The 71375-nt window shown below is 41.1% G+C and overlaps 5 protein-coding genes across 7 annotated transcripts; 2 read left to right on the top strand and 3 right to left on the bottom strand.

Annotated features, from left to right (window-relative positions):
* Positions 1–5643: 5643 nt before the first annotated feature.
* Positions 5644–11683, bottom strand: zgc:56699 (uncharacterized protein LOC405758 homolog). Of its 2 annotated transcripts, XM_039008158.1 has the most exons (7): positions 11164–11683; positions 7678–7784; positions 7416–7542; positions 7229–7312; positions 6967–7030; positions 6773–6843; positions 5644–6612 (listed from the first exon to the last, which is right to left on the bottom strand). In XM_039008158.1, coding segments are annotated over exons 1-7 (552 nt in total). In that variant the 5' UTR covers positions 11261–11683; the 3' UTR covers positions 5644–6610. The 2 variants fall into 2 exon arrangements, with proteins under 2 accessions (XP_038864086.1, XP_038864085.1); XM_039008157.1 differs by having other exon boundaries at positions 5644–6843.
* A 2113-nt stretch (positions 11684–13796) lies between these two features.
* On the top strand, positions 13797–21558 carry LOC120058651 (LETM1 domain-containing protein 1-like). Its single transcript, XM_039007404.1, is given in 10 exon segments — positions 13797–13804; positions 15293–15324; positions 15591–15706; positions 15853–15935; positions 16203–16377; positions 16515–16613; positions 17333–17370; positions 17372–17477; positions 21281–21377; positions 21485–21558. Coding segments are annotated over 10 exon segments (828 nt in total).
* Positions 21559–24052: 2494 nt separating this feature from the next.
* LOC120059251 (CD63 antigen-like) lies at positions 24053–45654 on the bottom strand. The gene is made up of 8 exons (XM_039008154.1): positions 45538–45654; positions 44247–44332; positions 32745–32933; positions 28320–28394; positions 28087–28185; positions 26748–26894; positions 26530–26613; positions 24053–24641 (listed from the first exon to the last, which is right to left on the bottom strand). Exons 2-8 carry the CDS (start codon positions 44310–44312, stop codon positions 24576–24578), a joined length of 726 nt encoding a protein of 241 aa, XP_038864082.1. The 5' UTR covers positions 44313–44332; positions 45538–45654; the 3' UTR covers positions 24053–24575.
* Positions 45655–53407: 7753 nt separating this feature from the next.
* On the top strand, positions 53408–57253 carry LOC120058891 (nuclear envelope integral membrane protein 1-like). Its single transcript, XM_039007636.1, has 9 exons — positions 53408–53509; positions 54236–54357; positions 54674–54893; positions 54989–55061; positions 55156–55249; positions 55445–55559; positions 55708–55933; positions 56044–56220; positions 56500–57253. The coding sequence occupies exons 1-9, from the start codon at positions 53416–53418 to the stop codon at positions 56678–56680; spliced, it is 1302 nt and encodes a 433-aa protein (XP_038863564.1). The 5' UTR covers positions 53408–53415; the 3' UTR covers positions 56681–57253.
* A 3790-nt stretch (positions 57254–61043) lies between these two features.
* Positions 61044–63593, bottom strand: LOC120059250 (ORM1-like protein 2). 2 transcript variants are annotated; one of them, XM_039008151.1, is made up of 4 exons: positions 63530–63593; positions 62317–62490; positions 61987–62138; positions 61044–61830 (listed from the first exon to the last, which is right to left on the bottom strand). In XM_039008151.1, the coding sequence occupies exons 2-4, from the start codon at positions 62488–62490 to the stop codon at positions 61695–61697; spliced, it is 462 nt and encodes a 153-aa protein (XP_038864079.1). In that variant the 5' UTR covers positions 63530–63593; the 3' UTR covers positions 61044–61694. The 2 variants fall into 2 exon arrangements, with proteins under 2 accessions (XP_038864079.1, XP_038864080.1); XM_039008152.1 differs by lacking the exon at positions 63530–63593 and adding an exon at positions 63510–63529.
* Positions 63594–71375: the final 7782 nt, after the last annotated feature.

Raw genomic sequence — 71375 nt, 5'->3', positions numbered from 1 at the left:
CTTACTGAGATTACTGTCGTAAAACATTTTATTTAATATTTATGAATTATTTTACCTTTATTTAACTAGGCAAGTCAGTTTGTGAGTGTAGCCTATTCTCTCACTGCCCTGAGTTTAAGACAAGGATTTAGCTATCTTAGAATTAAGAACAAATCCAAAAACATTTTGCTTAAGGTGAAAGATAAGAAATAACGCAGAACATTTCCAATAAACTTTGAGGAATAGCAACTTTGCTTTACTTTCTTCATAAATCTATAGTTGAGGAAAATATGGCAGTTAAGAAATAAGAAATTAAGGTTTTGTGAATCTGGGCCCAGGTCCAAGGAGGGTTAGCCACCCCGTTCTAGAATGGTTGGTTAAGAATCACAGATCGGCTCTTAGACATAAACAAACTGCACAAAAACTGAAATTTCCCATTTACATAAGTACTTTGTTGAAGCACCTTTGGCAGCAAATTACAAACTTAAGTCTTCTTGGGTATGACGCTACAAGCATGGCACACCTGTATTTGGGGAGTTTCTCCTATTCTTCTCTGCAGGTCCTCTCAAGTTCTGTCAGGTTGGATGGGGAGCGTCGCTTCACAGCTATTTTCTGGTCTCTCCAGAGATGTTCAATCATTTTCAAGTCCGGGCTCTGGCTAGGCCACTCAAAGACTTGTCCTGAAGCCACGCCAGCGTTATCTTGGCTGTGTGCTTAGGGTCATGGCTCTGTTGGAAGGTGAACCTTTGCCCCAGTTGGAGGCCATGAGCGCTCTGGAGCAGATTTTCATCAAGGAGCTCTCTGTACTTTGCTCAGTTCATCTTTCCCTCGATCCTGACTAGTCTTCCAGTCCCTGCCGCTGAAAAAACATTGCCACAGCATGAAGATGCAACCACCATGCGGGCGGTCATGTGCCTTTTAGAGAAGAGTGGCTTCCATCTGGCCACTCTACCATAAAGGCCTGATTGGTGGAGTGCTGCATAGGTGGTTGTCCTTCTGGAACATTCTCCCATCTCCACAGAGGAACTCTGGAGCTCTGTCAGAGTGACCATCAGGTTCTTGGTCACCTCCCTGACCAAGGCCCTTCCCCCCCAGATTGCTCAGTTTGGCTGGGCGGACAGCTCTAGGAAGAGTCTTGGTGGTTACAAACTTCTTTCATTTAAGAATGATTGAGGCCATTGTGTTCTTGGGGACCTTCAATGCCGCAGACATTTTTTTGGTACCCCTCCCAGATATGTGACGACACAATCCTGTCTCGGAGCTCTACGAACAATTCCTTCAACCTCATGGCTTGGTTTTTGCTCTGGCATGCACTGTCAACTGTGGGACATTAGACAGGCGTGTGCCTTTCCAAATCATGTTCAATCAATTGATTTCACCACAGGTGAACTCCAATCAAGTTGTAGAAACATCAAGGATGATCAATGGAAACAGGATGCACCTGAGCCCAATTTCAAGTCTTATAGTAAAGGGTCTGAATTTATATATATTTTTAAATTTAAACTAGGCAAATCAATTAAGAACAAATTCTTATTTACAATGACGGCCTACCCCGGAAGACGCTGAGCCAATTGTGCGCCACCCTATGGGACTCCCAATCATGGCCGGATGTGATACAGCCTAAATACTTATGTAAATTAGGTATCCTTTTTTATTTTTAATACATTTGCAAAAATACCTAAAAACTTGTTCTCACTTTGTCATTATGGGTCAATTGTGTGTAGATTGATGAAGAACATTTTTTATTTAATCCATTTTAGAATAAGGCTGTAACGTAACAAAATGTGGAAAAAGGGGGGTCTGAATACTTTCTGAATGCAATGTATGTGTAGGCCAAGGGAATCCTAACCCATGTGTCTAAACCAATGACCATCAAGTAGTTTCCAGGCAATAAGGAACGTGTATTGCAGTTTCTTGTCCACATATTGTAGGACATAGGCCTACATAACTATCATTTTAGCAGCTCAAACAATGCAACGAAAAGGGTATTTCACTACGAGAATCACACAAATGCATTGGATCCAACTGTAAAAGGAAGTAGAAAGTCATGACTTGTTTAGATTCCTCCAAGTGTACACTATGTTCCTAGGGGGACTCATATTCTCTCAACCCAGATGGCAACATGGAAGGAGACAGACAGTCCTCTGAACACCTCCAATATTAGCCTCCACTTTAAAAATAGCCAGTCATCATATGAAATCAATAATGCCACTTAGAAGCGACTGAGTGTGTGTTGGCAGGGCAGGTCCCTTCTAGGATTAACACCCCACTTGTGGCCTTGGAGGTCTGTAACCGTAACCGATACTGCTCATGTTTGCTCACATGGACGCTTGAGGAACATCCAAATCCCATCAAGTGGAATAAGGACATTTGAGATATGAAGTAAAAACTGCCCATGGGAGATAACATAGTATCGCCAAAGTCCTAAAGGAAGCAGCCTGGACAGGTTTATCCAAATTCTAGTCCCCCTATAATCTCTTCAGGCTAGTTGCTGAAATTGATTCCATGAGTAATCAGTGGCAAGGGGAAAACCAATCTATAGTAGGTCTTGATGTATAGCAACATATGTATGAAAGATTACATCTTTAAAATGCAAAATGTATTTGCAGCATACATAGTCAAGTATAATTCAATAACTGTCTCTACACAGTGAATTGTGTATAAACCTAAATAGACTTTTCAGCTACAAATGGATTAACAGTGCCATCAGGTGGCCTTGAAGAGATGCAAAGGCAGCCCAAGAAAGTGAGAAGGGCAAACACACGTCTCCTTTAAAAATACTTATGTCAGAAACCTAGCTTGGCAAAGAAGCCTCAGAGAGCAGAGCATCACTACACAAAAACAATGAACGTCTTTGAAGTCTAGTTTTTAATTCAAGAAATCATGAACCTTGACATTCTTCTCACTTAAATTCTGACTGTCGTCATTCAAAAATGAACCTCATCATTTAGTTGTTCTTGAAATGTCATATTTTGGAAAGCTTCACTGGGAATTCAAGAATCTAATATATTTTCTGAGCATCATGAAACAGCTGACATTTCGCTTCTTGCATAAAGGAAACAATGGAATAACTTCATAGAGTTTGTTAAATCATATTGAAGAGAGAAAAAATAAAAAATATATTTCACTAACTTGGATGTTGCATGGGAGATAATTAATAGGACGTAGTCTAGAGAAGAGCACTCTGGATTTGACACTGTGCGTGGACGCTGCAACCTTTCAGCAGCTGCATCAGTTATCAGTGCGTCTCATCCTGAGGAAAATGACCTCTTCACGTGGTGAGAAAGTAGGATCAAATCTGCTTGTAGAAGACTGGAGACAGTCTAACGACCATGATAGGATCATGGTTGCTTCAAAGTAGGATTGTAACCCTACTTGTGTTTAAAGACATGCATAAATGCATTATGCATAAAGACATGCATAAATGACATGCATAAATAATGACATGCATAAATGTCTTTATATGTATTTTAAAATCACATTTTTAAGTTCAGTATGTTCCTTGAATATATATATATCTTTTATATCTCTTATTTTAAAAGTTGAACTGTTAAACATTGGGGTTGTTTACTTTTCATAGCCTCTATACCAATGCTATCGAATGTGTCACCATCCTTGCAGGAATACCAATAAAACCCATGTGTGGGATATCATTAACCTCTTTTGCGCAAGTTTAAAAACAAATGATATTATCATTACCTAATACCCTGTCTAAAGTAACATTCATGCAAACAGCTCACGTCAAAGAAAAGGCAAGTGTTGAGCCCTACTGTGACTTCTAATAAAAGCACCGTTGCTAAATACATACTATATAGAAATTCAAACTCAACTCTGGACCTCGAAGCCATTCACTGTTCCCCTTTAAATCAGGAACTGATTTAGCCCTATGCCACCAGGTGGGTGCAATTAATTATCAGGTAGAACAGAAAACCAGCAGGCTCCGGACCTCACAGGGTAAGAGTTGCGTACCCCTGCTATATAGTTATATTAGTTACACATTTAAAATATGGACAGTCCAGGGATATTTTACCCCCGATCATCTTGATAAAGGACCATACAATTATATTTTAAAGACAGTTATATTTAATGGATTACATAAAATAGAAAACAAATAACAGTAGGCTACACCAACATTCAATTTCCATGGTTAAATTGCCACAGTAGATTTGTCTTGGTAAACAAGGAAATCTTTTATTTCAGGTGTATGGAATGATTGTCAAATAGAACAAATCGCCCATGGTCTGCTCAAAGTAGGACTAAGTTGTTCCGATAATAATACCCACCAGAGGGCAAACATATCTTCAAAGACTATGGCAGCAAGCAGGACTAAGGTGACACCATAGAGATCACTACTTGGAAATAATCAGTTTTGGCTTGGACATTGCATTGAGGACTTCCACCATTTTAACATAGTCAACTGGGTGGGACTTCCTATGGGTTTAGGAAGGACCACACAATTCCATCCAGGTCATCAAGAGGGATAAGCCAATGAATTATGTGTGAGCAAACATTCCATATCTGCAGGTGGCAGTAACCAAGATGGAATAGGAAGCGAGATGTCCCACACACTGTTTTTTCTGGTTCATATATAGTCAATGAACTAAGCAGACCAGACCCTGCTGCTAATGCATTGGCCCATTTTTTATTTATTTTTCCCCCCCAATGGTAAACAGTTGAAGGAGCCGCACAGCTGTCACAATGGGATGCCTGACTATCGCATCCTAGCATCTGTGGACTATGATTTACACTTTGCTAAATTAATGTTTATGGCTTAGAAAATAAACAATTTAAAATGTTTTCACATGGTTTTGAAATGTTGCATTATTCAAGAGTCTAGTATGATAGCTGCATGAAAAGTTGCTTGCATAGCTAGCTGAATAGTTTCCCTGCTTAGCCATAGTCCAGTACGCTATCTACTCCGATTTCAGAGGATTCGTCTGAGCGTGCTTGAGCGCAGAATAACTGATGAATTTACAAACGCTCAACACCTGTTGATTATGACTGTGTTAGTAAACGTCGGCATTAAAACAATTCAATTTGTTGCCAGCAGCAAAGATGTATTTACCAACACTAGATAACATGAAAACAGCATAACCAGCTGCGTTAGTAAAATTGTCAGATTGAGGTTCTGTCATTTGTGTCTGGAAGTAATTTAGCTAGCCAACTTTAGCCAGTTAGCTTGGTAATCGACTGTGGTTGTAATGTCAGAACGCTCGGATCAATCCTACTCCTCGGCCAGTTCGTCCAGTGTGAATTGAACGCTCTGAATTTACAAACGCCCAGAGCGCACTCTGGCACTCCAGTGAATTTACGAACACACCATGTATGGTACATTTGAGCCAAACCCCCTCCGGCTCGTGACATTCCCGTTGCTAATGTGAATTAAAAAGTTTACATACATATGTCAATTGGAATTTAGTCCCGATACCTCTACTTCAACTATCTGCAGTTTGAGTCGCCAAACTTGGCTTTACACTCCAGATGGCAGTACGCACCCTTTGTTTACCACCTCAGAAGTAGTAGAAGAACGTTGACTAATCCAAATAGACAGGTTGGTTGTTTAGCAACAAAACCAACACATGCGCAACTATGGAGCAAAACAGACAGGATTGGCTTAGATTATTAACAAACTATATTTTATCTCTAATGTTTATTGAAAACAAACTGCACAATGAGCACTTGTCACAAATACATTGTCACAGTTGTTGGTTAGCTAGCGAATTTTTTGCCATATTAGCATATAGGTGGCATCAGTCAAAACAAGACATTGTAACAAGATACAAGCTGAAACGAACCACCTACAATACGATTCCCCAAATGGTAGCTTCTTGTCATTGTTGCCATCCAGAATCACAAAACAGACTTCTGCCCCATTTGATGAACGTGCATAGTTTGTGACATTGTCAGCTAATCAATCTATGGAGATGACCTTAACGGTTGCAATTAAGAACAGCTGCGTGGATGAATGTATTGTGTATTGACGGTTTAACAAGAGATCAGTTGGGCCCAGTTTTTCAAAAATTATCTGGATTTTGCCTATCGGATAGGATTAAATGTCCAACTCTAGTCCAATCTGCTTAAATGCCCTATCCATTTTCAACCTGTCAGTTCTCTTGAGCCCAACATGCAAATTGTAGACATTTAAACCGCCATGAGGACAGAACATTACCTCACTTTAAAAAAAATTGTAATTACAGGCCAAAATCCAATAATATACAACAAACTGGCAAAAGATCAAAGCAAGATCCATTAAGAGGCTAAATCAACTTCACAGTCAACATAATGAGCATCTTGAAGATATCTGATATGTGCAATACAGTGAGAATATATTCATATCTGCAGTAGGGCATCAGAAACATACAGTACATTAACAGGGAATGTTATAGGGAAACACTTCTGCAAAAAAGCCTTTTAATAACGAAAAAGGGGACACAAACCCCAATCACCATGTCTAAGGTTAGGTTACAAAGCATGCATTTATAGTCAAACAAAATAGTCAATGGGATTTTTCTCAAACGTGTCCATAATCAAGTCAAAGTGAGCTAATAAAACATGCATCTATGATATAAAACTTAACTGCAAGATAGCCTCTTGACTTCCAACTTTTGTCACTCATTCTGCCCTTAGTCAGTCCTGAACAAAAATTATGAGAAATACAATGAGCCTATGAGGGACAAGTGAACACCTGGCCACAAGCTTTTAAGTGAGACAGTACAGCAAGAAAAGACAGCGTGGCTCCAAACCATAAGAAATACAGAATGCTGTAACATAAAACAGATTAAACATGACTTACACATTTTCCAGGGCAGAGTTCTTGGAGCTCGGAGTCCAGGAGTAAGATTGTTTGTAGTGCATGGCTCAGTCCTAAAAAAAAAGGAGACTACACTTAAAACTATGTTTTAAATTTGAAAATATTAACCAGCTCTGTTTCAAATATCATATCTAGTAGCAATGAACTCCACTGCAAACTTTGTGTGGTCAGCTGACCTGTTCTGACTGATCAGGTTTGTGGACACTCCCCATACGAAAGGCACCGAAGAAATATCAGCTTCTAGAAAAAGAAAAAGCTGCATTTAAATAAAATGCTGCCGATGGAAATCAATGGAAAATCTCCAGCATAAAAATATCTGAAAAGTTGCATTCACTGCATCAGTCCACAGAGTGTGCAGAAGTTGCGAAACAAATAAATGCATACATGGCATCTTTGCTTTGAGTACACACGCATAATCAGCAGTTTGAGAGAGAGTACCTTTATCCCAGTCCTCATCACAGTTGGTGTTGGTCCAGGTGCTAACAGGTACCTGCCACTTGCTCTGCACCTCAGCGCTGCCTACTGGAAATAACAGAACCTGGTTAGACTCACTAAAGGGTGCAAATAGGCTTATCATTGAATAATGAAAATACAGGAAGGGTAAAACAAAACAAAAAAAGCTCACAGTCTTCTGCATTCACAGATATTCTGTCAACACAGTTAGCAATGTGGTGTGAAAGCTCATGCTTGGGCATCAGGTGGCGGGCGTTGAAAGGGCACGTTTTTAATTCACTGGCCAGTTTAGGGTGGTTCTACAGGAAAGGACAAGAGGACAGCTGAATAACTTGTTTTCCCATGTACTAACTGACTATATTAGCAACATTTAAGATGACATGGCACAATGTCATATTGCGCCTTCAACAACATTACTTCCTATAGCTACTAACTTTGCTGCATTTGATCAGATGGTATGGAAAGCGGCAGGCACGGATCTGATGGTTCTTGTCGTATGGACACTGAAGGAGTTTATTTGGATCACAGGCATCTTCTGGATCTATTGACAACAGAGAAAATAATGCCATGGAGCAAAGTTAACACCAAGGAAATTACTTAGTTAGAATGAGCTAAAAGTAGACTAATGTAGGCAAGGTGTCAAATCAAAATCAAACGTTATTATTCACATGCGCCGAATACAATAGGTGTAGACTTTACAGTGAAATGCTTACTTACGAGCCCCTAAACAATGCAGTTTAAAAAAATACAGGTAAGAATAACAAATAAAAGCAACAAGTAATTAAATAGCAGCAGTGAAATAACAATAGCGAGACTATACAGAGTCAATGTGCAGGAGCTACGGTTAGTTGAGGGAATATGTACATGTAGGTAGAGTTATTAAAGTGACTATGCATAGATGATAACAACAGAGAGTAATAGCGGTGTAAAAGAGGGGGGCAATGCAAATAGTCTGGGTAGCCATTTGATTAGATATTCAGGAGTCTTATGGCTTGGGGGTAGAAGCTGTTAAGAAGCCTCTTGGACCAAGACTTGGCACTCCGATATCACTTGCCGTACGGTAGCAGAGAGAACAGTCTATGACTACGGTGGCTGGAATTTTTAGGGCCTTCCTCTGACAGCGCCTGTTATAGAGGTCCTGGATGGCAGGAAGCTTGGCCCCAGTGATGTACTGGGCCGTTTGCAATACCCTCTGTTGTGCCTTGCGGTCGGAGGCCGAGCAGTAGCAATACCAGGCAGTGATGCAACCACTCAGGATGCTCTTGATGGTGCAGCTGTAAAATCTTGAGAGGATCTGAGGACCCTTGCCAAATCTTTTCAGTCTCCTGAGGGGGAATAGGTTTTGTCGTGCCCTCTTCACAACTGTCTTGGACTATGTTAGTTTGTTGGTGAAGTGGACACCAAGGAACTTGAAGCTCTCAACCTGCACCACTACAGCCCCGTCGATGAGAATGGGGGAGTGCTCGGTCCTCTTTTTCCTGTAGTCCACAATAATCTCCTTTGTCTTGATCACGTTGATGGAGAGGTTGTTGTCCTGGCACCACACAGCCAGGTCTCTGACCACCTCCATATAGGCTGTCTTGTCGGTGATCAGACCTACCACTGTTGTGTCATCAGCAAACTTAATGACGGTGTTGGAGTCATGCCTGGCCGTGCAGTCATGAGCGAACAAGAAGTACAGGAGGGGACTGAGCACGCACCCCTGAGGGGCCCCTGTGTTGAGGATCAGCGTGGCGGATGTGTTGTTACCTACCCTTACCAACTGGGGGCGGCCCATTAGGAAGTCCAGTATCCAGTTGCAGAGGGAGTTGTTCAGTCCCAGGGTCCTTAGCTTATTGATGAGCTTTGAGGGCACTATGTTGTTGAACGCTGACCTGTAGTCAATGAATAGCATTCTCACATAGGTGTTCCTTTTGCCCAGGTGGGAAAGGGCAGTGTGGAGTGCAATAGATACTGCATCTGTGGATCTGTTGGAGCGGTATGCAAATTGGAGTGGGTCTAGGGTTTCTGGGATGTTGTTTATGTGAGCCATGACCAGCCTTTCAAAGCACTTCATGGCTACAGATGTGAGTGCTACGTGTCGGTAGTCATTTAGGCAGGTTACCTTAGTGTTCTTGGGCACAGGGACTATGGTGGTCTGTTTGTTGGTATTACAGACTTGGACAGGGAGAGGTTGAAAATGTCAGTGAAGACACTTGCCAGTTGGTGTCACTGGGCAGCTCTCGTCTGTGCTTCTCTTTGTAGTCTGTAATGGTTTGCAAGCCCTGCCACATCCGAACAAGCGTCAGAGCCGGTGTAGTACGATTCGATCTTAGTTCTGTATTGACGCTTTGCCTGTTTGATGGTTCGTCGGAGGGCATAGCGGGATTTCTCATAAGCTTCCGGGGTAGAGTCCCGCTCCTTGAAAGCGGCAGCTCTAGCCTTTAGCTCAGTGCAGATGTTGCCTGTAATCCATGGCTTCTGGTTGGGGTATGTACGCACGGTCACTGTGGGGACGACGTCGTCGATGCACTTATTGATGAAGCCAATGACTGATGTGTACTCCTCAATGCCGTCGGAGGATTCCCGGAACATATTCCAGTCTGTGATAGCAAAACAGTCCTGTAATTGATCGAGTCACGGGTGCTTCCTGCTTTAATTTTTGCTTGTAAACAGGAATCAGGAGGATAGAATTATGGTTTACCCAAATGCAGGGTGCGAATTACAGGGGAGCCAGGGCCCAGCCACCTTGAATGAGACGTTAGCTCCCCTAAATGCAACAAAAATACAACTTTATTTTTTTTTTTCAGCTTTATTTAACCAGGTAGGCCAGTTGAGAACAAGTTCTCATTTACAACTGCGACCTTTACTACTGTCTGCAAGACATCAATTAATGTAGGCCTAATCAATGGCAATGGCTGAATGTCATTGGGCACACTTTTTGGTGTTTTGTAAGAGATGTCTATTTCCATTCTTCAAATGGCGTGAGTATACCATTTGGTGGCTATACAAGCAGTTTGGATGATGGAATGTTGGAGTGTACGAACACGCACAGGTAGCCTACTTTTTGAATTGATTTATTTGACAGATGAAAATATCATGACTTGCTGTGTTCATGCCTCTTTAAAAAGGTAATATTTTCTCTGTTTAAATGACGTCTATTATTAAATTAATAAATAGAGACCCCCGGATGTCATTGCGTAATCAGCACTCTGCCCAAATGGATCCAATCAAAAAGGGATAGTTAGGCCTAGGCCTGTTGCCTTCCTGTAGCATACATTAGGTAATTCCAGCAACATTGAAGAATACAAACACGGTGGTGCTAGCACAGATTGTACAATGAGACATATTTCACTGGATGTGTAAACGTGAAGCATCCAGTTGGTGGTTCCACTCACTACCAAATATGGTAGTGAGAGGAAGCCCACTGGCAGGCAGTGGATTTTGTCCAACAATCTGCAAATTCTCATCAATTAAACATTTGATCTCAATAAAGTTCCAAAAAATTATAATCTGTTATAAACAGAGTGGACTAAGTTTTATAGACATTACCCTTTGCAAAAGTTTATTTTTTAAAAGCAAGCTGTTTAGGAGCACAAACGCGAATTGAGTCATTGTAAACGCGCACTTCACAGTAGGCGTTCCCTAACGGAAATATGTAGATGCATACTAGAACGCGCCAATGGGATATTGCTAGCGCGTGCTTGGCTCTGCCCACCATGACTCATTTGTCCCATTGGAAACAACAACCTGTGGTCTATCTTGGTTTAGTTATAAAAGTATTCAAGCCTCTGTCATAGTCAGTTGATCACATCCGTGCAGGACAATCAGGTCACTGCAGACAGAGACACGTGAATTAAAGTATGAGAAGTCCCTAGGAGCCAACAATCAAAAATTGTAATTGATTGAAATACAAAAGGCAATGTATATTTGACTCTTACCAGCCTTTTCCCCTTCCTCATCGTTCCAGCGTGGCAATGGCTCAGCTAGAGTAGTCTTCGAAGGACTACAAGTTGATCCAAATCTGATGGTAGACATCTTTCCTCGAAGTGTGGCCTGGTGGTCGCTGAAGCCAGGTTACCGAGCTAATTTACTCAAGTTCGTAGCACATGAATACTTAAATTATCTTTCAGGTAACGTTAGGTAGCTTACAATGTTACACCATGATCATGCATTCAACCGCTGGCTACAGTTTGAGTTTCTAATTTGCACGTTTTTTTTCCTGATACTAGCTAATAACATGTGGCATGGCCAGCCCCCTAGCTAGGAACGTTTAAATAATGATTCTGCATAATAATGATAGCTCTCAAACTTTGCCTTTCTCTTGGCAATAAACAGATTTTTAAAAAGTAAACCAAGCAACGTCTTTAAAAAATAACCAGATTTAGCAAATATTCACCTTTTTAGTAAACTGAATTTGGAAGAGCGCGTGTAGATAGCTGTAGTGGAAATTGACTTCAACTTTTAAATACGGCAAAACATGGTTTGATCCAGTGGGTGTGTCCTACAATGTCAATCAGCCATGTCATTGGCTGTCAATCACGTTGCCACAACATATGTGACGCTCAGCGAACTGAACAAAAATATAAACGCAACAATTTAAAATATTTTACTTAGTTACAGTTCATAAGGAAATTAGTAAATTGAAATAAATTCATTTGACTTAATCTATGTATTTCACTGGGAATACAGATATGCAAAATATTTTATTTAACCTTTTATTTAACTAGGCAAGTCAGTTAAGAACAAATTCTTAAAAGGTAGGGGCGTGGATCAGAAAACCAGTCAGTACTTGGTGTGACCACCATGTGCCTCATGCAGTGCAACACATCTCCTTCCCATAGTTGATCAGACTGTGTTGATTGTGGCCAGTGGAATGTTGTCCCACTCCTCTTCAATGGCTGTGCGAAGTTGTTGAATATTGGTGGGAACTGGAACGGGCGGTATGTGAGTATGCAGGCCATGGAAGAACTGGGATATTTTCACTTTTCAGGAATTCTGCACAGATCCTTGCAACATGGGGCTGTGCATTATCATTATGAAACATGAGGTGATGGCGGCGGATAACTGGCATGACAATGGGCCTCCAGGATCTCGTCATGGTATCTCTGTGCATTCAAATTGCCATCGATAAAATGCAATTGTATTCGTTGTCTGTAGCTTATGTCTGCCCATACCATAACCCCATCGCCATCATGGGGCACTCTGTTCACAATGTTGACATTAGCAAACCACTCGCCCACATGACGCCATGCTGTATGCTATCTGCCCAGTACAGTTGAAACCGGGATTCATCCGTGAAGAGCACACTTCTCCATCGTGCCAGTGGCCATCGATGGTGAGCATTTGCCCACTGAAGTCAGTTACGATGCCGAACTGCAGTCAAGTCAAGACCCTGGTGAGGACAACGAGCACAAACCACAGTTTCATCAGAGGCTGGTCTCAGAAAATCGCGCAGGTGAAGAAGCCGGATGTGGAGGTCCCATTTGTATGTACAGTGGATTTGTAAAGTATTCAGACCCCTTGACTTTTTCCACATTTTGTTACAGCCTTGTTCTAAAATGGATTAAATAGTTTTTTCCCCCCTCAGTCTACACACAATACCCCATAATGACAAAGCAAAAACAGGTTTTGACATTTTTGCAAAAAAATAAAAAAACGTAAAATCACATTTACCTTAGTATTCAGACCCTTTACTCATTACTTTGTTGAAGCATTTTTGGCAGCGATTACAGCGTTGAGTCTTCTTGGGTATGACGCTACAAAATTGGCACACATGTATTTGGGGAGTTTCTCCCATTCTTCTCTCAAGCTCTGTCAGGTTGGATGGGGAGCACAGCTATTTTCAGGTTTCTCCAGAGATGTTCAAGTCCGGGCTCTGGCTGGGCCACTCAAGGACATTCAGAGACATGTCCCGAAGCCACTCCTGCATTGTCTTGGCTATGTGCTTAGGGTTGTTGTCCTGTTGGAAGGTGAACCTTTGCCCCAGTCTGAGGTCCTGAGTGCTCTGGAGCAGGTTTTCATCAAGGATCACTCTGTACTTTGCTCCGTTCATCTTTCCCTCGATCCTGACTAGTCTCCCGGTCCCTGCCGCTGAAAAACATCCCCACAGCATGATCCTGCCACCACCATGCTTCACCATAGGGATGTGGCCAGGTTTCCTCCAGATGTGATACTTGGCATCCAAATCATGTCCAATCAATTGAATTTACCACAGGTGGATCAATAAAGCTGTAGAAACATCAAGGATGATCAATGGAAACAGGATGTACCTGAGCTTAATTTCGTGTCTCATAGCAAATTGTCTGAATAAGGTGTGTTTTATTTTTAATACATTTGCAAAAATGTCAACCTGTTTTTGCTTTGGCATTATGGGGTATTGTGTGTAGATAAAGGATTCTTTTTTTATACATTTTAGAATAAGGCTGTAACGTAACAATGTGGGGTCTGAATACTTTCCAAATGCACTGCATGTAATCCTTTATGACCATATGTACCTCTGTGATTAATTATGATTGATTGTGCTCAAAAGTGAATTGAATTGTTTCCACACCCACCATTTTTCATTTGCGGAATGGTCATGTGACATGAAATGTGTATATTTTGGGAAGTGAGCACTCTGACCTGACGAAGATCCGTTTCGTATCGAAACGTTGTCAATAAAGCTGTGAATTGGGAGCTTTAACAGTGTGCGCCCTTCTTGTTCTTTATATTCTTTATTAGTCCAGCACCTATGTTTTTAAGGATTTGCGTATGACCAAACTTTTCTTTGTGTGACAAGACTGCACATTTTAGTGGCCTTTTATTGTCCCCAGCACAAGGTGAACCTGTGTAATGACCATGCTATTTAATCATCTTCTTGATATGCCACACCTGGATTATCTTGGCAAAGGATCAATGCGGACTAAAAATTATGTAAACGAATGAGAGAAATAAGCTTTTTAGTGTGTGGAACATTTCTGGGATCTTTTATTTCAGCTCATGAAACATGGGACCAATACTTTACATGTTGCGTTTATATTTTGGTTCACTATATGCACTACATGACAAAGTATGTGGACACCTGATCGTCGAACATCTCATTCCAAAATCATTGTCCCACCTTTGCTGCTATAACCGACCTCCACTCTTCTGGGAAGGCTTTCCACTAGATGTTGGAACATTGCTGCGATGACTTGCTTCCATTCAGCCACGAGCATTAGTGAGGTTGGGCACTGATGTTGGATGATTAGGCCTAGCTCGCAGTCGGCGTTCCAATTCATCCCAAAGGTGTTCGATAGGATCTTGACAAACCATTTCTGTATGGACCTCGCTCTGTACACAAGGGCATTGTCATGCTGAAACAGGAAAGGACCTTCTCAAAACTGTGGCCACAAAGTTAGAAGCACAGAATCGTCTAGAATGTCATTGTATGCTGTAGTGTTAAGATTTCCTTTCACTGGAACTAAGGGGCCTAGCCCAAACCATGAAAAACAGCCCCAGACCATTATTCCTCCTACACCAAACTTTACAGTTGGCACTATGCATTGGGGCAGGGAGCGTTCTCCTGGACTCCGCCAAACCCAGATTCGTCCGTCGGACTGCCAGATAGTGAATTGTGATTCATCACTCCAGAGAACCCGTTTCCACTGTTCCAGAGGCCAATGCAGCGAGCTTTACACCCCTCCAGCCGACGCGTGGCATTGCGCATGGTGATCTCAGGTTTGTGTGCGGCTGCTCAGCCATGGAAAGCCATTTCATGATGCTCCCGACTAACAGTTATTTTGCTGATGTTGCTTCCAGAGGCAGTTTGAAGTATTGCAACCGAGGACAGATGATTTTTACGCGCTTCAGCACTCGGCGGTCCCGTTCTGTGAGCTTGTGTGGCCTACCACGTCGCGGCTGAGCCGTTGTTGCGCCTAAATGTTTCCACTTCACAATAACAGCACTTACAGTTGACCGGGTGGATAGCTCTAGCAGGGCAGAAATTTGACGAACTGACTTGTTGGAAAGGTTGCATCATGACTGTGCCACATTAAGTCACTGAGCTCTTCAGTAAGGCCATTATACTGCAAATGTTTGTCTATGGAGATTTTATGTTCTCTATAGCACTTTTACGAAAGGTAAAAACTCAGCTCGCCACAGCACCATGTTAAACTCTCAAGTGGGTACATAAATTGTTTTGTTTCGTCATCAAGCCTTTGTTGTTTGGCATCTCTATTTATACAGATCTACCATACTGTAGCAAAATTATTTGATTTCGGTCAACCAATAAGATTTCACATTTGAAGGCAAAAGAAACACAAAGATGTAGCCTAGTTAATTTGGCTTCTGGCAGCTTCTGTGCTGCCATTACAATGAAGCCATCTTTTATATTACCATTCTTCAGGATTCCGGCTCTTTTTCCAAGATGTCAAAGAGGTGAAGATGATAAAAACAAGGATGCTCACCAACAGTGTCAAAGTCCAGGACTTAACCTATCGTGATATGGAGAAACTCAGGCAGGTCGGTGGAGGCTAGGGCATACACTTGAATAACAAGGAAAGTTCTTATGTGGTTAGCAGTCTTTATAATCTGCCTAGTAGTAGTAATAGTATTGTCTGAAAAGTTCTCCTTAGCATTTAAACTTTTTCTATGTTTCTTTTTCTCAGTTTCGCAGAGACATGATTAAAGCCATTCCGCTGCTGTTAATTTCTATTCCTCCATTTGCCAACTATCTGGTGTTTGTCCTAATGTGAGTTCACTTAAGTCATCTCAACATCCTCCTCCTTTGACTAATATTCAGTTAGCAAATATCTTAATGATCAATTAAATGGTAGTTAAAAGGTCAAATAATTGTGCATTTATGCCCTCAATGATAATACATTGTGCCCCCCTACAATGTATTGAAACCCTCTTTGTTCATGTCTCCCCTCTATATCCCTGCCTTACATATTCCTCCTGCAATCCTATGCCCCTCTTCCATCTTTCTCCTCTGCTTCCCTCTCCTTTTTACGACCAGGTACCTTTTCCCCCGCCAGCTCCTGATCCGCCACTTCTGGACCCCCCAGCAGCAGACAGAGTTCCAGGGAGTGAACCATTCCCACAGGGCCCAACACCACTGGGCAGTGCTGAAGGGGCTTGAGAGTGCAGGTTCACATGTCAAAGACAGCCACCTACTAGACCTCTGCCACAAGGTGGGTGAATGATACAGAAATTAAACCACTCCCTTGCATATATATGTTCCAATGTGTTCACTGTCCAAAATTTTGTTGGGCAAATATGGATATGTTTTTCCATAGGTGACTGTAATGCAACTAATAAAGGCCTCTAGACACTGATGTCTGACCCTAACATATCTGACATCCAGGCATTTCGAGACTTGTTTTCTGGACCTCCCCTGGGTATCAAGAGAATGAACGCAGATCAGATGGTCAGTGCTTCCTTGTAGTCTTTTTATTCAGAAATTTCCTGAAATATGAGTCCAAGGGTTTACGGAATGGATATCAGACCTACTGGATTTGCCTCGTCAGAAAAACACACATACAGTGAGCTCAAAGTATTAGGACAGTGACACTTGTTGTTGGGGCTCTGTACTTTGGATTTGAAATAATACAATGACTGAGGTTAAAGTGTAGACTGTCAGCTTTAATTTGAAGGTATTTTTATCCATACCTGGTGAACCGTTTTAGAAATTACAATCCTTTTTGAACATACTAAGTCCCCCCATTGTAGGAGACCAAAAGTATTGGGGCAAATTCACTTTTGTGTATTAAGTAGTAAAACATTTAGTATTTGGTCCCATATTCATAGCACACAAGGACTACATCATGTTAAGTCATTTTAAAGTCACTGTAAATAAGAATAGAATGTTTCTAAACACTTCTACATTTAACTTTTTACTACAAGTGAATTTGTCCCAATACTTTTGGTACCATAAAATGGGGGGGACTATGTACAAAAAGTGCTGGAATTTCTAAACAATTCACTCATATGGATGAAAATACCCTCCAGTTAAAGCTAACAGTCTTCACTTTAATCTCAGTCATTGTATCATTTCAAATCCAAAAAGTGCTGGAGTACAGAGCCAAAACAACAAATAATGTATCACTGTCCCAATATTTTGAGCTCACTGTAAGCCTCTGTCTCCAGAGGCAACTCTGTCTCCTGTTCTTCCTGACTCCCAACTCCCATGATTGCCACTCGACTGAACAGCCACGGCATAGAGCTGCTACAGCTGGACCGTGCTCTCAGCAGACATGGCCTGCACCAGTTGGATGACTCAGAGCTGAGACAGGTCAGTGCACATCACTGGACCTCATTCTTAAGATGTACACTACATGTAATCGGATTCATGCAGTGCATTCGGATAGTATTGAGACCCCTTTTTCCACATTTTGTTACATTACAGCCTTATTCTAAAATGGATTACATTACTTTTTCATAAAATCTACACACAATACACCATAATGACAAAGCGAAAACAGGTTTGTATACATTTTTGCGTATTTATTAAAACATGTAAATAAGGTGTTTTATTAAGTATTCAGACCCTTTGCTATGAGACCCGAATTTGAGATCAGGTACATCCTGTTTCCATTGATCATCCTTGATGTTTCTACAACTTGATTGGAGTCTACCTGTGGTAAATTCAATTGATTGGACATTATTTGGAAAGGCACATCCCTGTCTATATAAAAAGGTCTCACAGTTGACAGAGCAGAGCAAAAACCAAGCAATGAAGTTGAAGGAATTGGGGGAAGGGAACCAAAAAATGTCTGCAGCGAAGGTCCCCAAGAACACAGTGACCGCCATCATTCTTAAATGGAAGAAGTTTGGAACAACCAAGACTCTTCCTCGAGCTGGCCGCCTGGCCAAACTGAGCAATCGGGGGAGAAGGGCCTTGGTCAGGGAGGTGACCAAGAACCTGATGGCCACTGACAGAGCTCCAGAGTTCCTCTGTGGAGATGGGAGAACCATCTCTGCAGCACTTCACCAAATCAGGCCTTTATGTTAGATTGGCCAGACGGAAGCCACTCCTGAGTAAAAGGCACATGGCAGCTCGCTTGGAGTTAGCCAAAAGGCACCTAAAGGACTCTCAGACCATAAGAAACAAGATTCTCTGGTCTGATGAAACCAAGATTGAACTCTTTGACCTTAATGCCAAGCGTCACATCTGGAGGAAACCTGGCACCATCCCTACGGTGAAGCATGGTGGTGGCAGCATCATGCTGTGGGGATGTTTTTCAGCGGCATGGACAGAGACCAGTCAGGATCGAGGGAAAGATGAACGGAGCAAAGTACAGCGTGATCCTTGATGAAAACCTGCTCCAGAGCACTCAGGACCTCAGACTGGGGCAAAGGTTCACCTTCCAACAGGACAACGACCCTAAGCACACAGCCAAGACAATGCAGGAGTGGCTTTGGGACAAGTCTATGGATGTCCTTGAGTGGCCCAGCCAGAGCCTGGACTTGAACCCGATCGAACATCTCTGGAGGGACCTGAAAATAGCTGTGCAGAAACGCTCCCCGTTCAAACTGACAGAGCTTGAGGATCTGTAGAAAAGAATGGGAGAAACTCCCCAAATACAGGTGGCCCAAACGTGTAGCGCCATACCCAAGAAGACTCAAGGCTGTAATCGCTGCCAAAGGTGCTTCAACAAAGTACTGAGTAAAAGGGTCCGAATACTTATGTAAAAGTGATATTTGTTCTTTTTTATAAATTTGCACAAATGAAAAAAGTAATTATGGGATAGTGTGTGTAGATTGACGGGGAAACGTAATAAAATGTGGAAAAAGTCAAGGGTGGCGGTCACAATTTCATCGCCGGTGAGGTTCAAGTCGGTCTGTCGGTCTCACAGTAATTGACCGTTAATTAACAAACACATTTAGCATGTCCTGGCTTCCACACAGAGCCTACAAGCCACTGATGCAGACCTTTGGAACATCTATATTTAAAAAGTCTAATAAATCCATGTAATATAGCCTACACCTTCACAATACATCTAGAATGTATTTTACAGGTCTAAAGTAGCATGATATTAAGAAAATGTAGTCTATTTCAGAATAGCATACTCTGAGTTGTCCTTATGTTTGGTCCTGATCTGGCTATACCAAATGACTGTGGGCTACACTAATTCATTTAGCAGACAAGATTTGCTTAGAATTCCGTAGCATTTTATATTATGAAGAATACAATTGAACAAAGCTGAATAAAATAAAGGATATTTTCTCCAAACGATTTGAGGGAGTGCTCACATGCGGCTATTCTGTTGAATGGTGTGGTGGAAATTTCAATGAACAAAAACATGTATTCCTAGATGCTTAATTTAGAGTTTATGTAACTTTAGTTCTACAAACGTTGGGCTATAGGTTTTGATTTTTAATACATTGTAAGCCTGCATGATGCGACTAATGATGATTTGAAAAAAGTCGCTTGAACTGCATGAGCTCTGCTTTCTTTTTTGAGCAGGCTGTACACACGTCATAAGTCTCTCATTCCCAATTTGACAAGCACTTGATAATGCCTTGAATGATGGCGGCATCCCCTTTGTGTGGCCGTAATGCACCCCCAAAAAATCCATGCCTTTTGCAGCCAGTGGCCGTTGTGCCCTTGGCCCAGAGTGCTGCGTTGAGGCGCGCACCACTCCGGGATAAGAGCACGAAGCGCCGCTCACTCACATGGCTCTCCATCACGTGATCGGGTCTCTCTCAGGCTACAGGTGAAGACAGACAATTCGGGGACGCCACTGCATGCATCCTTATCCAATTCCAGGGAGCATAGTGAAGATATTGGAAGAACTGTCCATATTTACTTTGTCAGCCAACAAGATAAGTAGGCCTAACGAACAGCAAAAGCACTAGCCAATGTGAATCTATCCTCCATAGACTTTTGTACCATCTATTCATTTCTGTGCGAGATAAATATTCCAAACCGTCTGGGACAGTTGTGGGATGCGATCGATCCCAAATTAATACAACCACTAGCATCAAACTTTTTACGCAATGTGGCTGACGCAACAGATCAGAACGTTTATAAACTTAGGCTATTTCTTCACATTATAAGCACAACAATTCACACATGGCACTAGGCTATAAGCATGAATGTTCCATTGGAAAACACTATAAATGCATTCATTTATAAAAAAGGTACATTTATGGTGAAAATAATCTTCCCCAAACTTGAAACTCACGCACTGCTTATGTATGCCAGTCAGGCTCTATGCCCCTTGTAAAGCAGATTAAATGTGCCTAATTTTTAAGTAATTTGGCCACTTTAGTTTTGATAACCTTATCAAAACATAAGCCTATAGGCTAGGTTACATAAAGTGTGTGACTGATTTTTTTTAAGTTGCAAAAAGGCATTGTTTCTTATGCTGGGCGTCATTCACAAGTGATAGGCTAATATTGTCACCCATCAGACTGTTCTTGATTTAATCTCGTCTTTACATACACTAAATAATTTGAAATTGTTTTGATTTTAGAATGGACCATTATCATGCACCTGTCTCGAAACAGGGGCATGGGAAAAAAAATACATGTCATCTATGCACTTAGAGCGAACGGAGGGAGCTTTTCCCGTGGTTAATTTTCATGCCAGCCAGGTAGGTAGGCTATACTCCTGTTGTAAAGATAAGCAATGTGCTTAATATTAGAGAAGTTGAGAAATAAATAGTATGTCTAGCCTGATGGGATCATCTTTTTAGTAGAGGCCATCACTGTTTTCACAGCAATTGCATAGCATATAGAAATGTTGTGCAACATGAGCTCTAAGTGTTTTAGATTTTCGATTACATTTCCATTGATGTCAGAGTGATTACAGGGACAATAGAGTGCTGAGTACCAGGCAGTTAGTAAGTTTGGTAGGGTACTAATGACCATCAGCAGCATCAGAGCTTGGAGAAGCCTAATTATCGTCACTAAACGGTCACTGGTAATACACTGAATGTACGGTCACTGGTATTACGGTCAATGTAACAGCCCTAGTCAAAGGGTCTGAATACTTCCAGAATGCACTCTGTCAGCAAAAACCTAAATGGATCAAATACTAGTAATTTGCCACTAGTTACATTGATGATAACTCAACCCTGGTCTTGTTAGGCCTGCTATGTCAGGGGGCTTGACTCTGGCAGTCTCAGCATCAACCAGTGCCTGGAATGGCTTTCACAGTGGCTCCAGTTCTCCTCTCGTCTGAAAGGCATCTATTCTCTCTCGCTGTGTCTCTCTCCCAACAGTGTTTTTCTGTGGGGGGAGACTCATGTAAATATGGCTTATTGTCCTCATGCCTCTCTCTCTATGTCCCAGAGTCAGAGGTCTCTCTGCTTGTGCATAGCATGGTTTTGCTCTCTACCAACTACCCAAAGCCCTACCAACATTGACAGGAAGGAACAAGGAGTGATCTGCCACTTCCATTAATTCAGCCATCTCTCACCATGCTGGGCAGGGCAACTTTCCCATAGGCCGTCAACATCTGCAGTCTACCAACGCAATGGAATAAACACCAAGCCTTATAACTCAAATCTCACTTTTAGGGCAAAGTGATTACTTGATACATTGCATTTCTGTGGTGATTGTGACAGAAATGTGATAACATTGCAACGTCTCAAACTGGTCGATAATTTCAGGCTCCAAATCAAATGTCACGTGCACACTATAACCCAACATTTTGTTTGAGAAAACTATCAGTAGAGTTAAATACAATGGAAACCCATTTTACTTTTTTCATTAGTCCACTGTTGATACAATTCCAAAATGTTTTGCATGTCAGCAGTCAAGTTATCAAGAAGTGCTTCTTGAAAGTCCAATCTTTAATTTGACTGCTGACATGAAAAACATTAACTGTATCAACAGTGGACTAATGAAGAAAGAAAATACCAAAATAGTTTGAGTGGAGTAATCTAAAAGTAATCTGATTACAATTGGACAGAACCAGTAACTAACAGATTACATTTCGAAAGTTACCTACCCAACCCTGTACAGGGGGTGGTAACAAGGAAGCTTTTGACATTGCTTTTCCCCAAAGAGCAACTTCTGAGAGTAAAGTAGTAAGTGCAACGTTTTATAGAATGTTGCTTTACATTAGCACCTAATGTTGCATGCCAATGCTGTAGTAAGGTGAACCTGGCTCTCAGGACACTGGTGAATAATCACTGCAATTCAACAGACCATTAGACGCATTTAAAAATGTTTCAGCTATGATGGCACTACTTGTTCAGGCATTGTTTAGTTGATAGGAAATGCATTTCATGTTGGAAAGATTTAGTTAGAACTTTATTCACCAACCGGTGACAGTAAATAGCAAATGCCTTCTCAATCAATGTGCCTTGCTGGTGGATGGGTGCAATCCATTTTAAAATGTATGAAGTTGCCAATAAGATTCTCAGATAAATATGCAAACTGTTTTGTATTTTTTACTAAATGCATTTTATCTACTTGTTCAACTCCTTGGGGCTTTGGAATCCATTATCTGGTGTATTCAGGTCATGTCTCTGAAATAAAATGTACCACCTAAAGTACTTGTCAATGTAGAGAAATGCTCTTATTTACAGTAAGAACCAGTTGACCTGCACATTGCATGTTTACAAACATTGTCATCACCAATTATTTAAATAAACCTACAGCCTTGTCCTTGAATGCAAATTTACTGAACATACTTAAATATCAATGTAACAATTTTACTGAGTTACAGTTCATATAAGGAAATCAGTCACTAATCAATATGGATTTGGTTGGTCACATACCTTAGAGGTAGGGGCGTGGATCAGAAATCAATTAGTGTCTGGTGTGACCATTTGCCTCATGCAGCACGACGCATAGAGTTGATCTGGCTGTTGATTGTGGCCTGTGCAATGTTGTCCCACTCTTCTTCAATGGCTGTATGAAGTTGGTGAATATTGGCGGCAACTGGAACACACATTGATCCAGAACATCTCAAACATGCTCAATGGGTGACATGTCTGGTGAGTATGCAGGCCATGGAAGAACTGAGACATGTTCAGCCTCCAGGAATTGTGTACAGATCCTTGCAACATGGTGACGGCGGAGGATGAATGGCACGAAAATGGCCCTGAGGATCTCATCACAGTGTCTCTACATTCAAATTGCCAAGGATAAAATGCAATTGTGTTTTATGCCTGCCCATACCACCATGGGGCACTCTGTTCACAACGTTGATATCAGCAAACCGGTCGCCCACACAAACACCATACACGTTGTCTGCAATTTGCCCAGTACAGTTGAAACCGGGAATCATCTGAAGATCACATTTCTCCAGCATGCCAGTGGCCATCGAAGGTGAGCATTTGCCCACTGAAGTCAGAACTGAACTGCAGTTGGGTCAAGACCCTGTTGAGGATGATGAGCTTCCTGAGACAGTTTCTGACAGCTTGTGCAGAAATTCTTGGGCTGTGCAAACCTACAGTTTTATCAGCTGTCCAGGTGGCTGGTCTCAGACGATCCCCCAGGTGAAGCCCAATGTGGAGGTCCTGGGCTGGCATGGTTACACGTGGTTGTGAAGTTGGTTGGACGTACTGCCAGTCTCTAAAATGACATTGAGGCAGCTTATGGTTGAGAAATTAACATTAAACTCCTACAACAGCTCTGGTAGATATTCCTGCAGTCAGCATGCCAATTGCACATTCCCTCAACTTGAGACATCTCTGGCATTGTGTTGTGACAAAACTGCACATTTTAAAGTGGCCTTTTATGGTCCCCAGCACAAGGTGCACGCACCTGTGTAATGATCATGCTTCTTGATATGCCGCACCTGTCAGTTGAATTTATTATTTTGTCAAAAGGAGAAATGCTCACTAACAGGGATGTAAACAAATGTATGCACAACATTTGAGAGAAATTAGCTTTTTGTGCCAATGGAACATTTCTGGGATCTTTTATTTCAGCTCATGAAACCAACACTTTACATGTAGTGTTTATATTTTTGTTCAGTGTAGCTTCAGTGAGGAGCCACAAAGAATGTTCCACTTGGACAACACTAGAGCGCATCGGAGTCAATCAACAAAGGTGAAACTAACTGAAATCTTTAATGAAAATCGTGAATCAGCAAGAACATTAGACTAGAATGTATTTATCAGAAAAAGTATTGAGTAGAAAAATGTTGATAAAATCAAAGTTAAAAAATGTGAGTCAACAAAAACAAGTGCGAACTCAAATTTCAGAATGCTGCTCTATTTAAATACATATCATTTTCTCAAAATTACTGAACATTGATATTCTTGGCAGGTTACATTTTGGCCTCAATGCAAAGTCCCCTGTTATGTGTTTACATTGAGAATAAGAAATTTGTAAAGAAATGATAGATGTTACTCAATCACAAATATTTGAACAATTTGACCTGAGAGAGCAGCTGACTGAGCCACTCCCCTCATTGGCAGAATGATCACATGACTTCATAGCCACTGCGAATGCCCCTCATCAACATACAGGCGAATATGATGCCCATGATCTGAAAACACACAAAAAGTTAGAAAATGTATTTAATATATATAGTTAAGTGCCTCGGAAAGTATTCAGACACCTTGACTTTCTACTTTGTTACATTACAGCATTATTCAAAAATGAATTAAATATAACAATTTCCTCAGCAATCGACACACAATACACCATAATGACAAAGTTAAAACGGGTATAGAAATTTTTGCAAATTTATTCAAAACAAAAAACAGATACCATATTTACATAAGTATTCAGACCATTTTCTATGAAACTCAAAATTGAGCTTAGGTGCATCCTGTTTCCATTGATCATCTTTGAGATGTTTTTACAACTTGATTATATTTATTATTGATCCCCATTAGCTGCTGCCAAGGCTGCAGCTGCTCTTCCTTCCTGCAGTCCAGCAAAGTTAAGGCGGTTCATACAATTTTAAAAACATTACAATACATTCACAGACTGTGTGCCCTCAGGCCTCTACTCCACCATATATATATATATACATATACACACACAGTACAAAATCCATGTGTGTATACTGCATATGCTATCGTGTATGTGTATGCATGCGTCTGTGCCTATGTTGCTTGGAGTCCACATGTGGTAATTTCAATTGATTGGACATTATTTGGGATGGCACACACCTGTCTATATAAGGTCCCACAGTTGACAGTGCAACCAAACCATGAGGTCGAAGGAATTGCCCGTAGCGTTCCGAGACTGGTTTGTGTCGAGGCACAGATCTGGGGACGGGTACCAAAATAATTCTGCCGCATTGAAGGGTCCCAAGAACACAGTGGCCTCCATTCTTAAATGGAAGAAGTTTGGAACCACCAACTCTTCCTAGAGCTGGCCGCCCGGCCAAACTGAGCAATCGGAGGAGAAAGGCCTTGGTCAGGGAGGTGACCAAGAACCCGATGGTCACTCTGACAGAGCGCTAGAGTTCTTCTGTGGAGATGGGAGAACCTACCAGAAGAACAACCATCTCTGCAGCACTCCACCAATCAAGCCTTTATGATAGAGGGGCCAGACGGAAGCGACTCCTCACTGAAAAGACACATGACAGCCCACTTGAAGTTTGCTAAAAGGCACAACTCAGACCATGAGAAACAAGATTCTCTGGTCTAATGAATCCAAGATTGAACTCTTTGGCCTGAATGCCAAGCGTCACGTCTGGAGGAAACCTGGCACCATCCCTATGGTGAAGCATGGTGGTGGAGCATCATGCTGTGGGGATGTTTTTCAGCAGCAGGGACTGCGAGACTAGTCAGGATCGAGGGAAAGATGAACAGAGCAAAGTAGAGAGATCCTTGATGAAAACCTGCTCAAGAGCAGACTTGGGGCAAAGGGTCACCTAACAGGACAACGACCCTTTGGGACAAGTCTCTGAATGTCCTTGAGTGGCCCAGCCAGAGCGCGGACTTGAACCCGATCAAACATCTACTGGAGACAAGAAAATAGTTGTGCAGCAACACTCCCCATCCAACCTGACAGACCTTGAGAGGATCAACAGAGAAGAATGGGAGAAACTCCCCAAATACAGGTGTGCCAAGCTTATAGCGTCATACCCAAGACTCGAGGCTGTAATCGCTGCCAAAGGTGCTTCAACAAAGTACTGATTAAAAGGGTCTGAATACTTATGTAAATGGGATTTCAGTTTTGTATTTGCTATTTATTAAAAACATGAAAAAAAGTAAAAGTTTTTGCTTTGTCATTATGGGGTATTGTGTGTAGATTGAGGAATAAGGCTGTACCCTAACAAAATGTTGAAAAAGTAATGGGGTCTGAATAGGTTCCAAAGGCACTGTATGTGTGTTGAACTAGCATCTACAATCTGTGGGTCTTCTGAGCCCAGGATTTGTGTGTGAAAATGTATATGCTTTGTGTTTGTTTGCTCCTACCTGCAGGAAAGCGATCACCAGTGCCGCTACAATGACCCACATGATGTTCTTCTTCAACAGCTCCTCCACAACAGTCTGACACCCCTAGATAGCAATCAGAGAGAAATGTCATTCCCGACTCCAATACTGTTCTGGAGGTCTTTTTGCTTGGATGAATTGGTGTTTTTATTTCACACAACAAAAAAACTAATCAAAACAACCACTGGGTTGAACCTTACCATCTGGTGCACCTTGCTTGAATCCTCCATGGTCCCCTGACCACAGCCAGCAGTGACATTGACACAGCAGGAGTCTGGCACAGAGTTTGTGCCAGACCCAAAGTTTCCTCTCCAATCAGTGGCGTTGATCACTCCACAGCATTTCAGCTGGATGAAGAACAGCAAGAAGGGTGAGAATGAGTTTGAACATGAAAGGTATACATGGAAAGCCAGATAGAGGAAGAGACAACAGCAAAATTAGGTAGTAAGGTTAGTAAGTTCAACGGGGGAAACAGACTGGATCAGGCCAGGATATTCCTCAATGTCAACAGAAGAAGATAAAGACAAGATAAACATCGTGGCATAGTAGACAAACACTAACAAGATAGTCATGTTACATGAGGTGCCAAATTAAGCAAGACACAGAATGCAAACTCTTCACATTACGACAAATGTAAGATGCAGGATCGAGTGCAGTAAAATGTCTAGATTTGCAGTAGTATGTTGCAACTCCCCTGAAGGTGGCGTCACAAGTGTCAATAAGCAGGTTTCCATCCAACTTTTTTTATGTGAGTAAAGTACGTTGGCTCAACAAACAAAAAAATGTAATGACAGTCCTGATGGAAACATAACATTTGTCGGTAAAACTTTCCAAACGTCGACAAAACGGTAAAATGAATTAGCAAGAAATGTCAGTGGAAATGCTTTAATATTTATATAACCATCAATTCAAAGTAAACTTGGAGTCATGCGATGACATTTGTGGTCCTCGAACTACGACTCGTTGGGAAAGCATGCAGTTTATTCAGCTACAGATTAAATAAGTTATGATGAACTTCACAGGGTGGTGAAGATGCAAGGTGATGAGCTTGATGCTCCTTTCCAATAAATATTGAGGGTCTTATTCTGGTGATCGTCGATGCTTGGCTGCCATTTGACAAATAAAAACACTTGTGCGTAATAATCTCATGTAGGCTATAACCGCACTATCTACCAGCTGTTGGCTAGAGCACACATGCCAATACCAGACTGTGCACAAAAAATGTTGTGAAGAAAACATCAGTAGAGTTGAAAATGTGATGGAAACCCATTTAACCTTTTTATTTTAGGGAATTTAACCGCAAAATTTATTTTTATGTGCACTATGTCCTCACGCACAGCCTTTTATCTGCAACAAATCAATTTGATGGAAACATCTCTGGTATAAAATTGCGTACATTGTTATTATGCAGATTTTTGAATATTCGCATGAAAACCAATCTCCAATTGGATGGAAAACTAGCTAGTGTATGTCAATTGTTTATTTTGTTCCAAAGTATATAGATCTAGCATCTACCAATACTTAATGGTTGATACCAACATCAATCTGCAGGTTATCCAGGGCCTTCTGGAATTCGTCAGTGCCGTTGCTGTATTTGGTGACCATGTCATTGAGACTCTCATGGACAATGACTGTCAGCTAAATTAAAGAAAAACATGGTTAACTTGTGTAATTACAAAATTAAGTTAATAGGTGTAGACTGTACATATGTTACTGTATAGATAACTAGACGTGTAAAAAAAAAAAGCTGCCTGATATACGAGTATACTCACGTTGCCTCTGAAGACATATCCAGCGATGGCCGCACCAATCTCAGTGATAATGATCAGACCCAGAAGGATAGTGAACTTGGGAGAAAATATACAATGAGAAATATATATTAGCTATTTTTGGAAGATTAAAGGATTTAAACAAATAAGCAAAAAATGTGTAAGGATTTAGATTGAGCTACTGTAAAATACACTACATGGCCAAAAGTGGACACCTGCTCGTTGAACATTCCAAAATCATGGGCATTAATGGAGTTGGTCCTCCCTTTGCTGCGATAACATCCTCTACTCGTCTGGTAAGGCTTTCCACGAGATGTTGGAACATTGCTGCAGGGCCTTGCTTCCATTCAACCACAAGAGCGTCGGGCACGGATGTTGAGCGATTAGGCCTGGCTTGCAGTCGGTGTTCCAATTCATCCCAAAGGTGTTCGATGGGGTTGAGTTCAGGGCTCTGTCAGGCCAGTCAAGTTCTTCCACACCGATCTCAACAAACCATTTCTGTACGGACCTCGCTTTGTGCACTGGGGTATTGTAATGCTGAAACAGGAACGGGCATTCCGAACTGTTGCCAAGAAGTTGGAAGCACAGAATTGTCTAGGATGTCATTTTATGCTGTATCGTTGATTTCCCTTCACTGGAACTAAGGGGCCTAGCCCGAACCATGAAAAACAGCCCCAGACCATTATTCCTCCTCCACAAAACTTTAGAGTTGGCACTATGCATTGTAGCGTTCTCCTGGCTTCCGCCAAACCCAGATGTGTCTGTCAGACTGCCAGATGGTGAAGTGTGATTTATCACTCCAGAGAACGCGATTCCACTGCTCCAGAGTCCAATGGCTTTGAGCTTTACACCACTCCAGCCGATGCTTGGCATTGTGCATGGTCATCTTCGGCTTGTGTGCAGCTGCCCAGTCATGGAAACCCATTAAATGGCTTCCATTTTTAAATGTTTTAAATTAAGCTCCCTTTCAACAGTTCTTGCGCTGACATTGCTTCCAGAGGCAGTTTGGAACTCTGTAGTGAGTGTTGCAACGGAGGACAGCTGTAACCGAGGACATGAACTTAGTTGGCCGGGGCAGCTCTAGCAGGGCAGAAATTTGACAAACTGACTTGTTGGAAAGGTGGCATCCTATAAAAGGTGTCACATTGAAAGTCACTGAGCTCTTGAGTAGGGCCATTTTACTGCCACTGTTTGTCTATGGAGATTGCATGGCGATGTGCTCGATTTTATACACCTGTCAGCAACGGGTGTGGCTGAAGTAGCAGAATCCACTAGTTTGAAGGGGTTTCCACACTTTTGGCCATGTCATGTACAAAATCCATTTTATCGTCTTTATGTCTGAATGGAACAAAAATTGCATTCACTAGAATAAATGTTGCCTAGATGTAAAAGACAAGCATTGTCAAACCAGTTGGTTCAGACTGCTTTTCCAAAACAAGAGCAAACGTATGTGGACATAGGGTTGTTACGGTGACTGTATCACCGCCACATCGGCGCTCACAAGTCATGATGGTAGTCAAATTCCATGTGACAGTTTAGTCACTGTAATTAGGCTTTTCCAAGCAAATGTACTGCCTGGTACTCGGCACTCTACTGTCCCTCTAATTTTATTATTTAACTAGGCAAGTCAGTTAAGAACAAATTCTTATTTACAGTGACGACCTACCAGGGAACAGTGGGTTAACTGCCTTGTTCAGGGGCAGAATGACAGATTTTTACCTTGTCAGCTCAGGGATTTGATCTAGCAACCTTTCAGTTACTGGCCCAACACTCTAACCACTAACCACCACCCCTAATCACTCAGACATTAATGCAAAGGTAATTGAAAATCATGAGAGCCCATGAGCTCATGTTGCGCAACATCTCTATAGGCTATGCAATTGCGTGAGAAAGAGTTTTGATGGCCTCTATTAAAAAGGAGGATCCAGATTTCTATAGGCTAGGCCTACTATATTGCTCAACTTTCCTAATAAGCACATTGCTTCTCTTTACAAACAGGAGTATAGCCTACCTGGCTGGCATGAAAATGAACCATGGGAAAGGATTCTCCATTTGCTATTTAAGTGCATAAATTACATTTTTCCCCCTGCCCTTGTTTCGACACAGGTTCATGATAGTGGTCCATTCTAAAATCAAAACAAATTTCACATATTATTTAGTATATGTAAAGACAAGATTAAATCAAGAATAGTCTGCTGGGTGACAATATTAGCCTTTCACTTGTGAATGATGCCCAGCAAGCGCATGTCTTTTTTTTTTTTTTTACTTTTTCAAAATCATAGGTCGTACACCTGATGTAGCCTAGCCCATAGCCCTGTATGTTTTGAAAAGGTTTATCACAACTAAAGCGGCCAAATAACTACTTAAAGCACATTAAGCCGCTTTACAACAGGTCTAGCGCCTAACTTAGCATACATAGCTGCGAGTGTGCTTCAAGTTCGGGGAAGAGCATTGTCACCATAATGCACCTTTATAATAAAAGCATTACATGCATGAATTGCATTTGCAATCACTTTTGAGAATGGCGTTTTCCCGCTAATTGATTGCATTTTGGAATATTCATGTTATAGCCTACTGCCGTGTGCGCACCGTGATAGAACAAATGCATATTTACCTGATTTATTGGATATTTAACAATTATTTACTTAACTAATACTGTATTAAGACATTTCTTTCCTTCATTCTACGTGAACTGAGGAGTTTTTTTAAGCTCGGGTTGGCAACTGATTAAGTGATGGCTAGGTAAAAACCTACAGCTGACATTCCATAGATAAGATGTGGTATGTGTCACCGAGATAGAGAGCTTGGAGGAACAGAACAAAGGCCTCCGTATTCCTAATTATCCTGGCATCTGGGAGACATCACCAGAGGCAGATGACCACAGGATGAACCCAAAGTGGCTTATGGTGCCCCCCAATCTATATGAGAGTGGTTGAACCAATCATGACTATGCATTCTGGGTATCAGCTATATAAACTGTGCATTGTCTGTAAAGGCTAGGCTGCTCAGCTCAACATTCAAGACTGTTGGGCTGATTATTTAATTATTGCAATAATGAAACCAAATATTAAATAAATATGATTGTTTGATGAAATGACCAAGTCTCTCTCAGTACTGAATTTCCACGACAGCACTGCTGTACTTATGTGAATAACCTAATAGTGCATCAACATTTTAAGCTAAACGTAATCTGTTGCATCATCCTCATTGCTTAAAAACATGACATAGGCTAGTGCTTTTGCTGTTCGTTAGGCCTTATCTTGTTGGCTGACGAAATGTAAATGTGGACAGTTCTTCCAACAGCTTCAATATGCGGCCCGGGAATTCGACGCAGTTTTGTCCCCAATGTGTCGGTCTTCACTTGTAGCCTGTGAGAAGGACCCGATCACGTGACAGGCATTGGCTAATAAGTATTGAGATATCTGAGAGAACCATGCGAGTGAGGTGCTTCGGAACACGCAGACGGGAGAAGGGAATTATTATGATTATATTCAGCCCAAGGGCACAACGGCCACAGGCCGCAAAAGGCATGGATTCTTTTAGGGGGCGTTACATCCTCACAAAGGGGATGCCACCGTGAAATTCGAGGCATTATCAAGTGCTTGTCAAAATTGTCAATGAAAGACTGATGAAGTGTGTACAGCCTGCACAGAAAAACAAAGCAGAGCTCATGCCTTTCATGCAACTTTATTCAAATCATCAGTCACATCATGCAGCCTTACAATGATTTGAAAATCTAAAACATATAGCCCGGCGTTTTTAATCACAATTAAAGTTAGATAAATCTCTAAATTAAGCATGAGGACCTGTTGCTTTGTAATCGTTCAAAACGTGTGCACTCCCTCAAATCGTTTGTAGAAAATATGCTTTCTATTTTATTCAGCTATGTTCAACTGTATTCTTCATACTATAAAATGCCACAGAATTATAAGCAAATCTTGTCTGCTAAATGAACTAGTGTAGCCCACAGCCAAATGGCATAGCCAGATCAGGGCCTAACACAAGGACAAATCAGAGTACGCTATTCTGTTCTTCTGAAATAGACTACATTTTCTTCATATCAAGTTTCTTTAGACCCGTCTGAAATAAATGGATTTATTGTGAAGGTGTAGGCTATATTACATGAATTTATTAGACTTTTAAAAAATATAGATGTTCCTACGGTCTACATCAGTTTGCAGGCTGTGTGGAGAAGCCAGGAGATGCTAAATGTGTTTATGTTAATTAACCGTCAATTACTGTGAGACCGGCAGTTATTTGCTAGACAAATCACCAGCTGACAAAATTGAATGACCGCCACAGCCCTATGTGGACACAAGATCAAACGTGTATACAACACATTTTGTTTGGAATATCATGGTGACCACTATGCAGCAGTTCTACTGCATAGAGGTTATATCATGCGTGTCATGTTATACGTGAACATACCATGGTGACCATGCAGTAGCTCTCCTTCCAGGCTCCACAGCAGCCGAAGAAGGCGATGAAGAAGACGACGACCCCCACCACGATGAGGACAATGGGGGCTGACGAGGCTGAGACATTATTGATCACTACGGTGTTGTGGAGAGCCACCTGAACCAAGACTCCCAGAACTATTAGAGCCAGACCACACAGCTAGAGAGAAAGAAACAGAGATGGAGTACATGATTAGAAGTCACAAATTTACATCTTCACGCACGGATTTCTACAACCATTGTACAACGCAACAGATATTCAAACGTTTTGAAATATGTGAATAGGATCTTAGTCTAAACCAAAGCATGTGAAGACAATTTCATAATCTGTACAACTGAATTATACATTTGTTATTGTAAGAGGCCATACTTTTAAAATGGCAAGAAAGTACTAAAGTGTATGTAAGACTAATGTACATCAGATCCTGGCTTAACCCAGTCTCAATCAAAAGATGTTTCAGGTCCTGTAATGAGTTCAGAAAAGCATTCAGACCCAGAGCAACTTCTAGTAACCCCTTGGTCACTCAGGAATGCTGGAACCAGTCAGGTTACTGGGTCCTAAATTAGCATTCAAATTAACTAATATGGATCAAGGACACAAACGAGAAAATACTTTGAGATAAAGTTATGTAGTCACATTTTCTGCATGGGAAGCATATGTTTACATGGCCAAAGCAAGTGAAATAGATACATTTTTTTGCTTTACAGTAAACATTACACAAAAGTTCCAAAAGAATAAAAGACAATTCAAATCTAATGTCTATATACAGGTGTTGTAATGATGTGCAAATAGTTAGAAAATAAACAAATATAGGTTGTATTTACAATGGTGTTTGTTCTTCACTGGTTGCCCTTTTCTTGTGGCAACAGGTCACATCCTGCTGCACACTGTGGTATTTCACCCAATAGATATGGGAGGTTATCAAAATTGGAGTTGTTTCCACATTCTTTGTAGGTCTGTGTAATCTGTGTGTTTCTCTAATATGGTCATACTTTTGGCAGGAGTTCAGGAAGTGCAACTCAGTTTCCACCTCATTTTGTGGGCAGTGTGCACATTGCCTGTCTTCTCTTGAGAGCCAGGTCTGCCTTCAGCAGCCTTTCTCAATAACAAGGCTATGCTCACAGAGTCTGTACACAGTCAAAGTTTTCCTCAATTTTGGGTCAGTCAGTGGTCAGGTATTCTGCCACTGTGTACTCCGTTTAGGGCCAAATAGCATTCTAGTTTGCTCTGTTTTTTGGGTAAATTCTTTCCAATGTGTCAAGTAATTATCTTTGTTTTCTCATGATTTGTTTGGGTCTAATTGTGTTGCTGTCCTGGGACAGAGCCCCAGGACCAGCTTGCTTAGGGGGCTCTTCTCCAGGTTAATTTCTCTGTAGGTAATGGCTTTGTTATGGAAGGTTTGGGAATCGCTTTCTTTTAGGTGATTGTAGAATTTGGGTTTTGATAATTAGCGGGTATCAGCCTAATTCTGCTCTGCATGCATTATTTGGTGTTTTACATTGTACGCAGAGGATATTTTTGCTGAAAATTGCAGTCTCAATTTGGTGTTTGTCCTATTTTGTGAATTTGGTGAGCGGACCCCAGAACTCACAACCATGAAGGGCAATGGGTTCCATAACTGATTCAAGTATTTTTAGCCAGATTCTAAACGGTATGTCGAATTTTATGTTTCTTTTGATGGCATAGAAGCCCCTTCTTGCATTGTCTCTCAGATAGGTAACTTCTACCAAGCTGTGAACAGTGGCGCTGATGTTTAGGCCGAGGTATGTGTAGTTTGTGTGCTCTTAGGGCAATGGTGTCTAGATGTAATTGGTATTCGTGGTCCTGGCAACTGGACCTTTTTTGGAACACTGCTGTTTTTGTCTTACTGAGATTTACTGTCAGGGCCCAGGTCTGACAAGATCTGCACAGAAGATCTAGGTGCTGCTGTACACCGTCCTTGGTTGGAGACAAGATCATCAGCAAACAGACATTTGACTTCAGATTCTAGTAGGGTAAGGCCAGGTGCTGCAGACTGTTCTAGTTCTCTCGCCAATTAGTTGAGATATATAGATATATGTGTTGAAGAGGGTGGGTGTTAAGCTGCATCCCTGTCTCACCCCCTGGCCCAGTGGAAAGAAATTGTTGTTTGACAATTTTAACCGCACACTTGTTGTTTGTGGGCTCCCGAGTGGCACAGTGGTCTAAGGCATTCCATTTCAGTTCTAGCGGTGTCACTACAGACCCTGGTTCGATTCCAGGCTGTATCACAACCGGCTGTGATTGGGAGTCCCATATGACGGTGCACAATTGGCCCAGCGTCGTCCAGGCTAAGCAGGGGTAGGCAGTCATTGCAAATAAGAATTTGTACTTAACTGACTGGCCTAGCTAAATAAAATAAATTGTATACATGGATTTTATAAAGTCGTATGTTTTTACCCCCCAACACCACGTTCCATCAATTTGTATAGCAGGCCCTCATGCCAAATTGAGTTGAAAGCTTTTTTGAAATCAACAAAGCATAAGAAAACTTTGCCTTTGGTTTGTTTGTCAATTATGGTGTGCAAGGTGAATACGTGGTCTGTTGTACAGTAATTTGGTAAAAAGCTAATTTGACATTTGCTCAGTACATTGTTTTCACTGAGGAAATGTACGAGTCTGCTGTTAATGATAATGCAGAGGATTTTCCCAAGGTTGCTGTTGACGTATATCCCATGGTAGTTATCAAATTTGTCTCCACTTTTGTGGATTGGGTGATCAGTCCTTGGTTCCATATAGAGGAATATGCCAGAGCTGAGGATGTTAAAAGAGTTTAAATATAGCCAATTGGAATTTGTGGTCTGTCTATTTTATCATTTAATTTAGGATACCATCAACCCCCACAGGTCTTTTTGGGTTGGAGGGTTTGCATTTTGTCCTGTAGTTCATTCAATGTAATTGCAGAATCCAGTGGGTTCCGGTAGCCAATACAGTTGAAATCAGAAGTTTACATACACTTATGTTGAGTCATTAAAACTCATTTTTCAACCACTCCACACATTTCTTGTTAACAAACTATAGTTTTGGCTAGTCGGTTAGAACATCTACTTTGTGCATGACACGAGTACATTTTTCCAACAAGTGTTTACAGACAGACTATTTCACTGTATCACAATTCCAGTGGGTCAGAAGTTTACATACACTGAGTTGACTGTGCCTTTAAACCACTTGGAAAATTCCAGAAAATGATGTCATGGCTTTAGAAGCTTCTGATAAATGATGTCAATTAGCCTGAGTCAATTGGAGGTGTACCTGTGGATGTATTTCAAGGCCTACCTTCAAACTCAGTGCCTCTTTGCTTGATAATGGGAAAATCAAAAGAAAATCAGCCAAGACCTCAGAAATCTTTTTTGACGTAGACCTCCACAAGTCTGGTTCATCCTTGGGAGCAATTTCCAAACGCCTGAAGGTACCACGTTCATCTGTACAAACAATAGTACGCAAGTTTAAACACCATGAGACCACACAGCCGTCATACCGCTCAGCAAGGAGACACATTCTGTCTCCTAGAGATGAAGGTTCTTTGGTGCGAAAGGTGCAAATCAATCCCAGAACAGCAGCAAAGGACCATGTGAAGATTCTGGAGGAAACGGGTACAAAATTATCTATATCCACAGTAAAACGAGTCCTATATCGACATAACCTGAAAGGCCGCTCAGCAAGGAAGAAGCCTCTGCTCCAAAACCGCCATAAAAAAGCCAGACTACGGTTTGCAACTACACATGGGGATAAAGATCGTACTTTTTGGAGAAATGTCCTCTGGTCTGATGAAACAAAACTAGAACTGTTTGGCCATAATGACCATCGTTATGTTTGGAGGAAAAAGGGGGAGGCTTGCAAGCCAAAGAACACCATCCCAACCGTGAAGCACGGGGGTGGCAGCATCATGTTGGGGTGCTTTTCTGCAGGAGGGACTGGTGCACTTCACAAAATAGATGACATCATGAGGATGGAAAATTCTGTGGATATATTGAAGCAACATCAAGACATCAGTCAGGAAGTGAGAGCTTGGTCGCAAATGGGTCTTCCAAATGGACAATGACCCCCAAGCACACTTCCAACGTTGTGGCAAAATGGCTTAAGGACAACAAAGTCAAGGTATTGGAGTGGCCATCACAAAGCCCTGACCTCAATCCTATAGAAAATTTGTGTGCAGAACTGAAAAAGCGTGTGCGAGCAAGGAGGCCTACAAACCTGACTCAGTTACACCAGCACTGTCAGGAGGAATGGGCCAAAATTCACCCAACTTATTATGGGAAGCTTGTGGAAGGCTACCTGAAACATTTGACCCAAGTTAAACAATTTAAAGGCAATGCTGCCAAATACTTATTGAGTGCATGTAAACTTCTGACCTACTGGGAATGTGATTAAAGAAATAAAAGCTGAAATAAATAACTCCTATTATTCTGACATTTCACATTCTTAAAATGAAAGTGGTGATGTAACTGACCTAAGACAGCGAATGTTTACTAGGATTAAATGTCAGGAATTGTGAAAAACTAAGTTTAAATGTATTTGGCCAAGGTGTATGTAAACTTCCGACTTCAACTGTAGTTGATTCTAAGATTTGTATTTGATCTTGTATATGTTTTTGCTGTTCTTTGGTTATAGAGCCACAAAGATTGGAGAAGTGGTTTATCAATACATCTCCATTTTGGATAGATAACTCTGTTTTCCAATTTTCCCAGAAGTGGTTAGAGTCAATGAATTCTTCAATTACATTGAGCTGATTTCTGACGTGCTGTTCCTTCTTTTCCGTACTGTATTTCTGTATTGTTTCAGTGATTGACCATAGTTAAGGCGTAGGCTCAGGTTTTGTCTCCCCGTTTTTGGTTGGATAGGTTTCTCAATTGCTTTCTTAGGGTTTTCCATTCTTCATCGTTGTTCATTTTCTTCAGTTTTCTATTTGAGATTTGATGGGGAAGCTGAGAGGTCAAATATACTGTTTAGGTTTTCTACTGCCAAGTTTCTACCTTCACTATTACAGTGAAACATTTTGCTCAGGAAATTGTCTAGAATGGTTTGAATGTTGTTTGGTAGATTTCCACACTACTTTCCTTCCATCTATAGCATTTCTTAATATTATTCAGTTCCTTTGGCTTTGATACCTCATGATTGAGCATAGCTCTGTTCAAGTAGTAGTGTGATTTTGCTATGTTCTGATAGGTCATTCAATTCAGTCAGTCCACTGACACCCCTAAGAGACTCAGGGTTGAGGTCAGTGACAAAGTAGATGAGCTATAGGTGTACCTACCGTAGGAGGCCCCATCGAAGCCTACCATTGACTATGTACATACCCAGCGAGCGACAGAGCTCTCTCTCAAGAAGAGAGAAGACCCAGAATTAGTCTGGAAATCTACACAGTAAGGGATTAGTCCAGCGGTCTTAACTTTTCACACGAATGCTTTGTATCAGTGAACAAGTCACAAGATATTGTCATAACACTGAAATGGTCACAAGACTCATATTCTACTTTTACCCTCTGATTCTCTCTCCTCCTCCCCACCACACCCCCTTTCTCTTTTACACACATGATATTGGGATTACTCAGAATATCACACATGGACATTGCCTATGGCAGGATATGGACTCTTTCAATATCCTTAGATATGAAGAGAAAATAGGATGTTGCATGTTGACAAATACATTGTATGTGTCCTCAGCACATTCAATAGATTAAGCTATATTGATTCCAGATATGCTTCTCTTGGCTGAGGTCCATATCCGGATCTTGATATGTTGGTTTTAAGATGGCGCCGAATAGGTTGGCTGACGTTTTACATGCTCCTAACCAACTATGCTATTTTGTTGTTTTTTTGCGTTGTTTGTAACTTATTTTGAACATAATGTTGCTGCTACCGTCTCTTATGACCGAAAATAACCTCTGGACATCAGAACAGCGATTACTTACCACAAACTGGAAGATGCTTTTTCCTTTAACGAGTCCGACGAGAAGGATATACTGCTTTCTTCCTTTAACGAGTCCGATGAGAAGGATATAACTGCTTTCCCGGGAACAGGCCCAAATCCCCGTCATTTGCGTGAAAAGACGGAGGAAAAGTAGGCGCAGGTCGGACTGCCTTCTAAGAATCCGTAGGAGAGCGAGTAAACTCCCACTGCCATCCGTTCTAAATGGCTAACATGCAATCATTGGAAAATAAAATTGATGACTTAAGATTACGATTGTCCTACCAAGGGGACATTAAAAACTGTAATCTCTTATGTTTGAGTCGTTGCTGAACGACAACACGGATAATATAGCGCTGGCGGGATTTTCCATGCACCGGCAGAACAGAGAAGCTACGTCTGGTAAACCGAGGGGTGGGGGTTTGTCAATAACAGCTGGTGCGCGATGTCTAATATTAAAGAAGTCTCAGGGTATTGCTCGCCTGAGGTAGAGTACATTATGGTAAGCTGTAGACGACACGATCTATATTATTCGTAGCCGTCTATTTACAACCACAGCCCGATGCTGGCACTAAGACCGCACTCAACCAACTCGATAAGGCCATAAGCAAACAAGAAAATTATAATCCAGAAGCGGCACTCCTAGGTGCCGGGGACTTTAATGCAGGCATACTTAAATCAGTTACCAGCATGTCACATGTGCAAAAAAACAACCATCTTTACTCCACACAGAGATACATACAAAGCTCTCCCCTGCAAATCTGACCATAATTCTATCCTCCTGATTCCTGCTTACAAGCAAAAACTAAAGCAGGAAGTACCAGTGACACTCAATACGGAAGTGGTCAGATGACGCAGATGCTACCGGACTGTTTTTTAAGCACAGACTGGAATAAGTTGCGGAATTCATCCAATGGCGTTGAGGAGTATACCACCTCAGTCATCGACTTCATCAATAAATGCATCAATGACATCGTCCCCACAGTGACTGTGCATACATATTCCAACCAGAAGCCATGGATTACAGGCCAAATCCGCATCGAGCTAAAGGCAAAAGCTGCCACTTTCAAGGAGCCGGACACTAATCCGGACGCTTATAAGAAATCCCGCTATGCCCTCAGACGAACCATCAAACAAGCGTCAATACAGCATTAAGATTGAATCCTCTTCGTATGTGGCAGGGCTTGAAAACTATTACGGACTCCAAAGCGATACACAGACGTGAGCTATCCAGTGACAAGCAACACCAAAGCATGCACGAGAGCACCAGCTGTTCTGGATGACTGATAACGCTCTCGGTAGCCAATGTGAGCAAGACCTTTAAAAACAGGTCAACAAGCACAAAGCCCGATTACCAGGACATGTACTCAAAGCATGCGCGGACCAACTGGCAAGTGTCTTCACTGACATTTTCAACCTCTCCCTGACCGAGTCTGTAAAACCTACATGTTTCAAGCAGGCCACCATAGTCCCTGTGGCCAAGGAAGCAAATGTAACCTGCCTAAATTATTACGGCCTAGACCCACTCCAATTCCCATACCGCCCCAACAGATCCACAGATAACGCAATCTCACTGGACATAAGGAACACCTATGTGAGAATACTGTTCACTGTTCATTGACTACACCACAGAGCTCATCACTAAGCTAAGGACCCTGGGACTAAATACCTCCCTCTGCAACTGGATCCTGGACTTCCTGATGGGCCGCCCCCAGGTGGTAAGGGTAGGCAACAACACGTCTGCCATGCTGATCCTCAACATTGGGGCCCCTCAGCGGTGTGTACTTAGTCCCCTCCTGTAGTCCATTCACCACAACTGCGTGGCCAAACACGACTCCAACACCATCATTAAGTTTGCTGACGACAACAAGTGTTGTGCCAGGACAACCACCTCTCCCTCAATGTGAGCAAAACAAAGGAGATGATCGTGGACTACAGGAACAGGCGGGCCGAACAGGCCCCCCATTAATGTTGAAGGGGCTGTAGTGAAGCGGATCGAGAGTTAAGTTCCTTGGTGTCCACATTAACAAAATATCATGGTCCAAACACACCAAGACAGTTGTGATGAGGCACAACAAAACATATCCTCCTCAGGAGACTGAAGAGATTTGGCATGGGTCCCCAGATCCTCAAAAAGTTATACAGCTGCACCATCGAGAGCATCCTGACCGGTTGCATTACCACCTGATATGGCAACTGCTCGGCATCTCACCATAAGGCGCAACAGAGGGTAGTGCGTACGGCCCAGTACATCACTGGGGCAAAGCTTCCTGCCATCCAGGACCTATAATAGGCATGTCAGAGGAAAGCCCACTCCAATCACCCTAGTCATGGACTTTTCTCTGCTAACTCACGACAAGAGGTACCGCAGTGCCAAGTCTAGGACCAAAAGTCTCCTTAACAGCTTCTACAATGATTCAGAAAGGCACACACATCTATACAAAAAGGTCCCACAATTGAAAGTGCATGTCAGAGCAAAAACCAAGCCATGAGGACAACTTGATTATATTTATTATTGATCCCCATTAGCTGCTGCCAAGGCTGCAGCCACTCTTCCTGCAGTCCAGCAGAATTAAGGCAGTTAATAAAATGTTAAAAACAATACATTCAGACTGTGCCCTCAAGCCCTTACTCCACCACATACATACACAGTACAACATCCATGTGTATAGTGCATATGCTATCGTGTGTGTGTGTGTATGTGTGTGTGTTGCTTGGCGTCCACCTGTGGTAAATTCAATTGATTGGACATGATTTGAGATGGCACACGCCTGTCTATATAAGGTCCCACCATTGACAGTGCAACCAAGCAGAGGTCGAAGGAATTGTCCGTAGAGCGTCAAGATAGGATTGTGTCGTGGCACAGATCTGGAAAAGGGTACCAAAAATGTCTGCAGCATTGAAGGTCCCCAAGAACACAGTGGCCTCAATCATTCTTAAATGGAAGAAGCTTGGAACCACCAAGACTTTTCCTAGAGCTGGCTGCCTAGCCAAACTGAGCAATCATGGGAATCAGGACCTTGGTCAGGGAGGTGACCAAGAACCCGATGGTCACTCTGACAGAGCTCCAGAGTTGCTCTGTGGAGATGGGAGAACGTTCCAGAAGGACAACCATCTCTGCAGCACTCCACGAAATCAGGCCTTTATGGTAGAGTAGCCAGACGGAAGCCACTCATGACAGCCCGCTTGGAGTTGACAAAAAAGGCACCTGAAGACTCACACCATGAGAAACAAGATTATCTGGGTCTGATGAAACCAAGATTGAACTCTTTGGATTGAATGCCAAGTTTCTGGATATTGTCGGGAACTGGAAAACGCTGTCGTAAACGTCGAACCAGAGCATCCCAAAAATGCTCAATGGGTGACATGTCTGGTGAGTATGCAGGCAATTGAAGAACTGGGACATTTTCAGCTTCCAGGAATTGTGTACAGATCCTTGCGACATGGGGCTATGCATTATCATGCTGAAGCATGATGTGATGACGACGGATGAATGGCAAGAAAATAGGCCTCAGGATCTCATCACGGTATCTCTGTGCATTCAAATTGCCATCTATAAAAATTCTAATTGTGTAAGTTGTCCGTAGCTTATGCCTGCCTATACCATAACCCCACCATGGGGCACTCTGTTCACAACATTGACATCCACAAACTATTCGCCCACACGACGCCATACACGCTGTCTGCCATCTGCCTAGTACAATTGAAACCAGGATTTATCCATGAAGAACACACTTGTTCAGGATGCCAGCGGCCATAGAACATGAGCATTTGCCCATTGAAGTCGGTTATGACGCCATACTGCAGTCAGATCCTGGTGAGGATGATGAGCACACAGATGAGCTTCCCTGAGCTTCTGACAGTTTGTGCAGAAATTATTCAGTCTTGCAAGCCCAGTTCCATCAGCTGTCCAGGTGGCTGGTTTCATACGATCCTGCAGTGAAGAAGCTGGAATTGGAGGTCCTGGGCTGGCGTGGTTACACGTGGTCTGCAGTTGTGAGGCCATTTGGACTTACTGCCAAATTCTCTAAATTGACATTGGAGGCAGCTCATGGTAGAGAAATGAACATTCAATTATCTGGCAACAGCTCTGAAGAACATTCCTGCAGTCAGCATGCCAATTGCACACTCCCTCAAAATTGGAGACATCTGTAGAATTGTGTTGTGACAAAACTGCACATTTTAGAGTGGCCTTATTGTCCCCAGCACAAGGTGCACCTGTGTAATGATCATGCCGTTTAATCATCATCTTGATATGTCACACTTGTCAGGTGGATGGACTATCTTGGCAAAGGAGAAATGCTCACTAACAGGGATGTAAACAAATGTGTGCGCACAAATTGAGATAAATACACTTTGTGCATTTGGAACATTTCTGGGATTTTTTTTCTTCAGTTTACATGTTGCCAAAAAGAAAGGAGGACCAAGCCACTTTAATTATATGAAGAGTGCCTTGGTCCTCTTCTTTTTGATGACCAATTTACCCTTTTTACCAAAGAGCACCTTCTGTCTACCAAAACATACTATTGTGTACCTTAGCAACACTTCCCTCCTTTTTTTCTACTTTACATGTTGCATTTATATTTTTGTTCAGTATAGATTAAATACACAACCAGTTGTAGGCTACTTATAAAAGTAACTAAAAATAACAAATATCTGTTTAATGCCAAACCATTAAGAGACTAGGACATGGAGGTAAACTAATGGAAAGTGATAAACCTTGCTCTCTGTCCCATAACCAACAAACATTTTCTTTGTAGTTAACTACATCACAACTGGCAGTTGCGGAGGTGTGTATATATTTTACAGCCATAAAGAGTCATGATGGAAAAACATGCTCTTTCCCCGATTCGTAGATGTTCCTTTTAAAGTAAGAGTGAAAATAGTTGACTTCTCTTAAAACATAACACATGGACCAAACTAATACGATACAGTAGATCTGTTGGGCAATTCCACTGTAACGGAATTACGCTGGAACTTAGATTTTCCCTTTAAAAATGCAAAACAAAAACCATTGATTTAACAAATCATACCACTATGCACAATGAATACTTCAAACAATTTACACAGTAATTTTTTTTTTTACGTTTAAAAAAGTAAATTTACTTGAAAAGTTTGGTAACAGAATTACTGTAAAATCTCCCTGAGTTTTATTCTGTTACCAAATCTTTGTATCTGTACAGTTCTTCCTGTAAATGTGTTTTTGTAAAAATGTTCAGTGGAAATTATTAAAAGTAGTCCAAGTTCATAGAGTTGTATGGTTTGTTAAACTCTGAAATCCAGGTGTTTTATTTGGTATACATTTTTCATTGAAAAATCTGAGTCTCAGCGTAATTACGTAACCATGGAATTGCTCTGCAGCAGTTTGAGGAACTGAACTCCCTGAATTACTCATGATATGGGTTAACTAAGTGTCAGAGGCATTTCACAATCAAGCCAGATGCTGAGCTGTATTAGAGCCACAAGTTCACACTTAACAGACCTCACAGGACAGAAGCAGCACATCCTAGCCAGTCGGGATTCCAAACTTCCATCTGCATTACTCACCCAGAAGATGAAGTTGAAAAAGAAGAGTAGGTACTTCACACATTTCATTCCCCCTTCGACACCCATGGTTAGTCCGGATCAAGTCCCTGGATCAACACAAAGAAAAATACATTTTAACCAGAGACAGTAAATAACTTTATTACAAATAGTGTGATCTAGTTTCAGGTTATCGCTTGTTGCTGCATCGTCTAGGCCTAGAGTGTTTAGCTCGGCTCACATTTTATTGTGTCAATGGTGACAGAAACTGGCATGGTATGCTGAGAATATGTACAAATGAAAGGAAAATATTGACTGACAGGTAGGCCAGTAATCAGTTGATGTAAAAAAAAATGAAATGTCAATGAAAGGAATCAGTTGATGTGTGGGGGAACATTTTAATTGACGCCTGAGGCAAAAGGGAGTCAACACACATAACATATAGAAACTGTCCAGTAAAAATATTACTCATAAGGGTGTGATGTCTGATCAACAGTTGAGAATCACAGGCTTGCTGACAGTGAAAGGCCTTTTTCACACATTGTTCCGCATCAGATTAACATTACACCATAAAACCACATTTGTTTCAAGAGTTTAGTGCGCACAACTCTATATGCGTTTAGATCTGTGGTAAATGTAATCTCATTGGATTTCATTAGGCTATGAGGCAACATGAAAAATCCCCTGTTTTGTGCTCGATTAGCATCCAGAATTGTCTGTAATGTAGGCTATGGTTCATAAAAAGAATGTTGGTTCTAATATTGGGTGACAGGTTCATAAAAATATAGGTTTTTTTTGCTTTCCTGTTTCAGACTATTAGTTCAATTCACATCTCCTGGTTATCTGCATTAGCCATGTAGGCCTACTATAATTAATATGACAAATGGACACAAAATAACATGAAAAAAACAATAGATATTGGAACGATTACTACGTGAGAAGCCTTATAGCATTTTAGAATTTTGCCTGAAAGTTTTTACTTTACAAGACTGCGACATCCATTGCTCGCCACAGCAGTGAACCACCAACCACACAACAAAACACACCGGGGCAGAGGATACGAAGTTAACTATTGTTGTAGCCAAATTTGATTTGTTGGACAGTTTTTGTAACTAAATTCCATTACTACTAAGTAACCGTAAAGACAGATGGTTATTATATTAGGCTACAATCTTAGTTCAACGTGTCGATTGCGCATTCTCAAAACGAACCTCTATTTATCTCTCGTACATTCTTTTTTTCTTTAATTTCATAATGACTATAGGTTACAACGTTAACCAAAACAATATATGGATTAAATAGGCGTACTATTTACCTTTTTTCCAAACAAAAAAAATAGTAGAGGCGTCAAAGTAATTCGAGGCGATGGTTGAAATTTGGAAACAAATTGGTGAAGTAAGCGACGCAATTCTCCCTTTTATAAGCCCCTCCCTCTCTACGTCTGATCCAGCAATCGTAACGTGATCATAGAAAATGACGGAGAAGTCAACACAGGCCAAGATTCACTTTCATCCACAGTAGGCCAACACACATTAGCAGTTATCAGTTGAGCGGAGCCTGTACTCTTTCAAGGTGAAGCACTGTTTATTTCATCAGATGCACATACCCTGTAAAATGCATGAAATGTAACTGTATGCCTATAACACATTTGTAGTAGACTGAACTTAATATAGACTGAAATAATTAAATCAATCCCTTTGTTCTTGCTTGGCTACCCAGACTCCTTGCTCTGGTTAAACGGCAGGCTACCTTTGTTCAGTGTTCTTTTAATTACTATTGTAAAAAAAAATGTGATTTTTTTTCATTAAACTCTGAGTAGTCACTCACAGAGCTGTGGCCTGGCTTCAATAGCATGGAGACAATCCGACATGGAAGATAAATTACCATGAGAAATCATGAGAGAGTAAGTGGAAAAAGATTCTCCCATTGATAATTTCTTGCTCAACCTATTACTGCAATGAGAACATGATGCAATACATAATCACATGTCTACCAGTGTCAGCTTCAAGTCAGTGAACATAGGAGAGGTCCTTCTTAGTATAAACTACTATGTACAGCTGTGCTGTAAGCACATTTCAGTATGATTTTTACATCAGATGGACTAAAATGGCTACATATTTTGAGGAACAGTATAGAGAAATAAGAGCTGGTGAGGAATGGAGACCAAAGGAGATATAAGGCAGGGCAGGCACAAATAGGAGTGAGTTGAATGGAGATCTCAAAAACTGTGATGCATGGGGATGAGGTCATCGGAGGCCAGGGGACGTAGTCCTAATCCCAAGTCTGAATGTCACGCCCTGATCTGTTTCACCTGTCCTTGTGCTTGTCTCCAGCCCCTCCAGGTGTCTCCCTCCTTCTCCACTTATCCCCTGGGTATTTATACCTGTGTTTTCTGTCTGTCTGTGCTAGTTCGTCTTGTTTGTTCAAGTCAACAAGCAGTTTGGCTCAGCATCTGTTTCTTGACATCTGGATATGTGCATGTACTCCCTGGCCCATCTACTGTTGCTTGCCCCAATTCTGACTTGTGCTCTGATATCTGCTTCACTGATTTCTGCTCTCGTAAAAGCCTGGGTTTTCTGCACGTTAACACTAGAAGCTTATTACCTAAAATGGATCAGTTGAAAGTGTGGGTTCACAGCTCCAATCCAGATGTGTTGGTCAACTCAAATCAAATCAAATCAAAGTTTATTCGTCACGCGCGCCGAATACAACAGGTGTAGACATTTCACTGTTCTTGTGCATGTGACATTAAAACTTGAAACTTGTTGGTTCATAAGGAATGAATTTGTTTTGTAATTGCTGTTTTGTTTAAAAGTTTGTCTTATCTATTTAAAAAAAATGATATAACGTTATTTAATAGACCTAGATATTTAAGTTTAAAGTAAGCCTACCCTTGCCTGATGAGAATCCCAGGCTAAAAATATCCCCCCCACAATAAAACCATTAGCCTATGTCACTATAATAATATTATGTTTTATATTTGATAAAGTAAATCAAATCAAATCAAAGTTTATTTGTCACGTGCGCCGAATACAACAGGTGTAGACCTTACAGTGAAATGCTTACTTAGAGGCTCTAACCAATAGTGCAAAAAAGAGGTTAGGTGAACAATAGATAAGTAAAGAAATAAAACAACAGTAAAAAGACAGGTTAGCCAATGTGCGGGAGAACTTGTTGGTCGGCCCAATTGAGGTAGTATGTACATTAATGTATAGTTAAAGTGACTATGCATATATGATATATGATCATTACTGCGACGTGGGTAAGGAAGAGTGTTTTGAATACTGATGTTAACCTTTTCTGGTTATAACCTTTTTCAGCAAGACATATCTTCCAAAGGTGGGGGAGTGGCAATCTTTACCAAGGATCCCCTTCAGTGCTCGGTTATCTCCACCAAGTCTGTCCCCAAACAATTTGATTTGCTGGTTTTAAATATTAAACTTTCAAATAGCTCTTTGACTGTTGCTGGGTGCTATCGTCCTCCATCAGCACCAGCCTGTACCCTACCTGCCCTAAGCTCTCCTGGCCCCTTACACTAAGTCTGAATTTGTCCTGCTAGGTGACCTAAACTGGGACATGCTTAAACCACCTGACCAAGTCCTAAAGCAATGGGACTTCCTATAGCTCAGGCAGTAGGAAGCTCTCTCATCCATTTATATGCAGATGATAGTCTTATACTCAGCTGGCCCCTCCCCAGATTTTGTGTTAAATGCTTTACAACAAAGCTTTCTTGGTGTCCAACAAGCTACCCTTGACCTTGTTCTGAACACCTCCAAAACAAAGTTCATGTGGTTTGGTAAGAAGAATGCCCCTCTCCCCACAGGTGTGATTACTACCTCTGAGGGTTTAGAGATTAAGGTAGTCACCTCATACAAATACTTGGGAGTATGGCTAGATGGTACACTGTCCTTCTCTCAGCACATATCAAAGCTACAGGCTAAAGTTAAATCTAGACTTGGTTTCCTCTATCGTAATCGCTCCTCTTTCACCCCAGCTGCCAAACTAACCCTGATTCAGATGACCATCCTACCCATGCTAGATTACAGAGACATAATTTATAGATCGGCAGGTAAGGGAGCTCTCGAGCGACGAGATGTTCTTTACCATTCGGTCATCAGATTTGCCACCAATGCTCCTTATAGGACACATCACTGCACTCTATACTCCTCTGTAAACTGGTCATCTCTGTATACCTATCGCAAGACCCACTGTTGATGCTTATTTATAAAACCCTCTTAGGCCTCACTCCCCCCTATCTGAGATATCTACTGCAGCCCTCATCCTCCACATGCAACACCCGGTCTGCCAGTCACATTCTGTTAAAGGTCCCCAAAGCACACACATCCCTGGGTCGCTCGTCTTTTCAGTTCGCTGCAGCTAGCGACTGGAACGAGCTGCAACAAACACTCAAACTGGACAGTTTTATCTCAATCTCTTCATTCAAAGACTCAATCATGGAAACTCTTACTGACAGTTGTGGCTGCTTTGCGTGATGTATTGTTGTCTCTACCTTCTTTCCCTTTGAGCTGTTGTCTGTGCCCAATAATGTTTGTACCATGTTTTGTGCTGCTACCATGTTGTGCTGCTACCATGTTGTTGTCATGTTGTGTTGCTACCATGCTGTGTTGTCATGTGTTACTGCCTTGCTATGTTGTTGTCTTAGGTCTCTCTTTATGTAATGTTGTGTTGTCTCGTCGTGATGTGATGTGTGTTTTGACCTATATTTTTTTATATATATATATATTTTTTAATGCCAGCCCCCGTCCCCGCAGGAGGCCTTTTACCTTTTGGTAGGCCGTCATTGTAAAAAATAATTTGTTCTTAACTGACTTGCCTTGTTAAATAAAGGTTAAATAAAATAAAATATAGTCCATGTTCACTATACAGATTCTATTTTGAAAAGACAAAAGAGCAACAAGACCAAATTCTGATAAGGGCTACAGACAATGCTTTTCCCTGTGACATAGTGGATGACATCAGAGGAGGTGACTAAAGTCACTGGGTGAGTTTGTTTTGCATGGCCTGGTGCCCTGTTTGGGAAGAGTTTGTAAATTTTAGACCATTCCATTGGTCCTTACAGGCCCAGTGCAGTCAAAAACGTGATTTCCCTGTGTTTGATATATATTTTCACACTATGAGGTTGGAATAATGCTGTAAAATTGTGAAAATTGTGATAATGCCCTTTTAGTGTAAGAGCTGTTTAAAAAGACTGCCTGAAATTTCAGCCTGTTTTGGTGGGAGGGAGTTTTGGCCTTCCATGGTGACATCACCATGCAGTGAATTAGGGTGTGATCGTAAACTCACTCTGGAGTGCCTGAGTGCGCGCTGAGTGCACTCTGGCTGTTGTAAATTCAGAGCATTGTCAGATTGTCAGTCCCTAAATTCAGAACGTTTCGCTCTAGGATCATTCGCACTGGCTGATCTGAGCATTCTGACCTCACAACGGCAGTCAAGCACCCAAGCTAACTGGATAAAGTTGGCTAGCATACTAGCTACTTCCAGACACAAATGAGAGAACAACTCACTCTGACGTTTTTACTCGCCCTAGCAGAGCCGGTTAGGCTGTTTTCGTGTTATCTAGAGCTTGGTGACTGTAACTGTGCTGCAGCCAACAATTTAAACTTTTTTGCCTACGTTGACTGACACCGGTCATATTCAACTGGTGTTGCGCATTCTTAAATTCCTCAGTTATTCTGCGCTCTGGCACACTCAGACGAGAGTGCTCTGAAATCGAGTAGATAGCCAGAGTGAATTTACAAACACACTCTTAGTTAATAGACCAATAAGAAAGAGTGTTCCAAACCACTCTGCCAATAACAGCTCATTTTCAGTTTCCCCCTCCCAACTCAGACCACGCCCAAACAGTTCTAGCAAAATTCTTGCTTGAAAGACTGCTCTTTGCTAAGAAGCTATTTTTGTTTATTTTTGACCATTTTAGTTAAAAACAATCACAGTAATGTACTTAAAGCGGCAATCAGCAGTAGAAACAATAACAAAGCAGCCCCCCCCACCCCTCCTTTGGTAAAAAACTGAGGTATGGGGCTGGAGAAATGCAATCACTTCCAAATTCATAGACGGAGCTATGGATGCAAGGATTGACTATCCATGATATCAAAATTATAGTTTTATCCATGTTTTGAGGTGTTTGTTTACATTTTTTTTTAAATAAACAGTTGAACTAAGCTCATGAGACATTGATAAGCAATATTCTTCAAGAATCAGTGTACATATACTAAATGTATAAATCCTAAAAGGGAATACCTAGTTAGTTGCACAACTGCATTCAGTCTTCCGCATTTGACCAAACCCCTCTGAATCAGAGAGGTGCGGGGCGCTGCCTTAATCAACATCATCCGTGCCCAGGGAAGCAGTTAACCGCTAGCCTAAAGACATCTTTTTGTAGGCACTATCTCCGCCATGGTTCGTTGGACAAAGCCTATGGAGAAATTAATGACGTTTTTGTAGGGTTTTTGGATCAACGCCAAAAATAAGGTCTGCAGTAACAGGTTTAGGAGATCTTATACGTTTTGTTCTATGAGATAATTGCCGTCAGCTAAAGTACATTTTTGTGAATTTTTAAGCATTTATGTAATTTTGAAAAAGCACATAAAGGCTTCATCATTCATAAAGTTCATGTTAACTGACTGATATTATCTAATAGAACAAAACAGAAGAGATCTCCTAAGCCTGGTTTGGACTTATTTTCGGCGTTCATCCCAAAACCCTATTCTTTCCCCATTAATTTTCCCTATAGGGATGGTTGAATGAACCAGAGGTAACTCATTTTCAGGTTTTAGGACGAACAAGCTCTAGCGAGCTCTATGGTCTTTCATTGACGACCACTTAGGCCTACATTAAAGGACTAATCCGTGGTAGTCAGCAACTGGTCAGCACAGTTGCAGAAAATAAAGTGCCTGTGAATAAAGGCCTTTATGTTATGTGATGTGATAATTTACAACATCAAACGGAGATGTGGTAAACTCAGCAAAAAAAAGAAACGCCCCTTTTTCAGGACCCTGTCTTTCAAAGATAATTTGTAAAAATCCAAATAACTTCACAGATCTTCACTGTAAAGGGTTTAAACACTGTTTCCCATGCTTGTTCAATTAACCATAAACAATTAATGAACGTGCACCTGTGGAACGGTCGTTAAGACACTAACAGCTTACAGACGGTAGGCAATTAAGGTCACAGTGATGAAAACTTAGGACACTAAAGAGGCCTTTCTACTGACTTTGAAAAACACCAAAAGAAATATGCGCAGGGTCCCTGCTCATCTACGTGAACATGCCTTAGGCATGCTGCAAGGAGGCATGAGGGCTGCAAATGTGGCCAGGGCAATAAATTGCAATGTCCGTACTTTGAGACCCCTAAGACAGAGCTACAGGGAGACAGGACGGACAGCTGATCGTCCTCGTAGTGGCAGACCATGTGTAAAAACACCTGCACAGGATTGGTACATTCAAACATCACACCTGTGGGACAGGTACAGGATGGCAACAACAACTGCCCGAGTTACACCAGGAATGCACAATCCCTCCATCAGTGCTCAGACTGTCCGCAATAGGCTGAGAGAGGCTGGACTGAGGGCTTGTAGGCCTGTTGTAAGGCAGGTCCTCACCAGACATCACCGGCAACAACTTCGCCTATGGGCATAAACCCACCGTCGCTAGACCAGACAGGACCTGCAAAAAGTGCTCTTCACTGACGAGTCACGGTTTTCTCTCACCAGGGGTGATGGTCGGATTCACGTTTATTGTCGAAGGAATGAGCGTTACACCAAGGCCTGTACTCTGGAGCGGGATCGATTTGGAGGTGGAGGGTCCGTCATGGTCTGGGGCTGTGTGTCACAGCATCATCGGACTGAGCTTGTTGTCATTGCAGGCAATCTCCACGCTATGCGTTACAGGGAATACATCCTCCTCCCTCATGTTGGACCCTTCCTGCAGGCTCATCCTGACATGAACCTCCAGCATGACAATGCCACCAGCCATACTGCTCGTTCTGTGCGTGATTTCCTGCAAGACAGGAATGTCAGTGTTCTGTCATGGCCAGCGAAGAGCCCGGATCTCAATCCCATTGAGCACGTCTGGGACCTGTTGGATCGGAGGGTGAGGGCTAGGACCATTCCCCCCAGAAATGTCCGGGAACTTGCAGGTGCCTTGGTGGAAGAGTGGGGTAACATCTCACAGCAAGAACTGACAACTCTGGTGCAGTCCATGAGCAGTACTTAATGCAGCTGGTGGCCACACCAGATACTGACTGTTACTTTTGATTTGATCCCCCTTTGTTCAGGAACACATTATTCCATTTTTGTTAGTCACATGTCTGTGGAACTTGTTCAGTTTATGTCTCAGTTGTTGAATCTTGTTATGTTCATACAAATATTTACACAGGTTAAGTTTGCTGAAAATAATTGCAGTTGACAGTGAGAGGACGTTTCTTTTTTTGCTGAGTTTTATGTGATATGGCTCAGAGGGGACTGCTTTGCCTACGGTATGCACAGAACGCCGTCTACAGTAATTCATTGGTCATTTGAAATATTTTAGTAAGACTGGATGGCTACCTACTGGAGTAGGGTATATTGCCGCGTTCAGGTGCTATTCGGAAATTAGGATATTCAGTCAAGTCCGACTTGCTAACTGGTTTATTGGGGTACGTGTATAAGTACAGCCAATTAGCAAGACACACATTTTCGACTATCCTAGTTGTGACTAAACGTAAACACAGCATATCTGCAGACAGCGTACTATATACCACGCCCACTACATGCCGCGCCCACTACGCGCTTATTAGACGCCGCATCCACTGACATTGGAAACCGGCACACACTGTCCTTTGTTTGCCTCGCCTATCGGGGACTGCTTTCCCGCAGTTATTTTAACGTTACGGCGAGGGGTTACTGTGGCAGAAAGAGAACAGGAAATATTGTCATTTCTGGATTGTGATGCATACGAGATTTCTTTAAATGATTTATTTGACACAAGACGTGTGATTTATTTATCTAAATTCTTTCAAATAAACTCATCATAATTAGAAAATATACCACATAATGTCTTATTTTCCCATATTTGTTTTTACAAATTCAAACATTCACGCCATTTTCGCATCTTCAACGTATCGGAACAGTTTACTTATGTGATTGGTTAGTTGTTGTAACAAGAACCACGTGGTTTCTATATAGTCGTCTGTCATGGCGGGATTCATGAAATGGAAAAATGGACCTCTCTCCGAAATAGTTTTTATAATTGTGCTTTTGTGTATATTAAGTACACAACAAACCTCAGGTAGAGTTGTTTCTAGCTAGGTAATTTTGTCCGGGGAATTTGATAGCCAATATGAAATGTGAGAGGCGAACTTTTCGTTTTCGATGAGGCCAGCTAGCGTAGTTATTGTTATTCTCGAGAACCCAAGGTATTAACAAGGCGTATCTGAACTGAGCTAGCAAACGTTAGCTGGCCCAGGTGAACTATCTAGTCAGCCTGCTAACGTTAGCTAGTCTGTCAGTAGCCAGGTGATTAGACATTTAACTAATTCATTTTAATTCTAAGAGATTAATTGAAAGTTGAGCTATTACCAGAAACTAGTTAGCCAGCCAGCTGGTGTCGCCCTTCACTTTCCACAACGTCAGCTTGCTTTTCTAGCTAGTCAGCTAACCTCGTTAGCCAAATAGTTCGTGGTTTATTTTCGGTGGCTCACTAACGTTACATAACCTAGTAGTAGTTACTACTTGCTAGCTGGATAACTAGCTAAGTCCAGTCCTATGAAAGCCAATGTCCAGCTTTAGTTGGCTTGCTAGCAGATATGTAAAGCATACAGAGGTTTACTGGTGAATACAGTCCGTGCTGACTTGTGATTTAATATTACTGCATTGTTGAGTAGAGTTTGCTAGCTGGTTAAGCATTTCACTCTACTGCTTATACCTGTTGTATCCTGTGCATTTGACAAATACAATTTGATTTGCTGGATAGCAAATGCACGAAGCTGACCCTAACATCTTATCATTCTCACAGGAAGTAAGATCAACATAGTCAATATCAAAGATGGCCAAGAGTCTGCCAAAACAGGGTCAAATCACTACTGCTATCTCAACCCTATTGTCCCAGGTTGGAAGGAAACATGGACAAGAATCCAGGCAAGAGAACAATTTCCTCTTCCCAGGTCTATTTGTGCTCTTGTCAAGTCCATTGCTGGAGTGACAAAAGGGTTGGCATGATGGCACAGACAGATCGGACCTCAGGCTTTGATAAAAACAGTCTCTTATTTGAAAGAGAGCCTATATGTGTGTATGTATGTGTGTGTGTATGTGTATATGTGTGTATATATATATATAATATGTGCGTGTGTATGTATTATATATATATATAATGTGTGTGTATGTATTATATATAATACAATGTGTGTGTGTATGTATTTGGGTGTAACTAATACTTGTGTTGTATTGCCGATAGGTTCGAGTATGGAGCTCAAAACAGCTGAAGGTAACTGTTGTGGAGGATGAGGAGAAGCTGCAGGAGCTAGAACACTTCAGTGTCTGGGGTCTGGTGCAGTACCTAATGCATGAGCAGACCAATGAAACCACCCTCAGCATCAGCCTGTTCAGCCCAAAGACCTGCTTCAAGATCAAACCCATCGACCCTGCAGCAATATACACTGTAAAGCCCACACGAAGTAAGTAAAGGGAAAAGTGGGGTTGCTTTGTTAGTTACATGTCTATTACCCATTCATTTTGTGTTATCTTTGCTGTCTGTGCTTCACTCCCACAGAGTTCGACATTTTCCTATTTGTGACATTCTTGGCTGGAGTGCTGCTGTTCATCTTTGCAGACTCGCTCAGCAGGTAACTAAATGGATTATGTTCAAATTTTACCCCCCCTATTTAAATGACATGGTCCAGATAATATCGGCTATGTTTTTTTGTTGCTATTTAACAGGAGTCAGGTATTCTATTACTCTGCTGGCATGAGCACAGGTATGATTGCCTCCCTCATCATCCTCATCTTCGTCATGGCACGCTTTTTGCCAAAGGTAAGAAGTCAACACTTCTATATCGAAGCCTCATAGCTAATCACACCCACTACTAACAGTTTGATTTGAACAAAGCAATAACAAGTCAGAGTACCCAGATAGTTAATGTTTTGGTGACCTTTCTGATTTCTATAATGTGCGTGAGTCATACAAATATGTTTAGATTTCACAACCCATATCTTTTTATTTTCTCAGAAAAGCCCATTTTACGTGGTGATAGTTGGTGGCTGGTCCTTCTCTGTTTACGTCATCCAGCTTGTGTTCAGGAACCTGCAGCTGATTCTGAGAGAGCACTGGCACGTGGCTTTTGGTAAATATTGATTGTATTAAACACAATCACAACAAACTCTGAGAACTACATTGCCTCTCAAACTTTTAAAATCTGTAATTAGTTCACAACCATTGCTCCATGTTTGTAATAGGAACAGTTACATGAATTGTTTGTCTGTGTCCCCTAGGCTATGCTGCAGTGGTTGGGTTTATCAGTTTTGCTGTGTGCTATCGTCATGGCCCTCTTGTGGAGGAGAGGAGTATCAATATCCTGTCCTGGACGCTGCAGTTTTTTGGCCTGCTGCTGATCTACGCTGGGATCCAGGTTCAGCAAGTGGCGTTGGCCACCATCATTGCTACATTCTGCTCTAAGAACCTGGAGTACCCTGTTTCATTGCTCCTTCTTGCGTGGAAGTAGGTGTTAGTTTGTAGTACTACTCTCAAGGTAACATGTGTACATTCCTGTATTGGTGTCAAGTGACATGTTGTCTGCTGCTGTTATAGTGTACAATCCTCTTGTGCAGTAAAGTCAAGCCAACTCTACGCTGGAAGCCAGAGCCTCGTCGGCTGCTGACTGAAGAAGAGTTCCAGAAACAGGGGGAGGAGGAGACGCAACGTGCCCTGGAGGAGCTGAGAAAGTACTGCAGCAGTCCAGACTTCAGCACCTGGAAGACAGTCTCTCGACTACAGTCCCCAAAAAGGTGACAGACCGTTGTTGCATTGAAATACTGACTAATGATGTTCATTCTGCTTTTAATGATCTGGTATCAACCCCTGGTTATCTGTGCTCTAAACAAGTCAAATGTACATTGGCTACTGCTGGATCGAAGAGCTAGCATCTGGTCTGGGGGTTATGGTTGTCTTTTTAGGTCAACTAGTCACATAACTGTGTCTTTTTCCCATTCATTGTTTTAACTAAAAATGTGTGTCAGTGTGGTACAGAAGCTTGGAATAAAGACAATGCTTTGTCTGATCCACAGGTTTGCAGATTTTGTGGAGGGCTCACCTCACCTGATATCAAATGAGGTTTCTGTGCATGCACAGGAATATGGATCCTTCTTTGAGGATGATTTCTTTGACACGGATGAGGACAATGATGAGGAGAATATGGTGAACGGCTTGAAAAGAGGAGACCTTGGGTGGAATGACAGAGACTTGTGAAGATGCATAGATGGGTGTTTTTCCCTGTAGCAGCAAGGTTGATGGAGCATAGTGCTGACTGGCCTTTAACCCTCACAGTTCTCCTCCAACCTGAAGACAGGTGTTAATGAATCACCAGGAGATAGTGGAATCTGGCCATTAGTATGCCTGTGAGAATGTATTGCATCCAAGTTGAGGCATAGATCCTACTGTAGATTGCTGATGGCAACCACCAGTTTTGTAAGTTGACACTTAAAGCCAGACCCTGAGTGGAATGTACTGAACTTAAAATGTAAATCTAATTCATGTGGAGAACTCCCTCGAGTTAGGGGCATATTTATAAAGTTTGGATTTATCCCAGTGTTTTAAATTCAGCTGAGAAACTTGACCACAGGGCTATACTACAAAGCAGGATGAATGAGGTAGCCAGCTAACTTTGATAAACAAGCAGAAATAACTGTAGATTTTCGGGTTCATTAAGAAAGCTAAGCTTGGGTACAGTATGTGTTTTGGTTATTGAGTCAATTAGACAATGCACATTTCATGCTAGTCTTTCTAAAAAATAATAAAGTTATTTCAGAATATTTTTGCGAATCAGCTTGCTAAGTCATTGGTCATGCTTTGTTGTGTTACACTCCTCAGCAAGAGCAAGTTTATGAAGACTTAAGAATGTTTGGCATTTAATTTTTTGGGAGCAATGACACAACATTATTTCGCTGTCTTTCCTCATTAGTAAACTGCCAGGGCAAATTTTTGGAGATATTTTAATGTAAAAATGTTTTCTTTGGTCTTATTGTTGATGTTAAATAACTGACTTTTTGCGTTGTCAAACGCGTTGACGTAAACAGGAAATTATTTCATAGCTGACATCTGTTGGGAATAAGTTAGTATACTGAGCAAGAATATAAGTGCAAGAACTATAACAATTTTACTGAGTTACAGTTCATATCAGGAAATAAGTCAATTGAAATAAATTCATTAGCCCCTAAGCTATGGATTTCACATGACTGGTCAGGGGTGCAGCCGTGGGTGGGCTGCTTGAGAGCCAGGCCCAGCCAATCTGTATGAGTTTTCCCCCACAAATGGGATATATTACAGACAGAAATACACCTCAGTTTCATCAGCTGTCCGGGTGGCTGGTCTCAGACAATCCTGAAGTTGAAGCTGCCGGATGTGGAGGTCTTGGGCTGGCATGGTTACACGTGGTCTGCGGTTGTGAGGCCGATTGGACATACTGCCAAAGTCTAAAACAATGTTGGAGGTGGCTAATGGTAGAGATATCAGCATTCAATTCTCTGGCAACAGCTCAGGTGGACATTCCTGCAGTCAGCATGCCGATTGTACACTCCCTCAATACATCTGTGGTGTTGTGTGACAAAACTGCCCATTTTAGTGGCCTTTTATTGTCCAAGTTCCACCTGTGTAGTGATCATGCTGTTTAATGAGCTTCTTGATAAGTCGCACCTGTCAGGTGGATGGATTCTCTTGGCAAAGGAGAAATGCTCACTAAAAGGGATGTAAACAAATTTGTGCACAAAATTTGAGAGAAATAAGCTTTTTGTGCGTATGGAAAATTTCTGGAATCTTATTTCAGCTCATGAAACATGGGACCAACACCTTACATGTTGCGTTTACATTTTTGTTCAGTGTATTTTGGTATTTGAAGAAGCATGTTTACAGCCATTGATTGAGTATATATATATATATATATATATATATATATGCTCATGTTTGTTTAAGGATACCATTTATATATGTAATGGTTAAGGATATCATTGCAAGTAGTTTAATCGTTCTTTGACGTGTGTGACACATCACAAAATGGTTGTTAGTTATTTTTAACTTGAATCTTTTTTCTTGTTTTATTTGTACTGAGATTTCTAGGTTTCATACCACAAGCATTGCCTTTATTTTATTTTTTATTTTAGACAAAATGTGTTGAAATGGATAATATTTTTATACTGTGAGATATTGTACTTTAGTATCCTGGCTGCAATTCTGTATTATGTTGTGTAATTTGTCTTGCGTATACCTATACAGATCTGGGCCAAAGCGTCTCAGAGTAGGAGTGCTGATCTAGGATCAGGACCACCCTGCCCATCTTGTTCTTTATCAACTAAAAGGTTGAAACTGTAAATAATCATGTGGATGTTAATAAATTCATGATATTGTAAAACGCCACTTAATCTTGAGACATTTACACCAGCCTGTTGCCTGTAGAAGGGGAATACAGAGTAGAAAAACCTCAAAAGATTGTGGTACTGAATGATGTAGTCTGTATGAGTTATGTTGAAACTACTCTACACAAACAACAGGGGGTGCAATATACCTTTTCTTTATCTATATACCGTGTACTTCAGTTTTCTGGTTTGATTACCTGCAGCATAGACTTATCTTTACCCACCTATTTTTATTTGAGTGGTTCTCAAGCTACTCTAGGACAGTTACATGAAATCCCCCAAGTTTTACTGATGAGTAAGAGCACAGACTTCTGAAAATAATGTCCAAACTGAATAATTTATAATTTTTTCTTCTGTTATAATTTTGGGAAAATATCTCTAGTTTTATAAGGAGTTGTGGTTTCATAGAAACCGTAGAGGAACATCCAGGAACATGTAGCTTTATTTGAAACTTCTAGGGTACTTCAGATATACTTCAGACAAAAACCTATACGCAGAAATTCTGTCAATAATGATGCAAAACTGTATCTAACAATGCTATTTATATCCATAGTCAATACTGGCTTGGTGATTTTTGCATGTAGTAGTTCAAAGGCATGCATCAAATCAATGGTTGTAAAATAAAACAACTGGAAGCAGAACCATTTTCGAGTACCTATTGCTCTATTAGCTGGTTTTAGGGTAAACTATTGGATAATCATCAGGTAATATGGTTGTAAATGGAGATATCTACATGTATCTGGTCAGTGGTGGAAAAAGTACTCAATTGTCATACTTGAGTAAAATTAAAGGTACCTTAATAGAAAATTACACAAGTAAAAGTGAGTCACCCAGTAAAAAAATACTTGAGTAAAGGTCAAAGTATCTAATTTTAAACATACTTAAGTACAGTGGGGGGAAAAGTACTCAATTGTCATACTTGAACAAAAGTAAAAAGTAAATGCAACCAGACAGCCCAAATGTTATTTTTTATTTTTTTACAGATGGGCACACCAACACTCAGACATAATTTACAAACACAGTATTTGTGTTAAGTCAGCCAGATCAGAGGAAGTAGGGATGACAATGCGTTATAATGATAGGTGGGTAAATTGGACGATATTGCTGTCCTGTCTGAACCTTCGAAATGTAATGAGTACTTTTGGGTTTCAGGGAAAATGTATGGGTGGCAAAAGTAAATATTTTCTTTAGGAATGTAGTGGAGTAAAAGTAGTCAAAATATAAATAGTAAAGATACCCCCCAAAACTACTTAAGTAGTACTTTAAAGTATTTTTACTTAAGTACTTTACACCCCTGTATATGGTATCCAGGAGGTATGGCTACTTGGTATCAGGCTGATATTCAAAGATGACTAGGGTCATCATTGGGTATCCTCTGGTATTTTGGGACAAACACCTCCGCTTTGTCTAACTCAAATTTCTACCTTGACAGCCTTCAATATTACCAGGTTTTCATTACGTAATCCTGTTAGCTACAATTCACAAGCCAGGTGGTGCAACACTTTTGATTTTCACTACCTTGGAAAAGGTGTCCCAAATGTTGTTTGCATTGCAGACAGTGGGGGCAAGTCAGGCAACCCTATATGGGATTCTACAGTCTGACAGCTGATGGAGCTATTAGATAATTTGCATGTACTTCCCAGGTAAAAAGATTGGCATGTTTGACAGCGTAGTCAAATTATTATCCAAGACACAATTTCCCCTATGCTACTTCCCCCAGAAGAGAGCAAGCACACCACCTAACCTCATCACTCCAATGAAAACATGGTCATAGCTCTGGTGGAAGGGGGGGGGGGGGGGAAATCCCTCCAGTCTATCAGCACATCATAGGAATTGGTATAGCCCTCCACACAGGCCTCATATAAAGTGTGTGGAGTTCCCCAGAATCCTCACAGCTCACAGCCATGCCTGTACAGGTAATCTGAGAATTTACATGATGGTCCGACCCCTCAGTTCCCTGCAATGTCACTTTACTCCTGTGCTGCTGTTGTTACTCACTGCTGAACACTCCCCTTAGGTTTCACACTTGGAGCATTATGGAATTAGATGAGAACAATCAATGCAACAATTTTACTTTGTCTTGGGTGTATCTATTAATTTGCTGCACTTGTGTTTGTACACAAAATGACAATGCTGTATGCCCCTGGATGTACCCCAAATTTCCATACAAAGACAAAGTATTTAGATTTACACTGACAAATCAATCCTGATATTGCAAGTTTATTATTAGACACTATAATTTATTGAGAATGCTCACATGGAAATTGATCTCCAATAAGAGTCGTCACATGGATTGATTGTTACCAAACTAAATGGAAAAAATGTATCAGCCAAGTGAAACATTTAAGGCACTGCAAAGACTACCAACATTCAATTTGTATGGCATCCAACATTATATTTATATGGATGCCACTATCCTAAACTATGTAATCACACATTCCAATGTGTGGACATATACAAGTAATCCTATAAAGACTCAGGTTTGAAGGTGATGACGTTCACAATATAGTTCTTTCTAGAAAACAACGTCAAATACATGTCATCTGACAAAAGAGAAAGTAATGGTTTGAGGATACAAGCACATTGCACACATAGATCAGGAATGTCAAATAACGAAAATAAATTAAATGAAATAAAGCAGAGGCACTCAGTAACTCTTAATCATATAGCTTGGCGTTCAGTGCATTTTGGCTCTTTGTTTTTAGTCACAGAGCGAAAATGAACTGTGCAATAAAAACAACAATGCCCTTCAAACAGCTCATGAAGTTACCAAACATGTCTTATTCACTTCCGCCTCTGGACCTTACAAGTACACATAAATAGAATATAAATCTGATATTATCCACCTGTGTTAGTCAGTACCTATTGATCCCAAATATTCGTACTCCATGGAATAGGGGCAGCTTTGGAAGGAGGACGCTGAGTAGAGAGCCTGTATTGACCAGGAAATGTGTGGCATCGTACTTGGTGTAGAAACTGGCAAGAATATACCTGAAGAATTAACAGCTAGTTTAGGGTTATTATTCAATGCTGATAACAAACAAGGATGCAATAATTCAATAGTTACTCTTCTACGTTCATTTATCATTGCAAGCCATAAGGAAAACTTAACAACAAAATCTAGTATGCACAGATTTTCAGTCTTACAGCACAATGGGTGAGATGGTGAGGAATTTGCGTGAGGATGTAAACTGAATGCCGTAGTCCATCTGTTCCCAGTGTGTGAGTAGGCGAGCTTTGCCCTGGTCCGGTGTCTCAAAAGGAGTGCCCTTTACCGTGTGCAGAAATAAGTACATCACCTGTGGTAGACAGATCACACATAAACACACCTCTATTAGATCAACGGACACACTCATTAGTCATTACAATGTCATAATACAAGCCCTCATTTTTCATGATGTAGTTGAAATAGAAATGTATTAAATGAGAACATTTGATTGGAAAAATGATAAACAAACTATAAATACTTGGGCTGACCAGATTATGGATGACATTTGTGAGGGTCCAGACAAGAGGCACCGTGAGGACAGGGATGCTCAACAGGACGATGTGCAGCACGGTGACCAACAACAGGTAGGCCAACCAGATCCCTCTGCTGTTCATCACCCGCGTGTTGGGGTTTACCTCACTATGAGCCACGCCCACATTCATCTTGAGGGAACGGGAGGATTACACATGATGGTCATTGGACATTGAAGCTTGATACAGGCTTGATACAGAAAACATTGATGCTTAATAGAGGAAAGGAATCTAAAGGAACTAGGCCTATGGCTTGTCCCTCGCCAGATAATGGTGTTAACAGAAAATCTAGAATTAAATTCTGTGAAAATGTTTCAAAACAAAAGTAGAATGAGTACATAATTTGAATATTTCACAGAGCCCCCTCAATTACTCATTTCACAGATCACAACAAGAGAAGATGAGGTAGGTCTTGTCAGATACAGAAAGTTGATGTCAAGGGGAAGTAGAAATCTAGCCACTAGGCCAGGTGAGTGACCATATTTGATTGCATCCTATTATTGTAGGTAGCTAGCTATTAACATATTGTAAATCTTTTCCAATTCCAATCCAAGTGGATTTGGGAAACTGATAATTCCGAAATTTTGCCACTGATCCCCAGAGCCATAATGCTTCCCTCACAGACTAACTACTAAGAGAAGTCTAAAACTAACATTAGCTAATATCTTGTTGTGAATATAAAGCAAGTGGGTCTAGCTTTAACTCATCTGACTGAGTAGCTCAAGCAACTTTAGGCCTGATTTGGCCACTACACTCGGGTCGTCACTAGTTACCACAGCCACAAAGTCATAAACCCAGCCTATTTCTACAACTGATCTTCTTAAAATATGATTCTTAACCTTAACCACACAGCTAACATTATGCCAAACTCTGACATTCAATTAAGACCAAAAAGCTAATTCTTGTTTTCATGGATCTTTACGATATAGGAAAGTTTAACTACTGGAAACACTACAGTCGATTAACTGGCTAAACTAGCTACTAGCTAGCTAACTAAATAACAACAGCTGTTTGCGCCGTGAAAACGTAGATGCATCTGCAAAATCTACTTAAATCTATCTACTTGCGTTAGATTCTGTCAACTAGTGTGCTAATCCATTACATTTAGCATTTTATATCAAACTTTCCTGACAATGTAGCTAGAAACTCACCTAGCTAGTTAGAAACTCACCTTATGTTGTAACCAGGAAATCCCTAAACATGTTCAACCCCGCCCCTGTTCGTTTTGGATTACCTTTAAAGGTTTCACGTCATTTATCATAAATCTTCCGTTATAATAACGTTATTATGAGTGGACAGAAAATCCAAATATGCATTAAACATATTTTTACCCAATGTTAAAAGGGAAAAGAAAATACAAAATAATTGTATTCAAATGGTGGTTGTTGATAATATTTTAAAATAAAACAATCCACCTTGTTCTCTGTTGCCCTACCAAACATTTCATAGTCCATTTAATAAAAAAATATAGGCTATTGTGTAAAAACAAAAGTGTAGTTCTGAGTGTAAAATGTGCCTCACAATATGCTACTGGTATTCTAAATATTAATTCACAGATGTAATGCCAAAAAATATACTTTTGCTGAACCATGAAATGTGCATCTAAAAGCTTTTGTTTACATAAGACAGGTATGTCAGTCTGCTTTTTAACTAGCCCTGTTTAGAGATCTGCCCATTCAACGAAGGGAGGAGTCATAAACCAACCTTCCTTGTATTCGTTCTCTCATGTGCACTGAGTGCAAGTTCCTTTTTTGGAAAAGTGAGTACAACATTCCGTAATGTCAACATTACGTAATCATTCTTTGAAGGAATTGTAGTCAGCATTACACAGCCACCGACAATAATAGACATATTGAAGTATGAGGCTACAATAGGAAGCTGTCCACCTTCATGCAGAATAAGAGGATTGTTTTAGGAAAGCACAGCTTCCTTCTTATGTAGTTTATTGCTTGACTGCAGTTTGGGAAATCGTGTAACAGCCATCAGGGATTCCTCTATGACCTCCCCAGCATAGATTATTCCTCTTTTCTCAGCTGTTGAATGATATTTATTATTACAGTAGATGTAAAGGCAAAATTAGTCACATGTTATAGACACAACAACAACAAGAGTTAAAAGTTAGTTTATTATTTTTTTGCAATTTGACACACGTGGAGAACGGTATACAAGAATATAAATACACTTTGTTTAAAAAATATTATATTGGCAGATAAATATGTGTTAACATAAATTAAATAAGTTAAATAAATACATATTTTAATAAATATGTTAAGTTACTTCACAATTACATTTTATAAAAATGTTAATACATTAATATGGATACATACAAATATAAATACATTCCTAATTATAAACAACTGTTCCATAGTGGAACACAGGCAGATATGTAAGTGTGTTTGAAATGTTTCATAAACATTGTAATAACACACAACACCCTAACAGTTACTTGTCTTTTCTGACTATTTTGACCAAATTGATCATACAATGACTTTAGATGTCCATCTACTACTAAGTTATCTAATACTGAAACGGATCACAGATGACGAATCAATTGTGGCCTGTTTCCCAGCTCTAGAAACAATATTTAGTTGAATACATTATGTGTTTTGCAGGATCACCAGGGGCAAAGACCCGAGCCATGAGGATGGAGAAGGAGAACAGCTTCTCAATATTGTCACGACACAGTCCTGGCTCTTCCCAGCTGTTCACTTTTGACCAATTCTCTTCTGAATCAGGATGGGGCTCCTACAAATCAATTAGAGTAAGGATATGCAGCACCTCAGTCAATAAGATATTGAAATCAGTAGATTCAGACATCAAATACACTGGACTTACCCCCATTTGAAAAAGGAGTTCTTCCACTACTTTGTTCAACTTCTCTCCAACTTTTGTACAGCTACTCTTGAACTGACTAATTATCACAAATACTATCCTGTAGTTCTTCAGAGCAGAAACCATCTTCTTAAGGCAAGGCTTTATGGATCATGGTAAAAAGACAAAATATTATTAATCATCTTCATTTTGTAAAGGTGTTTCTCAACCAATTCATATTTTGTGTGTGACAAATGATGGAACTGGTTAGTGCTTTAAAAATTCTGAAAAATGTGCATGTGTATAACCATTGACCACGTATGTGTCTTGTTGACCTTGTTGGTCCTCATGATGAGATTGGTTTTGTATCACATGTGTCCATGGATTCCACCAACAGAATGGAAGTTGTGACTTACCGTTGAATCTGCTCTTAGATTTGTGGGATCACATTTGTCTGTGGCTTCCACCAGTACTCTTGGCCATTTGACAACTCTTTCCACAGTTTTCAAACGACTGAACTCCTGCAAGACATGATGGAAAGTTTCAGAGACAAATTCCGTTTAAGTAACCTACCTGCGGCAGGCACTTTTAAATTCCACTTAAAACTTTCTGACTACCAAGGTCCCACAAAAGCATCAAGAACCAGGCTAGCCTAGCCTACTTCAAATCAGTTCTATCATCACCCTACCATTATCAATAGCTACGGAATACTGATGATAATCAACTTACCTCAATTAAGAGACGTTTAGCAAGTTGATTCAGTTGTAAAGAATACTCTTTAAGTTTCACGTTATCCCAACTGATTCCAACTGGTTGGTTAACCGGAGCGCTGAATGCACCTGTAAATACCACAAGAAGGGTAACAACTGTTGTGAACGACAGGTACATGACTGATTTCTTCTACGCTTGATTGCAGTTCTGCAGGTCCGTATGGCATGTGTTTATTATCTCAGTGTCAGTGTAATTGCAGCGGAGTCCCTTGGTCTTGTCCCCTTATACCGCCCAATGAGTCACGTGAGGATTTCCCAGGTGAATTTTAGACTGTCCATGGCCACAGACCCGGCGGCAGAACGAATCAGTTGGACGGGCTGATTTCCATAGGGGGTCACGTTTTTTCAAGGGACCTCCTATGTGTGCACGCACTTGCGCATTCACAATTTGTTTATTGGCTGTAGTAGTAAAGACTAAATAACATAGCCAGCTCGTGAGTTTCAAGTTTGGGGAAGCTTACAATGTCTCCTACCATTTCTACCGATCTGCGTGCCAGTTATGATTATTTTTATATGTGCATTTTCTTCGAACAGTTTAATTTAAACAATAACGTTTTCGTTTCTCAAATTGTCACGTGTTTAATCATAGTAAAATGATCAAATCTAAAAGTTTAAATTAAACTATGCCCAGAGCATTAGCCTCTATCATATAGACACATTGATACACTGTGATCCATTGGCGGCTAAATAAATGAGAGCATATAACTCAGAGATGCAACAGAAAGCCTATCTATACCTTCCACCATCAACTAAGTAAAATACATAGGCTTAAAGCCGACAAATAAAACAGTAAAAAATATCCCGAAGACAATTCCAGTTCTTTCAATCACATTCATCTATGTACTCTGCCCGTCTGCCTCCCTTTCTATCTGTCATATGACTTGAGCTTTTGCTAGTGAAGTGCAACATTGTATCAAATCATCACTTGTTCTGGCCGGACGCTGTCGCTAGCGAACTTGCAACAACTAGCCTACTCCGGCCCTCAGTTTTCCATGCCAGTGAGCACTGGACAGAAAGCAATGACGTTTCCACAAGATAAATGGGATCATCAGATCATTATATTTTGCTCATTCACACGGCTTGGTGATTATCGAGGCCGGGAGCGTTGGAAAGATTTTTCCCACACTCCAAATCACGGGCTTCCCTTAAACTGAGATTGATCCGTCATTCTCGGTCAAATAAATTATACTTATTTCAATATTTTATTTGGACGGGCAATGGGGTACGGTAGAGCGTGGCAGGCCCCTTAAGCCCCGCTCACAATTCCGGTCTTGCATGGCCATACGGTGATAAAGAGTAAAGAGTATGTTTGCAAGGCATTGGACTATTTTCCAATGACAAATTAACAAATGTTGTCTATTTATTATTGACGTTAGTGTAGTCTATATGTTCGAATGACAACAATAACAGTGCAAAATAAACTTATACCCTATTCAATTTGTAGAGCTTGGTAATTTTATAGAAAATAAGTATTTAAGCTAAAAGTCTTAATTATCCTAGTTGACTCAAACCCACGCCCATTCTAACAAATGATCTAACAATTCCCAACAACTACCTAATACACACAAATCTAACAAGTAATCGAACAATTTCCCAACAACTACCTAATACACACAAATCTAAAGGGGTGAATGAGAATATGTACATATAAGTATATGGATGAGCGATGGCCGAGCGGCATAGGCAAGGTGCAGTAGATGGTATAAAATACAGTATATACATGTGATATGAGTAATGTAAGATATGTAAACATTATTAAAGTGGCATTATTTAAAGTGGCATTGTTTAAAGTGACTAGTAATCCATTTATTAAAGTGTCCAGTGATTGGGTCTCAATACAGTATATAGATGTGATATGAGTAATGTAAGATATGTAGACATTATTAAAGTGGCATTATTTAGAGTGGCATTGTTCAAAGTGACTAGTGTCCAGTGATTGGGTCTCAATGTAGGCAGCAGTCTCTCTGAGTTAGTGATTGCTGTTTAGCAGTCTGGTAGCCTTGAGATAGAAGATGTTCCTCAATCTGTATGTCCCAGCTTTGATGCACCTGTACTGACCTCGCCTTCTGGATGATAGCGGTGTGAACAGGCAGTGGCTCGGGTGGTTGTTGTCCTTGATAATCTTTTTGGCCTTCCTGTGACATCAGGTGCTGTAGGTGTCATGGAGGGCAGGTAGTTTGCTCCCGGTGATGCGTTGTGCAGGCCGCACCACCCCTGGAGAGCCTTGTGGTTGAGGGCGGTGCAGTTGCCGTACCAGGCTGTGATACAGCCCGACAGGATGCTCTCGATTGTGCATCTGTAATAGTTTGTCAGGGTTTTGGGTGACAAGCCAAATTTCTTCATCCTCCTGAGGTTGAAGAGGCGCTGTTGCACCTTCTTCACCACACTGTCTGTGTGGGTGGACCATTTCAGTTTGTCCGTGATGTGTACGCCCAGGAACTTAAAACTTTCCACCTTCTCCACTGCTGACCCTTCGATGTGGATAGGGGGATGCTCCCTCTGCTGTTTCCTGAAGTCCGAGATCATCTCCTTTGTTTTGTTGACGTTGAGTGAGAGGTTGTTTTCCTGACACCACACTCCGAGTGCCCTCACCTCCTCCCTGTAGGCCATCTCGTTATTGTTGGTGATCAAGCCCACTACTGTTGTGTCGTCTGAAACCTTGATGATTGAGTTGGAGGCGTGCATGGCCACGCAGTCGTGGGTGAACAGGGAGTACAGGAGAGGGCTGAGCACACACCCTTGTGGGGCCAGTGTTGAGAGTCAGTGAAGTGGAGATGTTGTTTACTACCTTCACCACCTGGGGGCGGCCCGTCAGAAAGTCCAGGACCCAGTTGCAAAGGGCGGGGTTGAGACCCAGGGCCTCCAGCTTCATCATACCTATGTGAGAATGCTGTTCATTGATTACAGCTCAGCGTTCAACACCATTGTCCCTTCCAAGCTCGTCAGCTTTCGTCAGCTCGTCAGCTTTGGACCCTTTGTCACACCCTGATCTGTTTCACCTGTCTTTGTGCTTGTCTCCACCCCCCTCCAGGTGTCACCCATCTTCCCCGTTATCCCCTGTGTATTTATACCTGTGCTCTCTGTATGTCTTGTGCCAGTTCATTTTTGTTTGTAGAACCTACCAGCGGTTTCCCCCTCGCACCTGTCTTGTCTTAGTTCCTGTTTTCTAGGTTTTCCCGGCTTTGACCCCTCTGCCTGATCTGACCATGAACCTGCCTGCTGTCCTGTACCTTTGCCCCTGTTGTTGTAATAAACATTGTTACTTCGACAGTCTGCATCTGGGTCTTTCCTTGAAACGTGATACCCTTGGTCTGAACACCCAATCATACACAAGCTGCTGCTACTCTGTTTATCTTACAGTATATCCTGTTGCCTAGTCCCCTTACCCATATACATACAGTACCAGTCAAAAGTTTGAACACACCACCATTCAAGGGTCTTTCTTTCTTTTTTTTTTTTCTTTTTTTTACAATTTTCTACATTGTAGAATAATAGTGAAGACATCAACTATGAAATAACACATATGGAATCATGTAGTAACCAAAAAAGTGTTAGATTCTTCAACGTATCCACCCCCCTTTGCCTTGATGACAGCTTTGCACACTCTTGGCATTCTCTCAACCAGCTTCATGAGGTAGTCACCTGGAATGCATTTCAATTAACAGGTGTGCATTAAAAGTAAATTTGTGGGATTTCTTTCCTCAATGCGTTTGAGCCAATCAGTTGTGTTGTAACAAGGTAGGGGTGGTATACAGAAGATAGCCCTATTTGGTAAAATACCAAGTCCATATTATGGCAACAACAGCTAAAATAAGCAAAGAGAAACGACAATCCATCATTAATTTAAGACATGAAGGTCAATCGATCCGGAAAATGTAAAGAACTTTGAAAGTTTCTTCAATTGTAATCGCAAAAACCATCAAGCGCTATCATGAAACTGGCTCTCATGAGGACCGCCACAGGAAAGGAAGACCCAGAGTTACGTCTGATGCAGAGGATAAGTTCATTAGAGTTAACTGCACCTCAGATTGCAGCCCAAATAAATGCTTCACATAGTTCAAGTAACAGACACATTTCAACATCAACTGTTCAGAGGAGACTACGTGAATCAGGGCTTCATGGTTGAATTGTTGCAAAGAAACCACTACTAAAGGACACCAAAAAGAAGAGACTTGCTTGGGCCAAGAAACAAAAGCAATGGACATTAGACCGGTGGAAATCTGACCTTTGGTCTGATGAGTCCAAATGTGAGATTTTTGGTTCCAAACGCTGTGTCTTTGTGAGACGCAGAGTAGGGGTGCGTTCGTAAATTCACTCTGGCTATCTACTCCGATTTCAGAGCACTCTCCCCTAAGTGTGCCAGAGCGCAGAATAACTGACACATTTACGAACACTCAACATGAATATGGCCGGTGTCAGTAAACGTCGGCAAAAAAGGCATAATTAAATTGTTGCCAGCAGCAGTTACAGTCACCAACACTCTGGATAACATCAAAACAGCCTAACCAGCTTTGCTAGGGCGAGTAAAATGGTCAGAGTGAGGTGTTCTCTCATTTGTGTCTGCAAGTAGCTTGCAAGCTAGCCAACATTAGCCAGTTAGCTTGGGTGCTTGACTGCCATTGTGAGGCCAGAATGCTCGGATCAACCCTACTCCTTGGCCAGAGCGTCCAGTGTGTACTCTGAACGCTCCGAGAGTGAAACGCTCTGAATTTACGAACAGACAATCTGACAATGCTCTGAATTTACGAACGACTAGAGGGCACTCTGAACATACTACTATTTTCTTAAAACTGCATTGTTGGTTAAGGGCTTGTATGTAAGCATTTCACTGTAAGGTCTACACTTGTATTCGGCGCATGTGACAAATAAAATTGGATTTGATTTCATTGTTGGGTTTTGAGATAGCAAGAAAGACATTTCACTGTTCTTGTGCATGTGACATTAAAACTTGAAACTTGTTGGTTCATAGGGAATTAATTTGTTTTGTAATTGCTGTTTTGTTTAAAAATTTGTCTTATCTATTTTAAAAATGATATAATGTTATTTAATAGACCTAGATATTTAAGTTTAAAGTAAGCCTACCCTTGCCTGATGAGAATCCCAGGCTAAAAATATCCCCCCCGCAATAAAACCATTAGCCTATGTCACTATAATAATATTAGTAATATTATTATTATAAATATTATTATTATAGTAATATTAATAATATTTGATAAAGTAAATCAAATCAAATCAAAGTTTATTTGTCACGTGCGCCGAATACAACAGGTGTAGACCTTACAGTGAAATGCTTACTTAGAGGCTCTAACCAATAGTGCAAAAAAGATGTTAGGTGAACAATAGGTAAGTAAAGAAATAAAACAACAGTAAAAAGACAGGCTATATACAGTAGCGAGGCTATAAAAGTAGCGAGGCTACATACAGACACCGGTTAGT

This window comes from Salvelinus namaycush, chromosome 14 (genome assembly GCF_016432855.1).
Source record: "Salvelinus namaycush isolate Seneca chromosome 14, SaNama_1.0, whole genome shotgun sequence".
Taxonomy (NCBI): Eukaryota; Metazoa; Chordata; class Actinopteri; order Salmoniformes; family Salmonidae; genus Salvelinus; species Salvelinus namaycush.
The sequence above is the reverse complement of the archived record's forward strand: the minus strand, read 5'-3'. Positions and strand labels throughout refer to the sequence as shown.

What these genes read in the sequence shown, in the direction of transcription:
- LOC120059250 (XM_039008151.1), bottom strand. Translation starts at nt 62,490, where the DNA reads ATGAATGTGGGCGTGGCTCATAGTGAGGTAAACCCCAACACGCGGGTG. An exon ending in CAAATGTCATCCATAATCTG is followed by an intron (nt 62,139 to 62,316) that starts GTCAGCCCAAGT and finishes TGTCTACCACAG; the next exon opens with GTGATGTACTTATTTCTGCA. An exon ending in ACCATCTCACCCATTGTGCT is followed by an intron (nt 61,831 to 61,986) that starts GTAAGACTGAAA and finishes TTAATTCTTCAG; the next exon opens with GTATATTCTTGCCAGTTTCT.
- LOC120058891 (XM_039007636.1), top strand. Translation starts at nt 53,416, where the DNA reads ATGGCGGGATTCATGAAATGGAAAAATGGACCTCTCTCCGAAATAGTT. An exon ending in CACTGTAAAGCCCACACGAA is followed by an intron (nt 54,894 to 54,988) that starts GTAAGTAAAGGG and finishes TCACTCCCACAG; the next exon opens with AGTTCGACATTTTCCTATTT. An exon ending in TTTGCAGACTCGCTCAGCAG is followed by an intron (nt 55,062 to 55,155) that starts GTAACTAAATGG and finishes GCTATTTAACAG; the next exon opens with GAGTCAGGTATTCTATTACT.
- LOC120059251 (XM_039008154.1), bottom strand. Translation starts at nt 44,312, where the DNA reads ATGGGTGTCGAAGGGGGAATGAAATGTGTGAAGTACCTACTCTTCTTT. An exon ending in GCTACTGCATGGTCACCATG is followed by an intron (nt 28,395 to 32,744) that starts GTATGTTCACGT and finishes TTTTCTCCCAAG; the next exon opens with TTCACTATCCTTCTGGGTCT. An exon ending in GATATGTCTTCAGAGGCAAC is followed by an intron (nt 28,186 to 28,319) that starts GTGAGTATACTC and finishes TCTTTAATTTAG; the next exon opens with CTGACAGTCATTGTCCATGA.
- zgc:56699 (XM_039008157.1), bottom strand. Translation starts at nt 11,260, where the DNA reads ATGTCTACCATCAGATTTGGATCAACTTGTAGTCCTTCGAAGACTACT. An exon ending in ATCTGTGAATGCAGAAGACT is followed by an intron (nt 7,313 to 7,415) that starts GTGAGCTTTTTT and finishes TGTTATTTCCAG; the next exon opens with TAGGCAGCGCTGAGGTGCAG. An exon ending in AACCTGATCAGTCAGAACAG is followed by an intron (nt 6,844 to 6,966) that starts GTCAGCTGACCA and finishes CTTTTTTTTTAG; the next exon opens with GACTGAGCCATGCACTACAA.